Below are 72,089 nucleotides of genomic sequence, written 5' to 3' on the forward strand. Positions count from 1 at the left end.
ATCTTATAGACTTTACCCCTACTCGTAGACAGAATTTAGAACACTAGCAACTCATACAAGGTTTACACATGGCAAAGATCAGAAATCAACTGAATTATGTTGTTGTGAGCTGAGCTAAAAAAATCTATTTAATGAGCTTGAAGAATGGCCTGTATTTGTTCAGAGAAACGTGCTCTTCTGTCTCCTTGAAGGGTTCTCAACTGCCCTGGCAGACTGATCCCTACCCCTGCTCTCAACTAGGCTGGATACTTTGAATTGAGTCTGTTTCTCCCCCATTGACACCACTGTGCACCAGAGCAGGTGATGCTGATGGTGGGACTTCCTGGGCAAACTGAGCTGCAAGCTGCCCTGGCCACTGCAAGGGCACTGCTGTTTCATCAGCTGTGTGATGTTTGCAGTGATTAAGATAGCAGCAGGTCAACACTTCTTGAGGGATGTTCCCTGGGGATAGACCTCACTGCCCACCTCCAACTGCCAGTCTTCCCTATGAACAAAAAAGCACAAGGTCTTGTGAACAGGCATGCTTTGCCTTTGAAGTGCATAACAGGACTCAATGTCCTCCCTCCATTAATCTTACTCTTTTCTTCACTTGCTTCTTTTTTAGGGAACCCTTTGTTCACTTCTCCTTTCCCGTTTAATTTTTCTCTGCCCTTAACCTTTTGCCTTGTTAATTGATTATGTCTTCTTTGTCTTTCCTTCCCTCTTTGCGTCCTTTTTGACAGAAGGCGACATGCCGCTCATGCTGGGAGCATCTACCAGATGACTGCGAAAACAAGCTCTGGCTTGTAGGCTGCTGGAGGAAATAACAGATGCCCCTTCCCAAGTGACTGCCACACAAGTGCCAAAAAACAGAGAGATGAAAATCAAGCCATTTTCAGGCAGAAAGGTGTCATCTTCCCCAGACGTGGACAGCTAACAGGAGCCTATGTGCAATAGAAGTATGAGGCTTTCTGCTCAGGCTGTTCCTCTGGTCTGGCAGCTCTTCTGCAGCAACCTTCCCAGGTATATTTGCCCTTGACAGACTGAAGATTTTGTGTCAACATATCCACATTTGACCTGCACCAGGTTGCACAAATAGGACATTGCATAAATAAGGACTAGTATCTTGCTAATTTCATAAATAGGTTTCTGAAATGCCTTACCAAGATCTGCATTATCTTCCCTGCTCTGCAAAGAGAAAGATGGACACACAGTACAGTGCAGTGACCAGTTCTGTGTCACACAATGAAGCAGTGACAGAGCCCACACTGCATGTGTCCTCAGCCAGGGCTCCCTAATAATTATGATTAGGACATTTGTTTTTTTAAATTATCTTCTACAGAGGCATCCTTCAAATACCGTGCGATCTAACTAGACATCAACTAATAGTCTGGATGGTCACCCTTGCACAGAGACATGTGGCAACTACATGGCACTCTCTTTCTGAAAGGGCCAAAACAAACAATTTTGTTTCCAACTGTTATTCTTTTGTTGTTTTAATAACATCACCACTTCAGAAACAGGAAGGGTCAAAGTCAAGACCTGAAATCCATTTGCTGGGTATGAATTTCCATGCACCTCCATCAGTAAGGGCTGTTTCGACACACATGACTAGAATGGTGACTGGATTGGTTTGGTTTCAAACAGCTGCCTTGGGAGTCTGAAGAGCTTCAGACTGATTAGAATTTAAGCAGAAATTTTTAAAGCCACTAAAACTGCCAACACCTTGGAGATGCTTTCAGTTTCAAAACTTACAGGTATTTTTGGCCCAGTAAGTGGTATAACATTATCTATTTTGTCTAGGTTTCTATATTAATATTGGAATAGTTTTAATGGTGCATTTAATTTACAACCGAAAGTTGTGGAACAACAAACAGTTAACAGGAAAGCAAGACCAGTTCTGAGAGCCCTTCTCCTTTTAATGAAGTTTGCTATGGTAGCTATTTTATGCCTCATAACTATATAGAAGAATATGAATAAGAGTGAATGAATTTTTCATATACTTCAACCCCAGAAAGCACCATTCTGCTCCTCTAGTTCAACCTCCCTTGTCTGAAAACAAACCAAAAATAGCAAGAAAAACCTCAGGCCATAAAATTTCATCAAGATGTTGCTGAATCAAACCTATAACTTTGACATACTAGAGCCAAGATAAAAAATAAATTCTGCCAAGTCTGCACTTTATAATAGCTAAGATGTGGGGAAACATTTTTTTCTTTTCTCGGTAGAAATTGTCTTTAAAAGGTTTGTAATAACAATGCTTTGCTGTTTCTTCTTACACATTCAGCCTTGTCTTTGGCCCATCCTGCAGGAAAGGGTGCTGTGTTACCATATTTTACTGCCTCAGGACTCTTCTCTAACACACCAATATCTGAAGATCCTTTCAGGCAGCTCAGTGCTTCTCTGAGCAGTACAACAAGCTGCATGAAAAGGCCAAATCTTCATGTTTATAAAAGCTTCGCATATACCAGTATCAGCTACATCAGGGGAGTGAAGACACATTATCGATATAGTCTGCTATGGTGAAAAGCTGGGCTTGTATACGGTGGCTGTGTCTCTGAAGTGGTTAGGCAAGCTACATCTTCCAGACTCAACTGGTTCCTCAGCCTCACGCCCCACAGGAGTCTGCAGCTCGCTTGGCTTTCCCAGTCAAAGGGAGAAGGCTCTCTAAGCCAGGTCTTGCTGAAAGCAAAACCCGAGGACCTTTTCTCTAGGAGATATTAAGTTGGTGCAAAAGGAATTGCGATTTTTGCATTGTTGAAATTTGTTGTTTGATATTGGAATACATTCTTAAATAAATGTGGTTATGTCACACATCATTTGAATGTGCTTTTCTTGTTTTATGGGTTTTTTTTGCTACTGCCTTATTACTTGCTGTCTATTTTGTATGTATTTTACACTATGGAAATTATGTTAGACAAAAAGCAAATTCAGGCGATTTTCTTATTCGAGTTCAAAATGGGTTGTAAAGCAGTGGAGACAACTTGCAACATCAACAACACATTTGGCCCAGGACCTGTTAATGAAAAGACAGTGCAGTGGTGGTTCAAGGAGTTTCACAAAGGAGATGAGAGCCTTGAAGATGAGGAGTGTAGCAGCCGGCCTTGGGAAGTAGACAATGACCAATTGAGAGCAATCATCGAAGCCGATCCTCATTTGAAGCAAATTGGAAAGGTGAAAAAGCTTGATAAGTGGGTGCCTCATGAGCTGACCAAAAATCAACAGTATCGTCGTTTTGAAGTGTCACCTTCTCTTATTCTGTGCAATAACAATGAACCATTTCACAATCAGATCGTGACATGTGACGAAAAGCGGATTTTATATGACAAACGTCGACAACTAGCTCAGTGGTTGGACCAAGAAGAACCTCCAAAGCACTTCCCAAAGCCAAACTTGCACCAAAAAAAGGTCATAGTCACTGTTCAGTGGTCTGCTGACAGCCTGATCCACTACAGCTTTCTGAATCCCAGTGAAACCATTACATCTGAGAAGCCTGTTCAGCAAATGGATGAGAGGCACTGAAAACTGCACCGCCTGCAGCCGGCATCGGTCAACAGAGAGGGCCCCATTCTTCTCCATGACAATGTGTGACCACACATGGCACAGCTAATGCTTCAAAAGCCCAACACATTGGGATACAAAGTTTTGCCTTATCCACCATATCCACCTGGCCTCTTGACAACCGACTGCCACTTCTTCAAGCATCTTGACAACTTTTTGCAGGTAAAACGCTTACAGAACCAGCAGGATGCAGAAAATGCTTCCCAAGAGTTTGTCAAATCCCAAAGCAGGGACTTTTAACCTACAGAAATAAAAAAACTTATTTCTCTTTGGCAAAAGTGTGTTGATTGTACTCGTTCCTATTTTGATTAATAAAGATGTGTTTGAGCCTAGTTATAATGGTTTTGAATTCACAGTCCAAAACTGCAATTACTTTTGCACCAACCTTTGACGTCGAGCACTATCATTTTTTTCTTTTTCTGCAAAACCAAATTAGAAGACTTTTCCTCTCCCTGCCCCTCCTTTCTGAACTCCAGAAATTATTTCCTTCACCCTCCTCCAATGTTATACTGAGGCAACTGTTTAGCATGTCATGCTCTAAACTATATCAGTAAAATTATCCAGATTAAAAATGGATCCAAATTAAAAACATACCAGAAATAGACATTTTTTAAAGCCTGCTATATCTTATGGTCTGGCATATATTGCACCCACAGAAAAGTTGTATCAGCACACATTGAAAGGGTGCTGGTGAACTGCAGAACAGAGATGGGAAGGAGAGAGAGGGCTATGGAAAGATCAGCAGCCCCTTGACTGGCAGAAATAACACCCATAGGATGCCAGCCCTGTCCTTGGGCTCCATGTGGTCTTCCGAAAGAGGCAATCCTGTCCCAAGAAGCTCTTGCTTCTCTTTTCTTCCTACTTGCAGATATTTGGTCCCTCTCCACAGTGTCAAACACTCACAGAGCTGCACAGGGAGCTTGGCCAGGCAACTGCTCCGGGTGAGAAGTAATCCGTTTGTACCCAGGGGCAGGAACTCCTAAGCCAGCACGTCCACTAAAGAAAGTATAAAATGACTACAACCTGGATTTGAGAGTGTTTGTGTTTTGTTAAGCCAAATCATTCCAGAGAGTTAAAGCAGCAGCTCAGCTGGCAGTGACCTCCAGAAAGGCAAGGGGCAGAGAGACTGGAATGAACAGCGAGGACAATTATTACACCTCAGGCACAGTCACACCAAACATTTAATAAATAATCTAAATTCTTTTCCACCTCCCTTTTCTTCTCCTGCCACTTCCTTGTCAAGCTGACAAGAAATACCAAGTATATTAAAGACTAAAGTCCAGGCAGAATCAAGTTAGTCATATCCTTTTACTTAATTATGCTACTGACATCCAGTTGATCAAAATCAGATGTCTGAATCTGGGCTCAAGACTAGTTATATCGAACAACATATTAAACAGAGAAGTCCAGTTGCTCATAAAAGGCAGTTCTCTGCAAAATGCAATAAAGCAACACACTCCTTTCTGACAAGTTGTCTTTAAATACTCTGCAAAAACACATATTTCACCTCCATTAAAAAGTGAATGTTGTTACTTAAAAGAGGTGTGTCAAAATTTTCGGTCCCAATAACAACACATTGGGTGAATAGACAAGAATGACATGAAAAGTTCTCAAATACTTGTACTGTACAATGCATCAAATCCCTTGTGTCTTTCAGACTTTCACAGAACAAAAGCCAAGAGTGTCTACTCGGAAATTACAGAGTATCTCGCCCACTTACCAAAAGGTAAAGCTTTCCATTACTAAAAACCTGAAAATGTGGGCATGCTATGAGTACAGGACATTGGAAGCCCCAAGAGGGGAAGGAATTCTTGAAGTGGGAAGTGTCTGGAAAATTCAGCAGGAAAACAAGACCCCATGCTGCAGTAAGGGACAATAAACTCAACATCATCTCTAAATTCAATCTGGTGACAGTATGAAACAGAGTGTGTGAGCGAGATATGCTAGCTAGATATAGGTGCTCACTTAAGTCTTCACAGTTCTTGTCCACGGCATGCTGAATTTATCCTTTGCTTATGTAACATACAAAGTATAAGTAACGGATCTTTCTGTAGGAACAGAATAGTTGTGAACTGTTTCAAGAGTCTTAAAAGGTCTTAAATACAGTACCTGACGCATGTCTTTCTGTTTTTCCTTTTGATTTAACAGGGCCTTTCACACTTCAGTTTGAGTTACCTTGTTCAGTGAAAAGATGGAATATCAATGTACTTTCGTTGAATTATTTGGCAAACAGAAGGCTGCCCATTGCACCTTTTTTTTTTACTACATCCTATACATCAACTGTTGTTTTCACCTCTGAACTATTAACATGCATTTTCATTTCAGATGCCAGTGTCCCACCTAGGAAAATGCCCAGGAAGGACAGATGAGTAGTGACAGGTATACACTTAGACCTTTTTATTCTGTCAAATTCATTCCAACAGCTGTTGATTTCCATAATCAATACTGACTGACAGCCAGCCATTCTAAATATCAGCATCGTCATGAATCAAATCTTACTCCATATCACACTACATCTACACAGATAGCATAAGAAATGCAAAACCCTGAGAGCTTCAATTAGGCATATCTATGATTGATGTGGTTAAATCCACTGTATGCGCACATGTACTTGCTGAATAATTTGTCCGTAGCTTGCTTTCCAATTTCCAGGGGAATGCAGAAGCTTTATCCAATCCATCTACTTGTTTGCAAGACTGATAATACAAGACTCTTTACAAGAAAAGAATGTTTCCCCATCCTCAGCCACACGAATTATCAACAAGTTTCGAGCAAAGACATTTCATGCCTACATATACTTTGTGCTAATCTCTAGCAACGATAACAAGATTCTGACTTTGAATCAGTGTCACCAGTCACCAGTCAGTGGCAACAGGCCCATTTGTTCCATAATTTGCACAAAAAGCTGTATTTTTGTATGAGTTCGATGCATGGGAATATCTGCTGTTCTTGGACTAAGTGCAACCAGGATGCCCCACTGGGGGTGGCACTGGGATGCAGCTTCCTCTTCCAAATCACTCAGCATTTCCCTTCAGCCCTAGGAACCTGAATTTGCTAGGTACCTTTCTGCGGGACTCCTCCAAAGCACACAGGAGCACGCAGATGCAACATAATTGGGAACACTCAGAACCTATGCCTGAACCCCAGCTGGATCTCAATTTCAGCTTGAGTTTGGGCATTGTCAGGCTGTCTGTGGAATTCCTAAAGCCAAGGTCCTGCTAAAGAAAGGGCAGAATTAGGTATTCAGCACACAATGTGCTGAGCCTGGGACAAGCCTCACCCGGCTGATCCAAAATCCTGCCTCCCCTCTGGGCCTGCAACCAGCGCTTCAAGCATCCTGCCATGGCACTAACCTAGTTAGAAATGTAAGACTGAAACCACTTCCTGGATTTTGGGTACCGAGCTGTCCTAGTGGCTATTAATCTTATTTTCCTGAAAGCTGAGGAGGTCAGGTCTCAGGGGCAACTTTGTCCAATCGTTGTTCCAATGTAACCCAACTTCCCAGGCAGGAGGGTGAGCCTCTAACTGTGGTCACCAGAGTCCACTCAAGTGAGTTTCCTAAACTTTAGACATCCAGGTCCTTTACTGGCTCTAGTAATTGGGTATTTTTGTTGTTCTCGATGCAGCAGTGAAAGGACCATCAAGCCTAATCCGGAACATAGCCCATTGTAAGCAAGGCCAGAATATACCTGCTAACATTTTTACCTTGCTACCTTCTTACATGTTTGTTGAGAGAGAACAGGTGGTTCCTTAACAACCCTCCTGAGCATCTTTAAGTTTCTCGATTGTACTGAAGATTTAAAAAAAAAAAAAAAAAAAAAAAAAAGACTAACTGAGAAAAGAGGAAAAGCAGCCATTGACTTTTCTGTGAATTATTCGGATTCCTTAGTGAGTGAGAAGGGTTAAGTAAAGATACTAGATTATTGAAAATTTTCACCAAGCAATGAAAGTAAGCCCTGAGTTTATATTTAGCCTTCCATGGTATTCAGCCAAAAAAAAGCAGCAGTAGCTTCCATTTAAGGTTCGGTGCCAATTCTCTAGGTTAGATACTGTTTTCTTTTGATGGTGTAGGCAGTACCAGTAAAATCAGTTCTTGTTATTCTAGCTAAAAAGACAGTCACTGCACTGAACCTAATTACTTGCATTCCTAGCTGCCCAAGACATGTCAGAGGACACCAGATATGTTGAATAAGCAATTCAGTCAATGCTCACACTGGAAATGAGTGGCGTTTTAAAGGTGTGTGATTGACTACCTGTTTTTTGCAGTTTTCCAGCCATTCAAGAGGAAAACAGTGCTGTTATCTATTTTAAGAACTGTGTCATTTCAGACAATTGCAAACTATGTTAGCAAGCTGCAGCGCAGGCATATTCCAAGGTTTCACACAATTACTAGAGGCCACAGCACTTTCATAGTTATTTTCACTTTTCACCTGCTCAACCAGAGTAGCTGAAAGAGATTAATTTCATGCTGTAAGTGAATTCCCAAAGGAACCAGAAGCCTCTGATTGCACACAACTGCAGCTCGAACACAGCAGCTCATTCATACACTCTAGAGGCCTTTAGGGAATGAGAACAGCACTGCCACATAAATATGCAATTTACACCTGCAAATCAACTGGAAGCATTAACATGCTTGGAGATAAATCCTATAGTAGGATACCACAGCAGACCTTTCATTTGTTCATTTTTACTGTTTTAACAGACAGCTTAATGTAAGGAAAACCTTTGTATTCAGTCAGGCAGCATATTTCAAAGCAAAGTACTTTCCACACTGTGTAATTACATTGTGAAACTTGCATCTCCAGAGCACTGAGGTGGCCAAAAGTGCAGGTGAGTTCAAAAGGCACTTTGTGCAAGCTAAATTCAGAGGTGGCTGCTCAACATGAGAGTCTGGATGTAATTGCTTTCTCAGGAAGTTCCCTAAAGTGCTGGACCTGGGAAGAATGATCAGGGAAAGGGTCATTTTCAGTATGTTCTGATCTTATGCACTTTCTTTAAGCATTTGCTACTGCTTGTTGTGGGACACAGGGCTACTCAGGGCAGACTTCTGACTTAATCTAACATGGGCAATGTTACGTTCCACTCTCCTCACCAGCACTAACTATAATTAGCTGGCAACACGGATGTTGTACAGTTTCACTGAAGGTAACCTCTCTGCATTTGGTACCCTTCCTGTAACCGACAGAATGTCTGGACATGGGAGTCCTTAATAAAAGGGATATTGAGTGTGTCTACACATGTTAATTGCAGCAAATAGGCCTGACCAGACCAAATTTAAATGTCTGTCTTCTCTGTCCTTCCTCTGATTTCTTGCTATCATCTTCCCCACAAAACATATGCCAGAGCTATATTTCAGACAAGTTAATGCTATCTCTGCTTCCAAGAGATGTATTGTTTGTATTTTTCTCAAATGATATCAAATAAGTGAGTTTGAGACTCTTGCTAGTAAAGCACTGCTCAAAATACACCCCAAAGGCTCTAGCAGAAAGTCTTATTCCCCATTTGTTTTGTATGAACTATATCAGGCTTAAGCACCTGATTATTAAGTTAAAAAACTTTAAAAAATAATTCACTTGGAAATTTGACTGGTTCATGAGAAAGGATATTTTCCTCTGACTTTTCCTATAGTGTACTGAAGCAAGAAATGCAAAAAGGAAACACAAAGAGCAGCTCTCTAGAAGGTAGGCAGCCTTTCTGGGCTTGTAAACTAGATTCATATCCAATCACTTGCACTGTGACTGATAAGCTGTTGTAGTGAGTCAGGTCTTAAAATGCAACAAATTCCTAGCTGTTCCCCAGTTGATATGCGAGGCTTGTAGGGTACGTCTTGAGCATCAGACAAATGATACTCCATTTTTATTTAAGAGAGAGACTCACAGCGCTATTCTGTATCGGCATTTTAAACCCTGTTAGGTTAGGGTTCTAGTGTTATTTTATGGCATTGGTTGACTCCTGTCAAATCATCCACATTCATACATCAGAGAAAAATATTACTCTCGGCTTACAAACATCAGAGAAATGGAAATGTATTTAGAGAAATCTTTACGACGCGTTTTGTAATATAATATACCCTGCAAAACTTATAGGATAACAATGTTAGCCCGTTCTCTACCCTGACAGGATCATTACACATAGGTATTTCAGTTTATTCCTCTTCCAAGAGTCTCCTTCATATCAGGGAGGAAATTTCATTAAATCACAGCCTTCATGTGCCAACCATAAGTACCACCTGGCTTCTATTTCCCTTTAAGTGCATTGTAAGTATAATACTAAAGCCTTACAAACATCAAGAGATTCAGGGTCTGCTCCTGGAAGGTGCTAAATGTCTTCATTCTTGGCAGGTCAAGTAAGCCCCTACTATCTATCAAACACAAAGCTTTATTTCACTGTCATTATTTTTAAAAACGTAGTTATACGGGACTTTGGATATATAGTCAGCTCTGCCCTGTTACTTATTGGCAATTTATCTAGATTACAGACCAAACTCACCGCCGGTGGAGACACATCATATGGCTCTGTGCAGAACCAGCTGAGTGCTAGTTTATTACCCCAGGGACAGCACTGCATGAGTGCACCTGTATTGCTCCTCGCTACAGCCTGGCAGCGATGCTTTTGGCTGGAAGCAGTCCAGCTAGTAAACACCACTGCTCTGCCAGATCGCAATTAGTCCCCTGAAGAACCACGGAGCTGTCTTTGCTCAGAACTCCAAGAAATAAAATGCTGAAAAGCAGTAGAGATATCATTGCATATAAGATAACAGATCTAGGGCAGCTCCAAGCAAACTAGCTTGTGGCCTTGGGGCAAAAAGGAAGAGTTAAACAAGGAAGATGGAAAAGCCATATGAGCAACAGTAGCTCTGGCTACTACTCTATCCATGATGGAGGGAAGGAGACTGAAGACATGACCATAGCGACAAGCTTTCCTGCTCTCCAAAAGAGCTTATTTGCCTGGGTGAAGGGTCAGATGGCACCAGCTTGGGTTCAACATCTGAGCAGTAGGCTTCTGAAACAAAAGATTCCAGATAACGTGACACATAGTGACCAGAGTGTCTGCACGATGTACACGATGAGTTTAACACTTCACCCCAAAGTTCAGTTGTTCTGAAGACTGCTGCACCAGGCTGTATCACACAGGATAGACACTTTCAGAAACCTCGGTGCAGGGGCTCAGCCTTGTCCTTATTATGTCCTGTTGTCTGGGTGAAAAGGGTTTCCCACCACTAAGCACATAGGCTTTAGGTTTTCGCGTAGCACTCATCTCTGCAAATGCTGAATCTGACTAGCGTGGAGCTTCAGATTACACTCCGAGAGCCAAGGACCTAAAAATTGGCATTGACAACCCCTACATGCCTAAATCATGCAGATGTTTGTATCAGTTTAGAGCTAGCTATTGACAGTAGCTGTTGCTGATGGTGATAAGGCAGGTAGCCTTGGCTCTAGCCTGGTATCTTTCCAGGTGGCAGGAACTGCTCAGCTGAAAAACCCAGATCTCCTTCCTCCCCAGAAAAGCTGACTTCTGGGGTTTGGTGGTCGCTATGCCATGGCTTGTTTTGGCAACAACTCTCTACTCTTAGAGGCTGAAGTCTGCCTTAGATGCTCTTTAACCTCAAGTTTGGATCTGATCAATGCTTTATCAGTAACTAAGAGCTTCTTCAGTCCTGCTGGCAGTAGAACTTTTCCCCATTTTTGCTTATTAAGAAGTTATTTTATTTATCTGTTTTTGTAGCCCTGCCTTTAGGAGCTGGGACCAGACAGGCCAGTTTCATTTAAGCATAGCGCATATAGGATACGAGAGACCAGTGGGAACTGCTCTCCTTTCTATACCGGGCTGACGGGCAGGGAGTCCAGTGACAGTTTCGCTGATACGCGGTAACTTGCCAAAGCAGCAAGCTTTGAAGACACACTGTACATGGACAGCTGCACCTGCTGTCTTCTCAGCGGGTGCAAACTTTCAACAAAGACAAAAATTAAAAACTGATAAAATATGCCGATGGGAAGGGTTGTCATATAGGAGACATGAACTGCTCATTGAGAAGAGCCCTTTGCAAATGCAACTGTCTGTACACACTCTAGTTATTCATTTAGGGAGAGGGAACACAGGTCCCTTTGAATAGCTATGGGGCTACATAGCAGTGACTTCAAAAGATCGACAGACCATAGCAGACAACCGTGTAGTGCTGAACTGTCATTGCCGTGCTGGTATAAGGAGGACTGGTGCAATCTCTGTATCAGAAGCAAGAAGCAGAGCAGTCTGGAAACTCCTGCAAGACATTTTTCCATCCTCATTGAAATGCTGAATTTATCAAAAGCAGGAGCTTCATAGAGGGATGGCCAGCTGAAGAAATCAAAATATGTACTTTGATTGATAAATACACTTTGTCTGATAATTTGCTCTGTGAAAAATTAAGAACTCCCAAATAGAATACAATTATAGATCTCAATAGGAAGCTTCAAACTGACTTCTGCTGAAGGAGTATTTTTCTGCACGCAGTTTTCTAAGGGAGTGCAGATGCAGTGGGCAATGATTTGGCATCTGCATAAAGCATTAGTGAGACTGGTACAGTAACAAAACATAAAGCTTGGGTATCTGTATTTTAAAAACACATGCAAGAAAATTGGAGAGGCTCATAAAAATACCCAAGTCATTTGAGAGCATCAGAAAAGGCTTTTAGTGAGAAACGAGGGCTCTTATTCTGAGTCTGTTGAAATGAGCAAGAGTTGACTTGCGTACAGTTCCAATACTGCCATGAGAAAAAGCAATGCTTGAAAGGCCCTGCAGTTTAGGGTAGAAAAGTATAACAGGAACCAAGGGCTTGAAAATGAAGCCAGACAAAATCCAATTAGAAATAAGGAAAAAAAAATAATAGGGACAATGTGACAATATTTAAACCAACAGTAGTGGAAACGATGGATTCACAGTCTTTTGTTGTCTTCAGATCAATACCACAGCTTCTCTCAAATACAGGCTTTAGCCAAGCAGAAGTCCTTAGGATCAATACAAGGGTAATGAATGCAATTTAATGGCCTGCAACACATGGGAGGTCAGACCAGATGATCTAATGGTCCCTCTGGCTACATAATCTAGGGACAATCATATAAGATCAAAGTATACAGGGCAGAGCAATGAAATAAGTCAGGAGTGTGTATGGCAGTCATTGCCAGGACTACTGCACTACAAAATTAACAAGTATGGGATTTCCTTTATTCTTTCGTGCCTGTCTCTCTCTTGATTTTGTTCCTGCATCAGAGGATGCTTTGTGAATAGATTGCATCACTGACTGTAAATGTTCTTACAGAATTCTCTGGGTAGCACATCACTAGCATCATAATGGGACTTGTTATAACATTCATGATCATAATTTCCAGGTCAGGTAAGAGTCTGCTTTCCAAATTCGTGTTTTCCATGTTTGGTCTCAAGAGAAATTTTTAAATGACCGAGCCAGGCCAGTTGTCCTGGTTTTAGACTGAAATCAGCAGGAAAACCATTCATCTGTAAGAAGACACTTGGCATTCTATTTCACTGCCAAGTCAAAAAGCTAAACTTACATGTAGCAGGTCCATGGAGGAAACTAGCACTGCTGAACCATTCTGCACAATGAAATAGAAGCAAATGATCACCAGAGAGCAGTACTTTGATTTAAACTACTGATAGTTTCATGAAACAAATCTTTTTCTGTGAATATTAGGCAGAAAAGGTTGTGTGTCAGTATTTTTTGATATTCCACAGAAGAAACAAAGAACTATAGAATTTAATTTGAAACAACGGAGACTGCAGCTGCGTGGGAGATGTTTGGTCTCACATGTGAAAAGCATCCTGTGCTGCAAGGTCCTGATTCCTCTTAGGATGAGTCTAAACAAGCTAAGCAGAGGTACTTAAGCACTTTTCACTAAAGGTAACCTGACAAGATAGAGAGAGCATTTGCATACTGGTTTTCTATGATATAGAAACGAGATGAAAAATATCTATAACCACTTATCTTTTAGATCGAGGGCTGCCCAGGGTATAGATGCTACATGGTGTGCAGGAAGACAGAGCTTCAAACAACTATCATGGTGGACTTCTAGTGTCACAATGTAATACTTTAGTAATTGTTTTAATAAGTTTAAAACTGAGGCCCTAGTAGATAAGGTTTATGGTATGGGACATTAAACAAACTATATCCCACTAAGAGAAGAGTAGTGAAATTATAACCTTACACAGAGCTGACCATTAATAGCGATTTACTTTCTTTATGTGATAATCACTGAGGGTGCAATGCTGCCTTCGTGAAGGATTCAGCTTTTCATAAAAGCAGCAGCTGGAAATTATTTTCAGGTGCAAGCCTGATTAAAAGGACATGATTTAGTGAGCTACCTTCTTCCCTATGTGACCTTTGGCTGGTTACTTGAGATCAGGCCCATGAAAAGACTGAGGCACGGCCATGGCAGTTGCTCAGATGCCAGAAGGGATTTCTGAAACCAGCTGGAGCACCTACCTACACTATCCACTAGGTAAACAGCTGGCTGCCTCCTGCGAATCTCCAGCTCTGAGCAGGGCTGCACCTGGATTAGGCAATGGGAAATACCAAAGATCTGAAGCTCTTCCACCAGCTTGTAGCCTCAGATTAAACACCATCAGCACCTTCCCTGGTCTGGATCCAGGGAAATCACCTACTCTTTTTACAGATAAGGCGGAGCCAAGCGACAAAGTAAGAATACTGAGAGAGCAGTTAAGCAGAGCACTCAGAAAATAAGAGACTCATTCAATGCCTTCCTCTACTGGAATGATTTCAAACATGGGTATCTTAGCTGTCATTTATCTGAGCCACCCAGCTGTGGTCTACTTGTGGCCCCTCTCTGTCACCCCTGGCAGAGCTGGGGCTCTGCATCACAGTGAATGCAAACCTCCAAAGCACGTGACCCCACAGCATGGTGAGAAAAGGGCCTCGCTGAGTCCAGATCCTACTCCCAGCCTTCCTTCTCTGTTTCAGCCATGGCTACTAGTGCCAAATGCCCATACGATCACTTCTAATGCACCTTCTTCTGGCAGTTCTTGAATGCCAAATGGTCATGCCTACTGCTCATGCTGGTGTAGAACATGCTTAGCCCAAGGCAGCTTGAGGTAACTGAAGAGTGGGAACTTCCAAGCTGCCCTGGGGAGAAGACGACACCCGAGCCAGTCACAGCTTGTGAAATGATCAGGGACACCAGGCACGCCACTGCCTCCACTGGTGAGAGGTGTCCAGAGATTCCCTGGTGGCTCAGCAATTGGGTGACTCAGTCTGGCTTTCAATGGAAATAAAACCTCATAATCTGATCTGTGTGGGGATCTGTCTCTTTCTCACTCATAGCTTTGGAACTGAACTTTCAGACATCAGCCAAAACAGACAGACAAATATAATTTCGTGGCATAACTGAGCTCATAGGAAAAGTCAGGTGAGGAGAGAAACTACTGGGTCTTTGACCCATCATGTTTTATGCATTGGAAGAAGTCATACAAGTTTAAAGATACTCATGTCTTCAAAACTGTTTCCTATTCTGTGATGGAAAGTACTGCTGGGTACACTGATATGATTTGTTTGTATCTATCTCCTCTGCCAAAGGTATTGGCTTTCTATCACAAAGAATTGGCACCTTCACCTCTACCTTGCGTGAAATATTGCATTTTCAAGTCTGGAAACAAATACAAGGAAATTAGTGGGAATGTTTAATTCTTAATAATATTCATGTTAAATAGAAAACACATATATGTATTAGTCCAGGCATCATCTATACAAAATGATAAATAATCAGACAGGGGTTTTTTGTCCTGTAACAAAGTTACATAACAAAAACATTCAAGAACAGACACTTGTACTCAGATTTAGTAGTCTAGTTGTTAACTCTTTCCTGCCAGCTGTAGCAGATCATCTGTGCATATAGAGATAGATAAGATAGACACAAAATCATCTTGGTGCATATGAGGAGATACGTGTGTATGGCTGCAATAATTAATCTTATCCGATAATCAGCAAACTTCTTTCAGCTGCTACAGGCAGCAAAGGAAATGTAGTGTCATAGTTTTGTTCTGATTAAGTCACAACATATTTACCAGTTAAGGTCTGCATTTCAGTATCAGAGGAGATTCGGGTGTTTATTTCACTGAACAAAGAATTAGCTTAGTAAATGCATTACAAAACTGTGTATTGATCTTAAGGAAAACAGCAGTATTGATTAACAAATATAATGCATTTTATGTTATATATGTTCCTCACATTGTGTGACAGCTAAACTTGTTGACTCTGAACATTCTCATTTCCATATTACAGAAGAGCAATTACCACATCCAAATCACTGCCAATACCTCCCACAAAAGGGGCTTCTCTGGTCTAAATACACATCATTTCCTCAGGCTAAAACAGTACCCAGTGTCTCTTCACACCCACTGCTGCTCCCACAACTGCCCATCCAGTGCTGCATCTCACCCCTTATGATAGCTAGTGCCAAAGCATAGGAATGTCCCCTCTCTTTTTTTTTTTCTGCTACTTTTCAACATGCTGGGCTCAACAACCACTTCTGGGCCTGAATTCACCCAGCGAACAGGCTGGGCTTCCAGGTGGACAAAGATGTCTCACTTGTCTCATCTTCAACAGACCATGGCTTTTCCAGAACAGAGCTAGCACATAATTTCAGCCACCTTCCTTGAAGTAGTCAGCAGTTCAGCTGCCAAGAATACTGTGCATGTACAAGGTCAGCAAAATTAAATGAAGGTATAAAACTTGATTCAAATTAGTTCTCCCTTGACGACCTGTAGAGAGCTTTAGTAGTAACACAATTTATATTCAGAGGCATCCTTAACCTACAGTAAGAAAAGCCAGAAGCCGTGAGCATCTACTAAAGATCCCAGGTCCATGCCAGCAGCAAAATGGTGGTACTATAAGTCAGTAACATCTCAACTAGATGTGCTGTATTGTCTACATAGCCTGTAGTTGATGTTGACAAGCATCTGGATTTAAGCTTCCTGGGTCCCACGCCAGCCTACAGACATTCTGTTTAATCGCTTATAAATGACCAAATTTCTAAGGTCAGAAGCAATCCTTGCAATGATCAAATGACCTTCTATATGCACATGCCATAGTATTTCAGCAAGTGACCCGACCCAAATATTAAGGTCCTGACCACCATTAAGCTCTTAGCCAGAAAGTCTCTGTATTAGAGTTGCAAATGCAGTTAGACCTATTAAACTTTCTCAGCATGTAACACCTTGTAATAGATGTTATTAATTGGCAACAGATACACAATTGCCTGTGACAGGTCTAAGACAAAGGTCTGAGAATGTATTTTTCTAGGTCGCTTCAGTTTAAGTAGAGGACTAAAGGGGCCAGATGGAAATTTCCTATCACTGGAGGTGCAGCATACAAGCAGGTTCTCAGCTGCTAAACTCTCTTCTCAACTTCTTTACGTTGGCGTACAGCTCATGTCTGAGCACGTCAGACCACGACGCGAGATTCTTGTTTAGATTTTCAATGACTCTGCATTTCTTATGATTCTCATGTGCCTGTTTTCAGAGTTCCTGTGAGTGAGAGCAGTAGTAATAGTTTACTCATTAGAAATGTCTCTTTCCACATACCACCACTATGGATGCAACTACATACTGAGTGACATACTTTGTAATTATGGAATTAATTTTTCTCTAGACAATAGAAAAACCAAGGTTAGAAGCGTAAAGGGCTTTTTTGTAAAAGGCTTTTAAAATTAAAAACAGGTTCTTTGGATGTTTATATTTCATTCTCTTCAACAAACTGCAGTGTACCAGAACTTGTTGAAAAAAAAATAGAAGTTGAGTGAATAAATGAAAGTTAATGCAAGAGGCTTAATATCGATCCCGTATCTACATCCCTATTGAAAAAACTTTTTCTGTTCCTCAAAAATTAACAAATTAATATTTTTATAAATTATCAGAATTGTGTATTGGAGTTTTTCTTCTGTGACAACTCAGTACTAACTCATGAGCAACTTGAGGAGGAAGTTCTCCTACAACAAGACAGGAATAATGCAGCAGCATGTCTGTCATTAGCATAACAAAAGAAAAAATTATCTTAAGTACGAAGTCACTTTAAAAAGCAAAATTAATTATACTGCACCCAGGAAATTTCTCCAGAACGGGTCTCAAGATTAGAGAACTTTCAAGTGCGAAGTAGTTCTGCATAGCAGAAAGCTATTATTTTGACAATTTTTCCATCATTTTTTTCGTAACATTCTGTCTCCATAGTTAAACCAGGACAAATTAAAAACTCATCACCGCACAGCTCCGCAGGCTGCGTGGGTTTGATGCGTGAACTTTGGACAAGGCTCTCTCTCGGTTCTTCCCTTATCTTGGTACGCTGTGAGGTACCAAGGGAGGGAAAGCCACGGAGCAGCCTGACTCAGGGCTCCTCAGACGTTTCTTGTGTCCAGACCTCTCCTCAAAGCGCCTGCCCGCCTTATCTTCCCGGCAGCAGGCCGGTTCCAGGGGATGGCCGGGAAGAATCGCAGCCAGGGCAGGACGTCCAGGCCCGCGCTGCCCGCACGGACTCCCCACACCAAGCAGCCCGGGGGGGAAGCGGCAGCACCCGGCCCGCCGCCTGCCCGCTCACCCCCGCTGCTCCCTTCCTCCCCACGCGGAGATTTAAGGCGCCGGGAAAGAGGGTCCCCTTGTCCCCCCAGCCCCGCCGCCACTTTCCCGTCAGGAATTTACCCCTCAGCGACAGACGCGCCGCAACAGCGGCCCGGGAGAGGCCCCCCCACCCCCGGCGGAGAAACCCGCCCCACCTGCTCGGGCGGCCCTTTCCCGCCGGCCAACGGCCCGCCTCGCGCTGGCGGCCCAGCGGCGGGAGACGGGGTGGGGGGGAGGGACAAGGGGCAGGGCCGCCGAGCGACCGCGCCAAGAAAAGGAGCGAAGCGGCCCCGCGCGGGCGGGAGTCGCCGTCCCGCGCCCCGCTGCCGCGCGCCCGCCCGCCTGCCCGCGCGCTGATTGGCCGGCCGCACGGCCGGGGCTCCCCAGCGGGCCGCCCCTGATTGGCCGGATTGTAAAGCGATGTCTCGAGGGCGCCTGGCGGGAGCGGCAGAGCCCCGCGCGCCCCCCCCCCCGCCCGCCCGCCGCCGGGGTGAGGGCGCGGAGCCTCCCGCCGCTCCCTCCCGCCTCCCCGGGAGGGAAGCCCCGAGCTGCTGCGCTCCCCTCGCGTCCCGCCGGTGACGGGAGCGCTGCCCCGGGGCGGGAGCGGCTCCTCTTAAGGGCCGGGCTAAAGGTGCCTTCTCGCTTTGCAGATGGAGGTGAGCGTCCTGGCGCTGCGGGACCTGGTCGGCGGCCGGCCGGGGCGGCGGGGCCGCGCCGAGGCGGCCCAAAAGGTGAGCGGGCGTGAGGGGGGGCGGCGGGAGCAGGGTCCCGTCTGTCCCCGGCGCCGCGGGGTCCCCTCACGCGTTACTCCGCCTCTGCCGGTGCGGAGCATCGCGCCGGCCCGGGCGCAGCGCGAAGCTCCGGGGGGGCGGCCGGGGCCGCGGAGGGTTTGTCCGCCCCGCCGGCCGGAGCGGCGGGGGCTGCGGTGCCCCGGCCCCAATGCGCACAGGGGTGCAGGGCCACGACCCGGAGGGCATGGAGGTGGGTCGGGTCAAGCGTGTGGCCCCGGATCGTACCCCTCTCGCTCCCACTGGGTGTGTTTGGGGTGCTGCCTGTGGGACCACCGCACCTGGTCTGCACAGCAGCGTGGTACCTGTCAGCACTTGGAGCTTAGGGGTGTCCAACGCTACTGTTAAGGTAAAAAGACAATCCAGTAAAACAACCGTGAGTCATGCCACCGTTGTCAGTAAGTGATTACACTCTGGCATTACTCCCAGGGAAAGAGTTTTTAGCTGTCACTTAAAAAGTAAAACTCACTACGCAGTCTCAAGCATCCCAGTGGCTACTGTTGGGTGAGGTGGAGGAGGCTTTTGTAGAGACTCAGCGTTCAAAAGCTAACCTACACCAGGCCTTAGATGACATGAGAATAATATAGTCCTGTTATTTAGCAGCAGTTTGACCGTACTGATGCACGGCAGCTATGGAAAGTATGCCTGTACCCGTATAGGGCTGTTCTCAGATCAAGAGGCTGAGCAGTGCCGCTCAGCAAGGATCAAGCTCATTGCTCTTCTCCTGCCCCACCAGCCAGGAGACAGGATATCTGGCCTTGGACATACCTTGCTCAGTAATGTTTCCTGAACTATACCTGATTCATGACCTACTGTCCATGCTCAATCCAAGTCCTCCAAAGATCGCACAGATCTTGTCAGACTCATCTCCTGTTATCCCAGATATTTGTTTCAGTTCATGCTTACATGCTGAGTTCATTAAGCCAGCCTTTCCTGTCCTCCTGTATTTGTAAGCCATCTCTGCTTGGATCAAGATGCATCTCATACTTCTACCAACTGCCATTTCACTTTTGTGAAGTACAGCTAGGAGTTCATAGAGCATTGCAGTGACTGAGAAAAAAAAAATAAAAGGAGGAGGGTTAAAAGCATTTCTTACCTTAGTAGGCAATTATGACATTCAGGAAATAAAAGCCTGGAAGTTTGGTAGCAGATGTGTGCTTCTCATGTAGTGCCACTACTGTTTTTCATTGTGATATTAGCACAAACATGAAAATTTGAGGTTGTGGAACAGCAAGTTGCTTCAGCTGCCCTCATCGCAGTTCCATTAGCATCAACCATAGTGAAGAGGAGCTTGAGGGGAAGGTAGATTTCCTCCATCACAGATTAAGTGTTGATTCACTGCCAAATGTGAAATTGCAAGAATATATTGAGTGCCAACACTATGTGAACATATATTCCAAGAAAGACCATGGTCTCTAAATCGACCCCTATTTATCACAGTGTAGTAAATTACAACTGGCTGAATGTTAATTGTAAAATATGATACATTTATTACATCCTTTTGGATAATTCATAGGTGAATGTGTGCAAAAGTGTTCCTCGTCATTGCTCAGATCGTAGTAGTTTCAGTGTGCCTGATTTGTTTCTAGTTTGAATGCTAACAGAACTGCTCCTAGTAAGAGCCAGCTTCAGTTGTTACTAGAACTTCTTTCTGCTTTCTAGCTACACTGTACCAGATAAGATGATATTTGGAATCACCTATTTAAATATCCATATCAGCTTGTGATAGTGGAACTGCTCCAAGTAAACAGGAAAATTTAACTTGGGAAAGTCCTTACAGCAAACCAACAGTAGCTTAATGTTTTCTTTCAGGCTATATTCCATTTCAGAATTGGACTTCTTGCAGCACAAAATAAAATACATAATAACAATGTCTGACTTCAAAGTTAGCATGGTTTTAGAACTCATTTTGAAAAAAAAAAAATGAAGTAGTAATCTTAATCTGAGCAAGGAAACAGTTTGCTCAGTTTGAGACCAGCACCAAAAAAGCCACAGCTAGACTGAAAAGCAAACAAATTCAAGCCTGATTTATAGTTTAAAAGCAATTTGCTATGGTTCCAGAGGCTTCATTCCCAATTCCAGCAAGTTATAAGCTTTGCTAGCTTTCTGCTGATAATCTGTCTGCTTCGCTTTCTCTCCCTTCACTCAAAGCACATGCGATCATTTCAAGGGAATCTGGAAACCACTGAGCAATATTAGCTAGAGTTCTGAGTGGCGGTGTCCTATTTGTAGGGTATTAAGGAGACTTAAGTGATAGCTGGACTATCTAAGAACAGAATATTGGTCTCCCTGAGCAAAAAGTAACAGTACAACTTTCTGCATGGGCATTTCTGGGAGTCCCGTTCTGTGCTAGGTGTAGGATACTTAGACCTCAACTTTTTATATCCTGCAAGGAAAGCCAATATGGTCTGCTCTCTGTTTCATTCCTTTGGTATTTTTTTGCACTAACAGGCTATAGTGAAGTAGTGTCTCCAGTTGCTCAAACACACATCTCTCAGCTCAAGGATACCATCGATGCTTTTTTTGAGTCAGTCCCTTTAAATTAGTTGATCTGCAGTGATAATTCTTGCTGTAAGAGGAAGGGGTAGAATTGGACACAAAGGTGAAATACGAAAAAAGTTTGATTGCAGCTAGGGACTGGAGGGGTTTGAGTTTCATCTAAAGAATGATAAAAATCAGCTGATGAGTTAGACTTTTCCTTCTAGCAGCTCTTAGCTCAAGGAATACAGTTATGGAGATTTTCTTTGTTGTTTTGAGCAGCAGATAGTGCAGATGCAGAGCTCGTTTCACTTGCACATGAAGTTACATTCTCTTTAGTTTGACAATTTGTGACAGTCTGAGCTGCATCCCCAGCATGGCTTTTCACTGAGGATCTTTCAAACCAAACACACTGTTTTCTTGCTAAGTGTAATGTGACCAATGCATAATTTCAGTTTCAATCCAATTTGGTGATTTATGTTTGTGGACAATGCTGTCTTGTAATAACAGCCAGAGTTTAAAAGCCTGTTAGGCCACAAGCTTGACTGTTTGACCTCAGGTTCTGTAATTCAGGGCACTATCTCATATACACTGGCTCCAGTACACTAGCATGTAGAATATTTTACCGCTTCCAACAAAGGCAGAAGAACTGTGCTAAATATACTGGTGAGTGCCACGGCATGAGTCACTACAATTAACCTTTGTAAGAAGAGTGAAATTGATTGTCAGACTGTTTTCTTTCCTGTTACATCTGAAGAACTTCTTGTTTTTAATAGGAAAACATATTTGATCAATCCAGGATGGCCCCGAAGACTCCCATTAAGAATGAACCAGTTGATTTATCAAAGCAAAAAGGCTGCACCCCAGAAAGAAATCCAATCACACCTGTTAAGCTCACTGACAGACCTCAGCCTGATCCCTGGACCCCCACTGCTAACCTGAAGATGCTTGTTAGTGCTGCTAGCCCTGACATGAGGGACAGGGAAAAGAAGAAAGAGCTCTTCAGACCCATAGAAAACAGTGAGCAGTGTGACACACACAATTTGTTACAGGTAAGATTTAGAGCATGATTACCTTATCTTCAGTTAGACCTTCCTTAAGCTGTGTCTCAGTTTTCTTCCAGCTGGTACTTCACTCCCTGTGGAAAACTGCCAAATTGCAAAACATTCCAAAGGACAGTTGCCCACATGGCACTGGCTGAGCAGAAGGACTTTCAAAGATTAAAATTAACTGTCTTAATAGTAAATAACCTGGGACCCTTCAAGAGTCTGAATATTACTTAAAAGGACAGTGAAGGAAGTAGAGCTTAAATGCGTTATTTTCCCCAACTTAAGTACTTCTGACACTATTTTCTGAACCACATTAGAAAGAAAGTTTCCAGATCATTTTAAACAGTCAGGCGGCATTTTCAGAAGCAAATTGACAAGCAAGGAAATTCAGGTTTCAACAGCTGCCACCACTCTCAGCTTTTCTTTGCTAGAGGGGAAGATATTTTTTTTCCCCTTTTTTGACACAAAAGCAAAACCTTGAGGTTACCAGTGCAGAAAAATCCTCCATCATTCTCATTTTCTGCAGCTTGTGTAATAAACAAACATACCTCTTTGTACGTTCTTTCTATCACAGTTTTGTCGGGTTTTTTTGCCCTGCAGGTACAGAAAGACCACATTCAGGCCATCCTACAGAGTTCACTTAAGCTAATAGCTTCACTGAGTTTAAGTTTCAGAGACTGGGTGGTGCCTTTTATAGTCTCTTAGCATTATGCCCCCTCCCCTACCCCCAGTTTCTTAAAGTTCTAGAGGCACTGTAAGAGGCAGTAAAAGATCTTGAAAGAGGTTTTGTAGAAACTCTCTGATGGCTTGTACATCTTCTGGTTTATTAGATCCAGAAGGGAATATTCCTCCTACTCTCAAAAAGAAATATTCCTTCCAAGTAGGATCTTACCATCCACTAGTCTTGGGTGTTTGGTCTTACTGTTTTGTTTCTTGATGCATAACCATGATCTTGCAGATAAGAGTCTTTCTGTAGATATCTTGTGTGATGAATTAAAAAGAACTTACAAGCAAAAGTATTTCACCCAAGTGCTCTGTGCTTGCAAGCAGTCTATGTTTTTTTCCTTATTAGAAAGTCTGAGCTTAAATATTGCTAACATTTGAAATACACCTCACTTGGCTATGCCTTTCTTCTAAAGCTCTGCACTAAAGAGTTAACATCTATTTTTTAACAGTATGATATGGTAGACGACTGCACGGTTGATGAATTTGAAAAGCAGAGGCCCAGCAGAAAACAGAAAAGCTTAGGACTCCTGTGCCAAAAGTTTCTAGCTCGCTATCCAAGCTATCCATTGTCAACAGAAAAAACTACTATTTCTTTGGATGAAGTGGCTTCAATTCTTGGTATGTACACCTGCAAAAACGGGGTAACTGATCACCTGGAGTAACCCCACAGGAGGGCCTCCAAAAGATCTTCCATACAGAGTACATTCAAGGTCTGCCTTTCCCTGAGTTTGGATGCTCTTCTAATTATACTAATCAAGAGTTGGAAATGCCTAATATTCCTAAGTGTCTTTACTGCTTGATAGTGCATTTTGAAATCTGCTTTCTGACAGTACTGTTTACTAGACAGATCTATCTATCTATCTGTCCTCCAGCTGTTTACCAACTTTGTTGCTTTCTTAAATTTTCAATTTTCTGAACACTGAAAGAGTTATTAGTTACAAACCCTCTGAAGGAAGACTTGCAAACAACAAATTTTGTCAAAATGGATTGTTTGGGGAAAAAATTGCAAACTAGTAGATGTAGGAAATCAGGTGGGTTTACTGCCTGACTTCAGTAATGTGCCTGACATTATATTTTCCAAAGTCTCATGATTCACCAAGTTTATCTTAGCTTTAAATATTGGCTTATGAGGGGAAGTTACCAGGAGACCTGCAAGAGTAGAATAAGAAAATGTATTATATTGAGGTGGCAAGAAGGTATCAAGTAGCCTATTTGCTGGGTCTGCTTTGGGTTAGCTTTGGTCTTAGTTAAAATATTCATAAAATATCTGAGAGAAGTAATAAAATTTGCGAGAGAGGACTCAGCTAGGGCACTTCAATAACAAAAAGATCCAGGTCCTTGGAGAGATTGTCTCTTCACTAGAAAGGGCCTTACAAAATCAGACTTAAACTAAATAAATATTGTATCTACATTTAGAACTCAGCTATTTAACAGAAAAGAGGTAGCAAAAATGAAATGTGTTTTGGGAAGAAAGGCAGCAGAAGAGTGATGTCCACTGTGACTCTGGTAAGGAAGTCCGTGAAATACTCATTTATTTGCCTTGGTAATGGGAAGTGGAAATGAGAGAGAATCCAGATGAAGTAAATAGTTAAATAAACTAGGGGGTTTTAAATTGTTCTTTTAGATTTTGCAGTTACTCCTTTCTGTGTTTGCATGAGATGCTTGTATTCCAGCCTTGTACAGCTGACCTTGAGTAGTGCTTTATTCTGTGTTGGGAGCGGTGTTACCTTGCTTTCCTACATACTAGAAACTTTATTTTAAAACTTCCTGTTGGGGATTTTACCTCCCAGAAGGGCATTTGTTCTTCTCCCTTTGGTTTTTGCTTGCTTGCTTGCCTGTATCCACACGCTTAAGGGACCACTAAATTATTCACTGCTGATGTTACTACTCTCTGTGTAACAAATTATGGTTCTAACACAGGCTTTGCTACAAATGTATATTGCTTTGTTCACTGAAGACCTGTGGAAAGGCCACAATGGGGGCCATGCTGCTAGTGCCTGACAGGCACCAGGATGTGTATAGCACTGTTGTTTTTCCAGAGTATGTTTCACTCCAAGGTATCCACACGCTTGGAAATACTCATGAATTGTTTATCATAATATCTGTTTTGAGTCTGGTAAGTGTTATCCATATTCTCCAGATGGGTAAACAGATGCATCAAGGCCTTACCTTCCGCAGGAAGGTCTTTCAAAACCTTTCTCCTTGGCTAGCACTTGTTCTGCTCAGCTGATGTTAACCTTTATGGGATTTCTGGTGCAGATGCTGCCACTGGCATATAGTGCACTGTGATATTAGTAGATATAACAGCCATGCTTCAGACAGCACTGGACATGGGTACTTGGGACAGTGAGCAGAGCCACCAGCCTGTTCATGTTCAGTCTCCAGCCTTGCTCACACCAGTCAGGCTGAACCCAAATTGGACAAATTTCATAGATTTCCCATTGGTGTGGAGCCAGCCAGCACTGAGGACTCATTTCGGCTGCATTTGGGAACAGTGGGTGTCATTTTCCACTGCTTTGCCCCTTGCAAAGCCTTTGACACTTCTTTGCTTGGTACACACCCCTCAGTTCAAGAAGGACAGGGAACTGCTTGAGAGAGTCCAGCGCAGGGCAACAAAGATGATTAAGGGAGTGGAGCATCTCCCTTATGAGGAAAGGCTGAGGGAGCTGGGTCTCTTTAGCTTGGAGAAGAGGGAGACTGAGGGTTGACCTCATTAATGTTTATAAATATGTAAAGGGAGAGTGTCACGGGGATGTAGCCAGGCTCTTCTCGGTGACAACCAATGATAAGACAAGAGGCAATGGGTATAAACTGGAACACAAGAGGTTTCATTTAAATTTGAGAAGAAACTTCTTCATGGTGGGGGTGACAGAGCGCTGGCACAGGCTGCCCAGGAAGTCTGTGGAGTCTCCTTCTCTGGAGACATTCAAAACCCACCTGGACGCCTTCCTGTGTAGCCTCATCTAGGTGTTCCTGCTCTGGCAGGGGGATTGGACTAGATGATCTTTTGAGGTCCCTTCCAATCTCTAACATTCTGTGATTCTGTGTGCTTAGCAAGTACTTGTGCCGTTGGAAATGCAAGTGGAGCACCAGGATCCCACTGGCTCCTGTAGGAGGGGGCTTTTATATCCACCCCATGTCACTGCCAGGCTCAGACCCTTTCCTGCCCTCTCTTACACACAGGCTTGTGTACAGGTATATGTCCGAGCCCTGAAGCTCTCTGAGAAGAAGGGACTGAGTGCTCTGAAAACGTCAGGGCAGTCTGGACAGGTCTGAGTGAGTGGGGCTGGGCAGACTGTAATCAGTTCTTCTAGACACAGTGTAGATGCTCTAAGCTGAAGCCATGGCTGGGCCGGTGGTTAACAAAATAGACAAAGAACAACGTACCATGGGGCTGGTCATACTTAAGTCAATTCTTACTTGTGCAGATTTGGATCGATCTAATGCAATGTGTCGAGGTGAGCAGTGAAAAATGTGTGGTGAATACTCAATATTAGAGAACAGCCTGTTCTCTGTTCCACCTCTGCTGAAGAGCACATTAAAGCTAGATGAGCATCTATGTCTTTTATTTCCTCCCCACTTAAAACAGGAGTTGAGCGGAGACGAATTTACGATATAGTGAACGTCCTCGAGTCATTGCACTTGGTTAGCCGCGTGGCCAAGAACCAGTACTGTTGGCATGGCCGGCACAACCTAAGTCAAACTCTGAAAACACTTCAGGAAGAAGGAGAGCTGCAGTATGGAGAGCTAATGACCTTTTTCCATCACAAGGAGCAGGACTTGGAGTACAAATTTGGAGAACGGAAAAAGGAAACTATTCCAGATTCTCAAGACAGATCATTATTGGACTTTTCAGAACCAGATTGCACCTCTGGTAAGATAACTAATGTGTGTGATGTGATACACAGACACGGGTGTCTTTCTCCAGTTTATTATGTGGCTTTTTTGCTTGCTTTGCTTTTAAATTAAGTAATTAAAAAATCTCCTTTGCAAAAAGGTGCTGAATTCACTGCAGAGGTGACAGAATTCTTCCTTCTGTCCTGTCCCTAGCATAGGTCTCAGGACAGATTTTCCCTCTGTCCTCCAGACTGGCAGGAACTTCTGCCAAACACTCTGGTTCTTTTCCCACCTGTACCCGCCAGTAAATGCTTTATCCTGACAGAAGGTTCCAATTTTCATTTGCCCACTGTTTGCATGCTGCCCATCTAATACATACAGTTTAAGTTAAAAAGTCCATTCGAGTCGCAAAATTACAGTGGTGCAAAACTGTGTAACATAACATAGAATCTGCTTTGAAATCTGACTTTCTAAAAGCAATTTCTCCAAGCTTTAATTTTTATTGCTTTTTGAAGAGAGACTTCTGTCTGCATTACTCAGCTATTTGCTGCCTTTCAAAAGACTTCTGCTTGCCCACAAGGAAATACTTCACCTCTTTTGTGTGTGAGAAACCTACTTGCTAGTTTTCTGGCTGTGATGGATGACATGTGCTAAGAGGCTTGGGTGTTATTTGTAACACAGCATCTGCAAACAGCAGAAAGGACAAGTCGTTGCGGATTATGAGCCAAAAGTTTGTCATGCTGTTCCTTGTCTCCAAGACCAAGATAGTCACTCTGGACATTGCAGCAAAGATACTGATAGAAGAAACCCAGGACACAGTGGACCACAGCAAATTTAAAAGTAAGCTTGCTGTTGAGAGACAAATCAATCAGTCAGTGAGTAAAGAAAACAGGGGCACATTTGAAATGACACCATTAGGTCAGGAATCTTACTGAAATATGGTTTTTGCTTTTTTTAATTGCAAATGCCAGTTTGTAAAAACAGAGCTTGGGGTGGGGAAGAGTCAATTTGACAATTGTCTCCAAGTTTTAACTTCTGAGTGAAGAAATATTTTTGTTTGAATTTTTTTTTTGTACTTTAACCCTGTTTCCTGTACCATTCTGAATGACTTTTCAGAACTTATTGAATTGAAAAGTTGTTTAATATAAAGGAATTCATTTTCTTCTCTGCAGAAATGTGTTACTTCTCCTTTTCACTCGAGAATGCTTTCACAGCTGGATGGCACAGTTTGCTTTTCAGTTAGTGGGGTTTAGTACTTAGATCCCTTCAACAACATGGAAAAACTCAGCAGTAGTAATTCTTTTAAAATAAAGACTTTTATTTTAAGTCTTCAAAGTACTTTTAAAGTAAAGTACTTGCAGTTTGGTCTTAAAATTCTACCCCAAATACTGGAAGGGATGTGAGGAGTTTAGGTGGACAACCTGTGATTATCATACTCAGCTGAAGCATGTTACTTATTAGAGTCACAGAGATTTTTCTGAGTGTTATATTTTTAAGATGATAAATATGTGTCCTCTTGTGATCAGCTGTGCACTTAGGTGCCTCTTGCCCGTAAGTGCTTGTCTTTACTAAGCTAAGGCCTCCTTAGAGTTAAACCTGGCGAGAGGGCTCAAGGACAACAGGAAGAGCTTCTTCAAATACATGGCAGATAAAACTAACACCAGAGGCAATGTAGGCCCACTGATGAATGGGGTGGGTGCCCTGGTGACAGAAGATACAGAGAAGGCAGAATTACTGAATGCCTTCTTTGTCTCTGTCTACTCTGCCGGAGGCTGTCCTGAGGACCCCCATACCCCTGAGGCCCCAGAGGAAGGCAGGGCAATGGAGGAGTTTGCCTCAGTTGATGAGGACTGGGTTAGGGACCAGTTAAGCAATCTGGACATCCATAAATCCATGGGTCCAGATGGGATGCACCCACAGGTGCTGAGGGAGCTGGCTGAAGTCATTGCTGGACCGCTCTCCATCATCTTTGCCAAGTCTTGGGAAACGGGAGAGGTGCCTGAGGACTGGAGGAAAGCAAATGTCACTCCAGTCTTCAAAAAGGGCAAGAAGGAGGACCCGGGCAACTATAGACCGGTCAGCCTCACCTCCATCCCTGGGAAAGTGATGGAACACCTTATCTTTGGTGCCATCTTAAGACATATCAAGGATAAGAGGGTCATCAGGGGCAGTCAGCATGGCTTCACCAAGGGGAAGTCATGTTTGACCAACCTCATAGCCTTTTATGAAGACGTAACAAGGTGGATTGACAATGGCAGAGCAGTGGATGTGGTCTACCTTGACTTCAGCAAAGCATTTGACACTGTCTCCCACAGCATCCTCACGGCAAAACTGAGGAAGTGTGGACTGGATGATCGGGTAGTGAGGTGGACTGCAAACTGGCTGAAGGAGAGAAGCCAGAGAGTCGTGGTCAATGGGGCGGAGTCTGGTTGGAGGCCTGTATCTAGTGGAGTCCCTCGAGGGTCAGTTCTGGGACCAATACTATTCAATATATTCACCAGTGACTTGGATGAGGGAATTGAGTGTACTATCAGCAAGTTTGCTGATGACACCAAGCTGGGAGGAGTGGCTGACACGCCAGAGGGCTGTGCTGCCATCCAGCGAGATCTGGACAGGCTAGAGAGTTGGGCAGGGAAAAATTTAATGAAATATAATAAGGGAAAATGTAGAGTCTTACATCTGGGTAGGAACAACCCCAGGTCCCAGTATAGGTTGGGGAATGACCTATTGGAGAGCAGTGTAGGGGAAAGGGACCTGGGGGTCCTGGTGGACAGCAGGATGACCATGAGCCAGCACTGTGTCCTTGTGGCCAAGAAGGCCAATGGCATCCTGGGGTATATTAGAAGCGGGGTGGTTAGTAGGTCGAGAGAGGTTCTCCTTCCCCTCTACTCTACCCTGGTGAGACCTCATCTGGAATATTGTGTCCAGTTCTGGGCCCCTCAGTTCAAGAAGGACAGGGAACTGCTGAAGAGAGTCCAGCGCAGGGCCACAAAGATGATGAAGGGAGTGGAGCATCTCCCTTATGAGGAAAGGCTGAGGGAGCTGGGTCTCTTTAGCTTGGAGAAGAGGAGACTGAGGGGTGACCTCATTAATGTTTATAAATATATAAAGGGTGGGTGTCATGAGGATGGAGCCAGGCTCTTCTCGGTGACAACCAACAGTAAGACAAGGGGTAATGGGTTCAAGCTGGAACACAAGAGGTTCCACTTAAATTTGAGAAGAAACTTCTTCTCAGTGAGGGTGACAGAGCACTGGAACAGGCTGCCCAGGGAGGTTGTGGATTCTCCTTCTCTGGAGACATTCAAAACCCGCCTGGACGCCTTCCTGTGTAACCTCACCTAGGTGTTCCTGCCCTGGCAGGGGGGTTGGACTAGATGATCTTTTGAGGTCCCTTCCAATCCCTAACATTCTGTGATTCTGTGATTTACCCCAGGTGGAGGTAGCTGCCTCCTCTGGGCAAGCTGATAGTGTAATCACTTCCTAACCTATTTCCATCAAAATGAGGCAGGTGAGCTTAAACCTGAGCAACTAAGATGGGTGAGTAGCTGAGATATGAAGAAGCAGTGACAAGCAGGCAGGAGCTGGCACGGCAGGCTTCATAGGAGGTGGCTTAAGTCCGTCCCAATTTACCCACCTCGCTTATGAAAGCTGGGGTGATATTCTGGAATTAAATTATCAGGAAATATGTACTCTACACATTGTAAATGTGACTGTCTTGACTATTTCTGCCCTTTCCTGTTAGCAAAGGTACGAAGACTGTATGATATTGCCAATGTTCTCACCAGCCTAGGCTTGATCAAGAAAGTTCATGTCACAGAGGAACGAGGACGCAAACCAGCTTTCAAGTGGATTGGGCCTGTGGAATTCCCTGGAAAGACCGGTAACTTGTGTAGCTCGCATCTCTCTTCTTTTTGTTTTGATAGTCTCTTCCCAAGTGGTAAAAGGTTGTTTTGCATGTGTAAAGAATGGCTCGGCACTCACTGTCCGCCCTCTGATTATTAATTGCTGGCCAGCTCAACATTTGCCCCTGTTAGACTACACTCAAGGTTGGATGTCAAAGGATACAGTGTCTTGCTGGTATTTTTACACTGGAAAGCCTGTTCCAGTGTCTCACCACCCTCAGAACAAAGAATTTCTTCCTATTATCTAATCTAAATCTACTCTCAGTTTAAAACCATTATCCCTCATCCTGTCGCTATACTCCCTGATGAAGAGTCCCTCCCCGTCTTTCCTGTAGCCCCCTCTTTATGTGTTGGAAGGCTGCTATAAAGTCTCCCCAGAGCCTTCTCTTCTCCACGCTAAACAACCCCAATTCTCTCAGCCTGTCCTCATAGGGAAGATGCTCAAACCCCCTGGTCATCTTCATGGCCTCCTCTGGACCTGTTCAAGCAGGTCTATGTCTTATGCTGGGGGCACCAGAGCTGAACATAGTACCCCAGTTGTTTGGGGTGGTATAAAGGTTACCTCTAATTTGCGAGTTTGGTAACATGACAGAAGCCTAAACGATGAGCTGTTTTCTCTGAAGGACTGTTGTACAAAATTATGTTCCCACAGATGAGTCAACAGGGCATAGCCCGACATCTAATCCTCTTCCAAGGATGCAGAGAGGAGCCTGTGCCCCATATCAGATCTGTGCTACTGGAAAGCAAAGGTTTACACGTCATGCTTCATTTAACGGTGCTCAGCCTTGTGAAGGGACCAAAAGGAAGGTCAGTTCGGAGCCCAACAGCCCGCATCAAAAGAGGCAAGGTAACTACTAAGGAAGCATGTTCTTTTGGATCCCACTGGATCTGCCTAAATGTGAGCCCACCAATTCAAGGCACTTGGCTGAGTGGGTCTGCCATATTAAATAGGTGAATTACCCTTGGGAGGTTCCTATATTTTTACTGCCCAGGTGATGAGACTTCTAATTTGAGCGCTCCAGAGAAATACCTGAAGTTAGATAAAATGAATCTGGGCCATACTGCCTTGAATTTGCAGTTTGTTTTCTGGTAAATGTTTCTGTTCTCCACTAACTGCAACTGTAATATAGTTTATTCTGTTAAAATTTGGTATAGATAAAGAAGGACTCTTTAGCCACAAAAGCTTGCTTTGTTTTATGGTTCCTAATATAGTGGAATTTACTGCAACAATCTAATGGATAGCTGTTAAAAAAAGATACAGGAATTACAGGGCTTTTCACAGCTCCCTGTTGTAGGAAATGATGGCGTCGAGCACACCTCCAGTGGGACTGAGAGTTATGATTGTCTTGCAGGTTCTGGCTGTAGGTGATTAGCGTATGTTATAAAAATGTGCCAGGATAGAAAAATTATATCAATTACTTAATATGGCCAGCGTCAAAATATGCTGGGTAAACCTACCTGTTATTAATTGGATGTTCCTTTGTTCTTTCAGCCTGTCTTGTGAATTCAGATGAATATTGCTCCAAAATGATAAATCTGGCAGCTGTCTGCAGGCAGAAAATAGAGGAAGATACTGGGTAGGTTTGTCTTAACTCCTGTTCAGTTTCAGCTTCGTGCTTGTCATGTTTAGTTCAAGGGTAGGTTCCATTGATGGGACTGAAGCAGAAAATCGTTGGTCTCATTATTACTACTTTAATTCTGATAGGTCTCAGCATGTCTTTTTTTAAATTTTTTTTTTCTTCTGTCCAGTTTACACCCACCTGTACTTGTACTACTCTTGTTCTTTAGCTTCAGTAGTTCTTCATCTCATATGTGTTTGTATAGGTCATCCCTGCTTCTTTTGACTTCTTTTGACAATTCCATGGAAGAGCCTCTCTGTCATATTAGTGGGTCTTCTCTGTACCTATACTAATTTGAATTCATTTGTGAATGGTTGACTCTAGTCAAGTGCAACCAAAAGCATTATTTTTCTGCCAAAAACCTGATAAATCTGCTTCAGTGTAATTACTAATAACAGAAAGTGACCCACCTTGTAAACTGTGTAAAAGTAGGGGTTTGGGTGCAGGAATTTTTCCATTTATGTCCAAAAATGTACCTGTTCGCTTTTAAGGATGAAATGAGGGTTAAATTTTGGACTAAATTATTTTCCTCTTTTCATTACTACTTTTTTTTTTTCTTTTTAGGAATAAAGCTTGTGCCGCAGAGACGATACTAAATTCAGCAAGGAACAAAAGCATAAGCTCACCTCTCTCCCCTCTTCCAGTTCTTGGGGACTCTGATTTTTGTGTTAACCCTTTGCCTCAGGCAGTTTTCCCTGTGGTTCAGGCAGATGTGCCAAGCCTCTCTCTACCGAATGGCATCAGCAGCCAACCTCTACACCCTTCTACACCAGCAGCCTCCAAACCAGAAAATGGAAAACCTACCCTGCTCCCTAACCAACCCTTCTTGTGCTTCCCCTCTTCGTCCCTTTTTATGCTGTGCGGTGGTCTTCAGGAAAATAACTTGAGGGAGACCCTGCCCATCGCAGGAGAGGTGGGAAACAGGAGAGCAGAAGCTCAGGCTCCTGTACCTTCGGCTGCCTGCCAGAAACGCAGCTCCCACAAGTGCGCATCGCCCTCTGCACCTGCAGATGATGAAGACCCAGCTGCTAAAAAGCAGAGCATGGAGCAGAGTGATGTGCCCCTCTCACTTGTAGTACCCAAGGTAAAGAACTGAATTTTGTTATCACTTAGGTTTCCTGTAAGCGAGGAAAGACTTGTTCCCAAGACAGTATTTTCAGAAGTGAAAATTCGCTACACTCCTCTTTTTAGAGATACAAATGCTGCCTAGCACGTGTTAATAAAATCGTAAGGGTGCTGTGCCAGGAAGTATAGGCATTAACTGGGAGATATTTTCACACTACCAGGGAAAAAGAGCTGTGGTTTCTTTGCATAGTGAAGTGATGCTCAGCTGTTCTTTGGAGTCAGTGTCATGATCATGGTCTTTAACAAAACAGCCCACCTGAGGGGAAGAAACTCAACTTGGAGTCCTGCATCCAGCTCTGGAGCCCTCAGTACAGGAAAGACATGGACCTGTTGGAGAGGGGCCAGAGGAGGCCACCAAGATGATCAGAGGGCTGGAACAGCTCTGCTGTGAGGACAGGCTGAGAGAGTTGGGGTTGTTCAGCCTGGAGAAGAGAAGGCTCCAGGGAGACGTTATTGCAGCCATTCGGTACTTAAAAGGAGTCTGTGAGAAGGATGGGGACAGACTTTTTAGAAGGGCTTGTTACGACAGGACAAGTCGTAATGGTTTTAAACTAGAAGAGGGAAGGTTCAGTCCAGGCATGAGGAAGAATTTTTTTTTTTTTTTACAATGAGGGTGGTGAAACACTGGCCCAGGTTGCCCAGAGTGGTGGTTGATGCCCCATCCCTGGAAACATTTAAGCCCAGGCTGGACAGGGCTCTGAGCAACCTGATCTGGTTGAAGATGTCCCTGCTCATTGCAGGGAGGTTGGACTAGATGACCTTTGAAGGTCCATTCCAACCCAAACTATTCTATGATTCTATGAAATCAATTGACTATTACTCCTCATCTTCCCCTGATAGCTTGGTCTTTCCCAGACAGCAGCAGCATTGCTTGCTGCACTGAGCTACAGCAAATGTGATTTGTACTTTTCCCCTACGTTCCAACCTGAGTCTCTCTCTCTCTCAAGCCCAGTGTTGCCCACAGCAGGCTGGTGAGAGAAGGATGATGGTGAGGGTGAAGTGCAGCTATCTTGGGGTTCTCTTAACTGCTAAAAATAAGGGTCAGGCTCAAGGTCATACCAGTGTTTGAATATAAGCTACTTGAAACAGATGTTTTTCCATATCGAAAAAATAGAATCTCCAAGCTCAGGTATTATTATCCGGTGTCTCCAAGTACTGAAAGTGAACTACAGCAGAGGGCACAGGGCTCGGGCATCACTAATGTGGCTCTTCAAACCCTCAAACAACATTTGTAATTTGTTGACTTGCTAATCAGTTTTGTGCTGCCCCTTTGCACAGATGAACGTTTCACTCTGTAGCTGAGGGGGGTGCAGAAGGGACATCATGCTGTGTTATTTCCATTTGGACTCATCATTTCCCTTTTTGTTTTTGCTTAGAAGCCTTTTGAGTCTCCCAAGGCAGAATCTACCCCAAGAAGTGGCTGTATGTCAGCTGTACATCTAGAAGATTGTAATCTTGACTTCGCAAGTCCTGCTGCTCCAGAGGCTGCGGACAAGGAGTCTACTAAGCCTTCTCAGGAGCAAAAAAGCCAGTCTCAGAATAAACACCTTGATGAACGCTCTCCAGGAAAAGAGCACATCTCTAAAGAAAATGGCAGACAACCTTTCCTACCACAGTATCTTTATGTTCAGCCTGCTGCTGGTAAGGACAGCCATGAGTTCTAGAGGGACCCAAGCTTCTGCATCTGTTCACTGAGCAAACAGGGAGACCTACAGATCTGTGAATAAGTCTATATTGGGCACAAAAAACTGTCAGCAATTCTGTTGTAGTTTAATAGCTCTGAATTCTCTTGACTCCAGACGAACTGTTGCTTTTATGAAAATTCAGGCATTTTTCTGAAGTACCCAAACATTAATAGAGATGAATAATATGGGGTTTGCATGCTTGAATTATGTGCATCAAAAAAGAAACCTATTTGGCATCCAAAGCCTGGAGGAGCTGGAAGTCTTAAGTTTGCAGGAAGGCAGCTCGAGTAGTGCAACAGCATCCCCCTGAGTGAATTTAGTAATCTATGAGCTTTGTACTGTCTTGTCATGTGCATCATTGGGATAACCCCACAAAAACTGAGGCATGGATAGTACAGCCAGGCCTGCTCGTAGGACGCAGTAGGGATGGAGAGAAAAGAGCTGAAAATATTACAAGAGGATTTCATGTCCACTGGTTTTTGTGCCTGTGGTTGTGTGAAGTGGTGACTGTTTTGTTGGAACGGTCTACATGTGGCGTATTTCCCTGACTACTGCTTTAATGTTTGATTCACTTGTGGCTCAGAGTGGTGTCTATGGGATTTCACTTATAGGATGGAGACACTCAGTTTGAAAATGTTGATCCTAGTGGTTTGGAAGGTCAAAAAAATTGGGAACTGGAGCAGCTTCTGTTTCAAGACAGCATTTCAGCCATTCTCAGGAAAATTAGTGCCTTTGGGATATCTCTCTGTGGGTATTTTCCTTTTTTTTAATTATTAAAAACAATGCATATGTTTTCATATAGCAGAAGATATGATTCCTGTTAGTAAAAAATGAGTTTGTTTAGCCAAGATGTTGTTTGTGACTGAAGTTAGAAGCAGAAAACAGCAAAGTGCTTAAATATAAACAATGTAAATGGATGCAGATATAGTGAACAGGCAGTAGGGGGGGAGATGGAGAAAGGTAAGGAAAGGGAGCTTAACAGCAGAGTCACATGTTTGTGACAGTTTTCTTCCTTCTTTTTTCTCTTTCTGTCAGTTTTCTTCCTGGGCAGCCTGTCTCTTTCTTTGTTGTCTTCCCTCTTTCCTGTTCTAGATGAAGTTATAATAGCTTAATTCCATTTTGTCAACTGTATTAATGCATTACTTTTTCTCTCTTTGGTTTAGGAGTGAGCAGTTTTAATTTCCTGTTCTCTGCAAACCAAACCCCTGGTGCTATCAGCCTGGCTGCGAGCCAGTTACCTTCTCTGAGCGTCCCCTGTGTTGTGGTGCCATCAGCAGCCTTGGCTTCCTTCCCTCTCGTCTGTTCTCCCACCATCGCCAGTCCTCTTTCCTCAGTTCCCGATGGCTCCTTCTCAGCTCCCACCTCTGTGAATTTCAGTATGTCCGGCCTGGCATCAACGACACCCGTTTTCATAGGCACCACGGCAGTGGTCACCCCAAAAGTCTCACCCGCACCTTCAGTGGATCCCCAGCAACCAGCTCACTCCTCTCTGCACCTGAGTCCTGTGCTCGCAAGGTCTTGCGGTGCCGTTAAACTGGACTCCCCTGTGTGTGTGGGACACCCAGTGACTCTTCTGAAGCTGCAGCAGGTAAGAGCGAAAGGTGATTCAGTGACCATGAAACAGCCGTGCCAGGTCACAGGGAGGGAAAGCAGCTTTTGCTGGTGCCAGTGTGTCCCAGTGGTGAGTTGGGACACTGGAACTGGTGTCTTCCACTTAGAATCACAGAATCATAGAATGTCCTGAGTTGGAAGGGACCCACAAGGATAATCGAGTCCAGCTCCTGTCCCTGCATGTGACAGCCCCACAGTTCACACCATCTGTCTGAGGGTGTTGTCCAATCTCTTCTTGAACACTGTCAGTCTTGGGGCTCTGACACCTCCCTGGGGAGCCTGTTCCAGTGCTCCACCACCCTCTGGGTGAAGAACCTTTTCCTAAAGTCCAACCTAAACCTACCTGGCACAGATTCCTGCCGTTCCCTTGGGTTCTGTCATTGGTCACCAGAGAGATCAGTGCCTGCTCCTCCTCTTCCCCTTGTGAGGAAGCTGTAGACCCTTTAGTTTGCATGTCCAGGTGCGGTGGTGGCAGGGCTTGGGGCAGTGTTAAACACATAGCCCAGCATAGCATGTCTCACCCTGAATGGTAAAAGGATGAGCTTTAAGAATCTTACACGAGTTTAAAAATAATATAAAGGTTAACCTTTAAAGATCTTATAATATTAGAGAAAAAAAATGAGTCACAAGGTTTTCTTTTTCCCAGAAATCTGAGTAAATATTTTTTAGCCATTTGATGCTATCACTGTAAGTGAGTTACGCAGTGGCTACAGAAAAGAGGCTTGCTTTTCTTAATTTAGGAGCCATCTGGCTGCAACACTTTTTTGCTAGTAGTGTCCTGGGTTACCTCCTTGCCCCTGTTCTCATCTCTCTCCAGCAAATATTATCTCCAGCAAATGTTATCTTTTTTATAAAGATGTTTTTTAAAAAAAATCTACCATAGAAACAGACTTTTCGAGTAAAAAAAGAATGAGAAATTCAACAGTGAAGGAGAGCTCATTTATCCGAAGTACAATGAGTGACATTAAACAGTCACATTACACTGTGTTACCTGGGTCTTCACAACTATCAGCAGTGACATTTTGGCACTGCTTTAGCTTACATTCTTAAATCTGTGATTTGTTTTCCTCTTGTCCAATGCAGTGACAAACAGATTGAACTTTTGGAAGCTTTATGAATGTTATTTTATGTTTAGCTTGTTCAAGCTTTAGATAAAGGCTGTAATAGAGACTGGTTGGCAGCCAATCTGATTACAGATACTAACATTAGAGGTTACAGTGAGTGGCACTTAAAACAGGAGTGGCCAGGGTTTAGGAGACTAATTTTAGACCTGTTTGGATGCTAAGAAATAATGAAAGTGAGTAAAACATCAAGGAAGGGAAAGAGCCATTTAAACTAAAAGACAAGATTGGCATAAGAACGAGTATGAACTAATCATTAATACATTTAAGCTGGAAATGAGATATAGGCTTTCAACTTCCAGCAGTGATGTACTGGCAGCCAGCTCCAAAACAAAATGCAGGGACAAAGCCCATAGCTTTTCACGTGGAGCTTCTGAAAGAATGTGTGACGTGGTTCCCTACAGTAGCAGGCTACAGGCCTTAAAGTCTATGAGCTGCCTTCTGTTTGCGTGCTTGCCTGTAGGCTTTGAGAAAACCCTACTGAATCACTCTGGTTTTGTTTCACAAATAGCCTTCGTCAGCTCCCCTCACTCCCAAGAGTATCCGTCCTGCACGTCACGAGGCATTCTTCAAAACTCCTGGAAGTCTTGGAGACCCTGTTGCTTGGAAGAAAAATGAAGGCAACCAGACCAGAAATGCCAGCTCTGTGCAAAGGAGACTGGAAATCTCTAGTACCAGCGCTGACTAGCTCCACTTGTCGCAAAAGGTGGGCAGATTTTCCTAGGACCTTCTATTGACTACAAGCAAACAAGCTCTTACCTGGCAAGAGGTGTGCGTTGAAATGTCATCCCATCTGGCATGCTTCCCTGCTATCTATTCACCCTCCAGTTCTGTTAACCACGTTCACAAATCGTCCCTGGTACTGAAAACCTGTTACTGAATTGTTCCTTCAGTACTGATTTGAATTCAAATGCTTTGCTTCACACGGCCTTGTAGGCATCAAATTGTAATTGTGGTTTTAATTTGGGAAACTCTCCTTATTGCTCTGAGGAGGTGCAAACAGATTTCTTTGCAATCCCTGGAGGTTCTTTTTTCCTGATTTTTAGTGAGATGTCTAGCACTTATCTGGGGTAAGCATTCTTTTTGCATGTATTCTACTTACCCTGAGTAAATCTGTGGTGAAAATGATAATCTCTTGCAGTTGTGAGAACAACTGCTTCCTTGGTACCAATCTGTCAAGTCCTGCATCTGCAGTGTGGCCTTTTGCTATTTATTTTGTACATTGGAGTGGGATTTAGTGCAAAAAAGTGTTTTTTGCAGCTTCAGAATAACAGATTTTCTCAGGGTAGGATTACTTGAATGTCGGTTGTTGTACAATTTGCCCAGCACTTGTGGTTAGAAAAATCTAATAATAGCTTAACACAATATGATTGAATGTATGCATGTGAAGATATTAAGACCAAAATAACTGTGAATGTTAACATTTTTATAATTGTGTTAATGAACTGTAATTAGTCCTTGGGTGTTTTTTGTTTTTTAATCTGAGCAAAATGTACAAGTTAAATGTAAAGAATACAGAACCTGATTCCTTAAATAAGTTGGACAAAGTAATTTGAGAGTGGTAAGCCACCAAGAGGGCTGTGCAAGATTTCATCTGCCTTTAAATATATAGTCTAGACTTTATGACCAAGGAACACTGGTAAGTCATTAACCACATTATTAGATTCAGTCTAACCTGAGTCTGCTTAAGTGCCTACTTAGCAGTTTACTACTTAAGGGGTATGTACTTAAGTGCCTAACTCTTCACTTAGAGGAATTTTATGACTATTTAATAGTGCATTTGAGCACACTTGGAAGACAAGGGAGATCTTATATTTTGGTGCGTATCTATCTAAACCATAAAAAGAAGCTGAAAAGAGCAGGAGCCATAAACTTTGGAAGTGGGAAAAAATTATTTATATTCCTTAGGAGAAGATAAAGTGGAAGAAAAGTCTAACAGTTAAAATTCAGAGTCCTCAAATAATGGATGGTGCTATTAGTAATATAGGACATAATTTTAAGAGTTAATGCTCTTATGCTTGGGTGTGTTTTCACTGGTGTAGGAATCTGCAATTAAATTTGTGCAGTTTCCTGTATAAAAGACAGAAAGTGTTGCTGTTCATATCACGCTACTCTGGATATTTAGCAAATATAAGGCCAGCATTACCAGCTCTTTTCTCCTTGATACCGGTACTGATTTTCCAAGGGTAGATACACTGTTGGATGTGCTACTTTGTTGGTCAAGGCAGGCTAGGACTTTGGTTGGGGGTTGGGAATTTGGTGAGCGTTTTTATTTTTATAATGAAATGTATTATGAAAATGGAATTTAAGAAAGAGTTTTAGTGGAGCTGAGAATTTGAGTAATGTGGCCTTATCTTAGAATAGACCAATAACAGCTTTATAAGGAGGGCTGATTAGCCCTTGTTGAATGAAAATCTCTATTATAGAATTGTCATAGGAAATTTCAGGGGTGGTAAAGAGAAATCTTCAGACTGGTAACTTTAAGAGTGTTTTTCTTTTCTTTTTTTTTTTAAATTACACTACAGTTGTGAAAGTTTACAATTTCTGCTTCTGAATTATTCTTATATGCCCACTTTAATTTCACTTTGAAAAGCAATGTGTAATTGGCACGGTGCTGCCTCTGCACTTCTGCTAATGTGCATTTGTCAGTGTTTGGGCTGGAAACAGGCTGCAAGGGTTCAGGATGACGGGGTGGATATAGATTCTCCCAACCTTGTCTTTTCTCTTCCCCTCTAGTACGGTGTAGCCTTTTAGTGAAATGGCAGCTAGGAGCAGAGAGGAGAATCAGATCTAATATTGGCTCTTCGCTCCAGTTGAAGCATCATGGCAAAAAGTGCCTTGCTTTGTCGGTAATGTTATTGTGTGCCATAAATGACCTAACTATACTTGAAATTGCAGGGACCGAAAAATCTGTCTTCAGTTTTCCAATTTCTGCTTCTAGTTTTGAGTTTCCATAAATACAGCAGGTCTGGAAATGAGGATTGACTCCCTCGTGATCAAAGCTGTTTGACGGGTCATGGTTGTGAAAGCAGATTTGGGCCTGAGGGGAGAAGGGGCTTGATAAGCCACCTTGGTTTTTGTCAATGCAAAATTCTCACCTAAACGGTCGGGCAGTGAAGGGATCAATGCTTCTTGCAGTACCTCAGCTGCTGAACTAGACAGGTGAGAGGGAAGGGTTGGTCGTCAATAGGCGATGAGTTTATTTTTCCTATCTTTGCCTTCACTGCAAGCTAAGAAGTAAAATAAACTAGGAACAACTCATCAGCAAAGTAGCTTTGGAAAAGCAGAATTTGTATTTGCACTGAGGCGAAGTGCATACCCAGGATGTTTTGCAGGGTTTGTGAAACCTTTCTGTCCCAAGAGAGTTGCTGAGGAGTGTGAGTGTATAACTTATACTTGAATCTACCTGCCACGTTTACATTTCTGATTATCTTTTGTAAATTGGTGCTATTTCTGTATTTAAAAAGCTGTATTTTTAATGTAAAGCTGCTTCCAGTTTGTACCTTTGCACTGCTAGTTTAATATAGATATTAATTTTATTGCTGTTTATAACTGATCTTCAGTGATTAGACATGCTGCTTTTCCTGCTCTCTAGCCATCTTGTTAGCCATCTGCATATAGCTTTACTCCAATCACACTGTTGAGTTGAATTTATTTTTTTTAATACTATCATTTTTTTTAATACTATCTTTTAGCAAAATATTAAACTTTTACAGAATAAAAATGGAATTAAAACAGAGCCTGAGGCTGTGATTTCAGTATGGAGGGGTGCCCTTGAAAAGCAGCATCCACCCACCATGCCTCTAGGTGAGTCCCTGTTGGGTGTGAGCACCGAATGAGTCACCCCAGCGGCTCCCGCTTCCTATTTTACACGTCATGGGCGCGATTCCCACTCCAGTTGGACCAATGCCTTGTAAACTGGCTCTCAGGGTCCCGGAGCTGGCATAGGGAACACCCCATGGCCTTAGCCCAAAAGCACACGAGGTGATGTCCAGCACCGCTGAGGCCCGTCCCACCACTGCCATGGGGCCTGCCCCCCGCAGCCATCCCTGGGCCTGGCTCTCCACAGGATGGCAGCAATGCCTGCCCAGCCGCCAGCTCCCCAGAGCGGGCCAGGCCTTGGCACAGGGGCTGGTGTCCCACAGGTGAAAGCCCTGTGCTTATCAACCACCAGCCACTTGTGGAAAATAAAAGTGGAGACAATGGCCGTAGCCCTGTTTCCCTTTCCTTTCCCCTTCCCTAATCACACATAAGACACAGCTTGACCCAAGCCCCAGTTCGCTGCTGTTAAAATCAACAGCAGGTTTGCTATTGGTTTCAGCAAGCCCAGTATTGTCCCCTTCTCCACTGTGATTAGACGTGAGTTAAGGTCCCGTGTTACCAGCAATGGCTGCAAAAGGCCTGTGAGGTGCAACTGGCCAGGTTCTTCAAAACTCATTTCTGATAGGAAAACACAGCAACTCACTCGATATTGTTTTGAGGGGTTTTTTTCCCCCTGTGACTCCACCAATAATAACTTTCCCTTTCAACAGACAAAGCAAGGATAATAAGTTTAATGGGATTACATATGGTATGAGAAGCACTAACAAGCCCTAACTGTGCTCCAGCTCCTCTGGCAGGACCATGGCCATTGATTTCCTTATGGAGAAGCAGGGCTGTAGCTTCCAGCAATTCTCATCCTCACTCGTGCACTTAAAACTCCTCCTTTTGAAGTAAAAAATAATTAGAAGGGAACACCCAACTCCCTCTGATTTAGTTCTGTCTATAAAAAGGGAAAATTAAAAGCAGTGGCACTGTGTCTTAATGCTGTGCAGCCTTGGCAGGGCATCCCAGAGCCAGCTGGGAGACAAAAAAATAACCCCCTGATGCCGGAGGGTGTTGAACACTGCCAGCAAACCCCGTCAGAGAGAGAAGCAAAAGGGAAGCCTCCAATGGGTGGCAAAGCAGAGCCTGTTCCTGCCACATCCAGGGTAGCAGGTCTTTCCCAGCCATCTTGGTCAACAAAGAGGGTTTCCTGAGAGATGCTTGGTTCATGGCAACGCTTTCTCTTTCCAGCTCATAGAGGTCTTGAGCAAGGCCGCATGGCCTGCATCATAACTCAAAATTTAATAGCTCAGGATGTAAAGGGGTGAAAATAATTCCTTCACACACAAATGAAGCAAATTTAAGCCATGCTGACTGTGATCTTCTGAGAAGATACAAGTGGGCAGTAAGCATTAATGTCCAGATTCTTCACAGATTCATTTATTGCACCAGAAATACAATGAGAATTTAGGGTGCTTTTTTTTCAAGCACTTTCTCCAAGGCTTCCTGGAGTGATGAAATGAATCCTAAAGGTGTCAGTCAGCACCAGCTTGAGTTCTGAGAGTCCGGAGCCTTCCCACACTTCCTTTGGAGGCCACAGTGATTTTGCTGGTGAGTGGGCAAAAAGCTGCACTGCTTGTTTGCAAAATGCCATGACCTCCAAGTCTGATATCATGGGACCTCCCAGAGGACAAAAAGGTCTGCCTTAGTTGGAGCCCCTCCATTTTACTCCATTTTCCAAATAAACAAAGTTCTCATTTTCACCCTGAACATGACATGCCAGACTTCATGCCTTTCCCCCATCTCTGGCTGGGTATTTCTCACCCTGGACGTGACAGCAGTTTAATTTCATAGATGACATACCAAATTTGGGTGGGAGGGGAGCATGAAACTTGATTTTTTCCAACAATTGCTTTCCTGTTTCAAAACTGACAGCTGTTGAACCAGCAGTTTGCAGACTTATCCTCTAGGTGTGGTGTGGTAGTGAAGGCGCTGTAGGGAAATCAAACAAATCTGAAATACATGTAAAATACAGCAATTTGGTATGTGCCTGTAACAACAGCTGAAATAGGCCGGTTTGGAACAGGTTTAATACTTGTGAAGAAGAGGGAAATAATTTAAAGCCTAGAAAATAAGATGTAGGTATAAAGATTTCACTCCACAGCAATAAAATGTCCAGACTGAAGCACCTACCTTACTTCGCTAGCCAATTCTTCAATGCTAAGAAAAACACTTTGCCTCTTCGCAGTCGCTGCATTTCACTGGTAGCCAACCAACACATGATGATAACCCTGCACCCCTTTAAAATCTTGATTAACTGGTAGCAATTAGTCCTGTGCCTGAAATGCACTGGGAGTTTAACAAATGTAAGGTAGAAGATGTCAGAGGAGGAGGGGGCTGGAGCTCTGCTCTAAGCTGTCATGACAAAACCAGCCACTGGCACCTCACCTGCATTCAGGTTCCCATCATTACTGTAGCGAAGTTAGGATGTTTGGAAGATGTTGGTGAAAGACATCTCTGCAGATATTTTAGGCCTAAGTGGCAAACGTTTCTGTTCCTATCCTCCTTTATGTTAACGCAATGCCAGTAGCTCCAGTGGACTCACTCTTGATTTACGTTGACTTGAATGAGAGGAGGATCTGTCCCCTGGTTCTGGGCTTAATTCTGCTCATTGTCTACTACACGACACCAAGCAAAGCAGTCTTTGACTTCTGTCAAACCAGAGCACACTCACTGATTTGAAAATCATTTAGTGCTTTTCTGCTCAGCCTTGCTTGGGACTTCACACTATTTGAGGCTCCCTCTGAGGACATTTCAGAGCCCGCTAGCCTGGTGTGGCATCAAAACCTGTCCTTGCGCTCCTGCAGTACAAGCCTGATGGTCTTGGAGTGACCTTCTCTTGATCTCTGACCATTCTGTGCCATTGATTTTTAATGCAAGATTCTTCTTCGTAAGTGTGAGGCTGAAATCATATAGATTGGAGCCTGTTATAAGACATTTACAAAAATGGCAGGAATGGGGTAACGGATGCCAAACACCCAGGAAGATCAGCTGACAAGCCACAGAGTAGGTGCTGTAACTCAGTAACTCTTGATTTGTTGCAATGAAACACAGGGCTAAAGCCCAGAGTCTTGGGCTATGTCAGATTATGGCTTTCAGGGTTGCCTGTCACTTGGGTGGGTGAAACTCCTTTCAGACCTGTCTCAGAACTGAACCATTGAGACATTATCTGATTATCAGAATTCATTAGAGGAAAGATCATTTCAAGAGGCTGAGAAAGTGAAAACCTTTTCAGTCTTCCCAGCACATACAATTAAAGAGGAAAGAACATTTCAGATACAGTCAGGGAATATATTTTACTATAATCAGATAACTACGCAATGCCCTGCCAGCACAGCTAGGGCTGCGCTCCAGGAGCCTCTGCAGAGGATAAAAGGATTCACTCAGGCGCCAGCCCCCCTCGTCTCCCAGTTAAGAAGTCTCTCCAGATATTTGTTCAAGTTAGTGCAAGCTGCAAACTCTTGCACAATCTGAGTGAGTTGTTATTTCTAGGAGAAACCAGAGGACAGAAAGAAAGTACTCACCTAACATCTTTTTCCTAGCAAAGTCCCCACCATTTGTCACATCAGGTAAACATGCCTGTAGCCTACCTTTGGCTTTCTCAAGACAAGCAGAGTTTAATTAAGGAAAACAAAATGAATCCCAGAGGTTCGTAAACATTTTAAGACTGTTGAATTCCAGGAAATTTTGGTCTGGAATGTGATTTTTGTATAGAAAGATAGTATTTTTGTAATGATATATTAAATTGGATCATATTTATTTCGTCCATTTCATTTTCAAGGAGAGATTCTGTCCAGCCAAAATGAAAAGGAAAATCAGAGAAGCAATGACAAGAAGCAGAAATCCCTCCCTGCGATATCTCCCTGCGTGGAGCTCTGGGGCTGCTCCAGGGTGATAGAGTCTGTCAGCAGCAGGCAGCTGGTTAGCAAGGGGAAGCCTTTCCAAATCCTATGGAAAACAAAACAAAACAAAACAAGCCATTTTAGCATTTTCAGCACAACAAAGAAGAGGTGAAAAATGCCTGAATGGATTAAATTTGAGGGCCAGGCCAGCCTCCAGATGGGTACGCAGGCTGCTGCAGGGCTGTGAGGTCTCATGCATGACACAGACCTGGATTCTTCCAGGTTTTGAGGCAGCACTGGGAATGTGTGCACAGCTCTCAGGCACACACAGCTCCCAAGGTCACCTGGGAGGGAAAGGTCCTTGGATCCATATCTCTAGGAACTGGCTATTGTTTTAGAAATTGTGGGCAGCTGGGAACAAACCAGCCCAACTCATGTGCCTCCCACCTGGCACGTTGCAGCCGGTCCTCTGTCTTTGGCTCTGCAAACCCTGACTGCCCATGCTCAGCACCGTCACCTTCTATCTGCTCCATCTCTTATCACTAAATCCCTTGTCGGGGATGCTATGGTATAGGTCCGCCTCGCTGCAGTAAACCTAGGCTGTCCTTCCCATGGTTTTGCTGACCTCAGTTCACTCCAGGGTCAGCTTCCCTTAAAGTAACCTAATACCCACCACAACTGACCTCACACCGCAAGATTGGCAGGAATGGGGTAACGGATGCCAAACACCCAGGAAGATCAGCTGACAAGCCACAGGGTAGGTGCTGTGACTCAGTAACTCTTGATTTGTTGCAATGAAACACAGGGCTAAAGCCCAGAGTCTTGGGCTATGTCAGATTATGGCTTTCAGGGTTGCCTGTCACTTGGGTGGGTGAAACTCCTTTCAGACCTGTCTCAGAACTGAACCATTGAGACATTATCTGATTATCTGATTTTAGTAGGCTTAAGTGAGTCCTAAAAACTTGTGTCAGGGTGCAGCAAGGGCTAGGTTCTTCCCAGGGAAGGTGAACTGGGAGCCCAGTGTGGTAGCAAGGCTGACAGAGGCAGTGGCCTCAGCAGCAAAGAGCCAGGGTGCTGAGTGGGACGTGAGGGTCTGGATCAGGCCCATAGACAGTGATCAGGGGCAGATGCAACCCAGCAATTGCCCAGTTCAGCCACCAGGCTGGTCTGAGGGCAAGCCAGGAAGCCGAGCCAGTAGATCATGGTCCAGGGCAAGATCACGGATGGAGGTACGAGCCCAGGCACAGCTGCCACCCAGCTGCCACCCAGCCCAGATGGGACCAGCGGTAAAGCCTCAGCTGGAAAGCATCTCCCAAGGGAAAGGTGGGACAGGCCCTGGCCTTCAGGTGTCTTCACCCCAGTTCTGATCACCAAACGAGCCAACCTTGGACTCAGCCAACCAAGCTCCTCAGCTTAGACAATGAGATGCCCTGCAGGGGGATGCTCTCCAAGGCAGTGGCTCTAACATGCTATTCAAGTTAAAGTGATTGATGAAAAGACTAAAATCGACTAAATACTAGAAGATCTTTGCAGAGCCATACCCACTCAGGCAGAAAGCTCAATCACACTTTCCAAAGGAAATTGGCTTATGTTGTGCCAGAGTAGATTCCAAGATAGGGAAGAAGGTTAAAATTACTTTATTTAATCCAATAGTGTGATAATGAGACAAAGTGATTAATTATGCCTCCATAATGAGAAAGAGATTGTGTACTAGCTTGAATCAGCTTTAACATATCACCTTGCAAACTGACTTCATGTTCGCGTATACCTACTGGTATTTCCGTACTCTAAATAATAGTCTTTCTGTGTTAAACCAAAGGGCAAAGACTGTAATTAGGAGGGAGCGAGACCATTCTTGGAGTGAGACCATTCTTGTCTTGGGCCCCTCCTTGGCCAAAGGGAGCTTGGCTGAGAAGATTAGTCATAACCAGATGAGAGTAAAAAAAGAAATTTCCCCCTAGGTAGCATTTCAAACAGAAAACATTTGGATCAACAACTAACAGTGTGATGAGCTGGATTAAACATCTTTCCAACCAGAGGATCTGGTCACTCTATATCATACCCACACAGCACCAGTTGAACACAGCCATTCCTGGGATGCCGGCAATGGCCACAAGTGCTCACTGAACAGTAACCACCCCTGAGGTGCAAGGGGAATCTTGCCCAGTCACATCTGGCTAAAGCTCCCTTCTAGCAAAGAGATTAAGTGTATATCTAGAATTTGCTAGAATTGATGGGATTTTTGGTTTTAGTAGCTTATCAGAAAGCTGCATTATAAGAAATTTGCATATCTCCTCCCACAGCCCAACACCGAAGGGTCTAATTGCCACATCAGAATTGCAAATACCTGCCTAACCACAGTTGATGATACTTAAGCTCTCTTCTGATGGGAATTCATTTTTTCGATGTCCTTCCTACCCTTGCAAGCTTTTTCCTGTTTGTTCACCAGGAATGCAACGTGTTTATAGCAGCTTGAAAATGTATGTGAGGAGAGAAAAAATAAAGACATTGAAAACACTTTAGAGGACAAGATGCTAAACTAAAATCAATGCTGTAGAGGAGGCAAGTAATAAAGGAATTCAGAAATCTTTGCAGTAACAACAGCCAGCCAGCAAGTCAACTACAGCTGAACCAGAATAGAAGCTAGGTCATTTCCATGTAAATCTAGAAAAATGTGAAACAACTATGAAATGACCATAGCTTTGGAAAAAATTCTGCAAAGAGTGAACAATGTCAGCAAATCCAAGCAGTCACTTACTGAGTATTGCACTGTGATGCTTTTTCATGACAGTTCCCTGAAACCGTTCACCTGGTTTTCTATGGGATTGCAATAGCTGGTGCAGCTCTGTCATTCATACAGCTGTACAACAGCTGGTGCAGTGCTGCCTCTGCCTGCTTATATTAACTCAGGGAGAAACCCTTCGTGTCAAACATCCCGCATCTCCAAAAGATAGCCCCTTGTATGAACATCCGGTCTCCTCCCATGTTTTCCTGTTGTATCACCGCATTATGACATATCCTGACGGGTTCCATCCTTTTCCACACTGCAAACCAGATGAGCAACACACATAAGTCCCGTAAAATGGGAGAGATGTTACAACAGAGGCAAATCCATAAATGTGCTGCCTGGAAGGTGATGCAGCTGTTCAGACATGGCTCTCCAGGGCATGACTACCTTCACCCATCCACCTTGTTTCAGAATGTAATTTCGTCTGGGACTACCCACCCTGTACTGGTTTGTTGGGGAGTGGGGAATCTTGTCTCCCATGACCTGTTCACATCCTTTGAGACAGGACTAAAAGGGGCACATAACTATAGTGCTTCTATAATGACAGTGCCTGCCTTCTTGTCCCTTGTTGGCATTTAGAAAACAGGAATACTAATAGGAAATATGGAGATGCTCCTGGAAGGGGGCAGAGGGAAATACCCTCATTGCGGCAGTTCCTGAAAAAAACCACTAGAGAATTCATCTGAAAATGAGAGAAGATTTCAGTCCTGTCCTTGTAACACAGGACTGTTCCACGCAGTACTTTCTCCAGAAGAACATTTGTATTCCACGTAGGTGTTGTTTAAAGAATCAAATTATTCTTTGTCAGTCTGATCTCAGGAGCTTTTCTGCTACATTTTAACAGAGTTGTTGTTGCAGTATGGTTGAGCTAACATAAATAAAGAGTAATAATCCATTTTCTTTTCTTTTTTTCCTATATTGTTGAGTCATTGATTCTACTGGAATTGCAGAATAAAACTTTTGCTAGTTTAGATGAAGTCATGAGTTCTGTCAGCAGAAATCCATAGATCAGTTTGAATCATATTTGTGATTTCTGTTTGAGCAGTCAATTCTTTTTATGCTTCCTCTCTCTGTGTACAGTAAAAGTCATACCATGAGTAAAATATCCATATATGTTTATACATAGAACACCGGAGGTCATTTTTAAACTCTCTATTTGATGTATTCGTCATTCAGCCTTACCAGAATCACCTGCTGTTTTTATGTCTGTAACTCAACAGTGCAATTTTGGTTTGTTGTTCAGGGATAGATTTTTTTTTTCCCCCAATGATTACTGTTGCAGAGTCACACAATTCCAGAAGATTTTGGGGATGTGTGTATGGGACATCCATCATGCCACAGTGCAGACAAAAACAATCCCATTTGGGACCTGGATTAAATATCACTTGAAAGACATCAGAATTCACATTACGACATACTACAAGGAGAGAACTTGTTGCACAGACGGCAAGACTGTAAAAGGAGCTTGCTTTGATCTTTGCTTCCCAAGGCTTTCAATTTTGTGAGGCTATCACTTACACCACTCTAAAGGGCATTTAAGCATCTGTAACTGCCTAAGTCACTTCATGCCATTTTTAGACTATGAAGGCAGTGGACCACAAGGTAAGGAAGAATCTTACTTGGGCTGTTTGTTGATTATGTCAGTTATATCTGACTAAATGGATGGATTTTCTCTTAAGAATTGGGGAGCAGAGCAAGCTAATTCTTGGTGAGACTGTGCTGAAGTAACTGGAGTTTCATCAGGAACTAATTCAGTGCAGTTTGGTTAAGGAAGTGAAGTAAACAGGAGTTAACTTTGTACTTCTGGAGGAAAGGTAGAGCAGAAGAGGAGGAAAGGACTGACTTCTCTAAGTAAATTCGAGACAACATATATATCTAGAGATGCCAAGAAAATTAATGCCTAAGGAGAATATCCCGGTAGCATGCTAGTTAGGCTAAGGTGTCTCACTGCAAAACATTTTTGAATGCCTGCAGTAAGGTCTTGTCATGCAGTATTTCTTCTCACTGTGTTTATCTCAATGAAACTCTGTCCTATCAACAGTTTGGCCCTGGAGCCAAGTACGACTAGGGGTATCTACATGTTCATAACTTCTGAATTTAAACTGTAGAAATGCAGATCTGGAATGGGAGCCATACACACTGAAAATATTTCAGTTGATACGAAACTAAGTAACATTTCTACTTCACAATAAATTGCTGTGAGCACATCACTGCTATGCCCAAAACCCTGTCTACTGTGGGCAGGAAAATCACATTAATATCCATACCACGTAGGTTGTATTGGGAGAGCTGAGAAAAGTCTTAAATGGGTTTTCTAGCTAACACAGACAAATGAAATCCCGTACCCTATAAAACTACTATTGACTGTGTAGGGCTTGATTATTTTTTGTTTTTCAGGAAGGGAAGCATGGGGAGGTAGAAGTGATAGTTCTTAACAGCACAGCTAGCAGTATTCCTCATCATCTACTCAACATCATTCTGTCACAGTTCTTAGTGCACTTGCAGCTGGTTCCACCTTCTTCAGACAGAACATTAAAAAGGTTTATTTTGGCCCTAAGAGATCTACAGTTTCCAGACAGTGCTAGACACAGGTGTGTCTCAATAATGGGCATCTCAGAGGGCATACAAGTGGGAACATCCTTTCCTACAGAAGTACTGACATGCTTGAATTCTGCAAGCTTTGTCCACATGAATAGCTTGCTGATTTCTAAGTAAATACCAACCATGAGGCTGAGCAAGAAGCTTTCTTAGTTCTACTTCGAACATCAACAAGTCCTCAGTAGCAGCAAAACTACAGCCACTCTGTCTTGCATCACAAAATGTTTCACCAGGTGACCTCAAATTGATGATGGCTTTAGATAACCAGATCTGTAATGCTGTGTTCCAGGCCCAAATATACTCATGATCCAAATATACGTTAACCAAAATAGGTTTTGGGTTGATTTGTTTGGTTGGTTTGGTTGTTTGGGTTTTTTTGCACGTGTATGTGGCATGCAGCCCCATGTAGAAGAGGTATAGAAGGATCCTGAGCAAGTCAATGTGTTGGTCTAGTGTTCTGGCAAGCACTAACACTGTCTCATAGTGGAACAAATGCTCCTAGAAACACAGCACAGCTGACGTTAGCTCAGCTGCAAGAATGAAACAAGTCTAGGTCCAGCCAACTTGCCAGTCCCTGCCCTCATTTTCCCCCTTTGTAGCCAGGTACATGTATTTCTTCAGGCTATGCGCAATGACACAGTGTATAGCCTGTGCACTGGACACTTATTCTGCTGCATGAGCATTTCAAACAACTGTTAAGGTGCATAACTGCTGCCTCTTGATGAAAAGCTAATAGCTACTAACCTGGCAGAGTCTTTGGTCTCAGGTGATGTCAAATATACCGGCTGTGGCCAGGATCAAATGATGCTGCTGTCTCCAGAGATGGTCTCTGTCCCCCTCTTTCCCCCAGCATTACAGAGTGATCATACGGCACTCGTATTCCAAACAGAAGTGAGTAATCCTGGCTTTCCTTGTTGGGCAAGAAACTAAATATATGCCTGATAAAACATAGAGTGTTTTATTCCAGTTTCTAAACAGTTTAAATAGCATAGATAACACTGTCATGGCATGTCTTTCAATTTTCCTTGTGTTTACTGTGGTTTTACTCAGATAGGAGCTTTTCCAAGTAGCCACAAATTCTATGAGAGTGGAAAGGGCAGGAGGACACAGACAATCACTTCTGTTTTTGCTCATTGTTTCCATCTTGGAGAGAAATATGTCATTTCTCAGATATTCTGCAAAATTTAAAATTCTCTCCATACGTTTTAAAAAAGCTTTCAGCTCCTGAAATTTTTCAGAGAGAGTTTTCCTTGATAGCTCTTGACATTTTTTTCCACAAAGCAGTCAGACTTCACAAGACAGAATAAATATCCTCAGTGTGGCTAACATCATGCTTCAAAACTGCAGCTTCTGTAGCATCATTCCATGACTATGTCTGAGTGACATCTGCTGAACCTGGAAGCCACCACTGGAAGCCACCGTTCAGTTATTTGCACACAAAGAACTGTTGGTGTGAGGAAGAGAAAATCTTACAGAAAGGACATTTAAAAATCTACCTGTGAAACCAGACATTATGTTAAAAAGAATTAATAAAACACACAGAAGATTGAATAAGTGCTAATGAAGTCTGTTTAAAGACATAAAATCACATTTATAATAGAGATAGTGCTGGTTTAGAAAGCTTTGCTATTTCCTGCTTTTGGTCACTTATCAGTAGCCCATAAATCTGCCACCCAGTACTGGATTTTTGTAAATCTGTATTAGCTAACTCTGTGTTGGTTGGACAAGCTGTCCTTTTCTGGGCAATACCATATACTCTCTAAAAAAGGAAAGACACAACTCTCTGCCTCCTCTAATTACCTGCGTTTATTGCTTGTGTAAAAAGCATCCTGGGACCCTGTACTGGAAGAAAGCCTCATTACCCAATACACACACCTGAAAACACAATTTCTGCCCTGAAAATTTAATTCAAATTAAAGTATACTCAGAGGATCACCAATAACATCCTGCAGTTAAGGAGACTGCGCTGGCATAGACATGCTCTGTTCCAATCACTAGGCCAACTGCAAGTAAATTATCACAGAAAATGCTTCAGGCTCTTGAGTGACTTAATAGAGGAAGCAGCAGTAAGACAGAATAATATAAGGAGCATGCACATAACTCTACTTTCTTTGAATCTGATTGACACTTAGGTTTACAGACCCTTTGCTTTTCGAGAGCTGGTTTGGATAGCATGTGTGACTCTCACTTCAAAACAACCCTAATTCAACCGGTCTTGATCTGGTGAACACAAAAGAGGAATGTTCCCTAGAGTTCCTGGGAGTTCCCAGTCCATAAAGGAAACATGTACCGAGGTGGAGTTCAGAAAGACTGAAGTGATAGTAGAGGCACCAGTAGATTGATGCAAAAATCAATTTATTTTAGTCCAGTTTTAAATCATAATTGTCCTTCCACAATAGTGTTGTTTGGATGGCTTAAATGCACATTTCTGCAGCATGAGATGTTCTCATTTTTACAGAATACTCGATTTAACTTTACTGGATTTAAAACAATTATTTGGGTGACACTGACTATATGATTTGACAGCTATTTTGTTTTAAAGCTGAAGTTATTCTCTCTTTTATTCGCTTGGTTAAGGCCCTTTATTTTGCCTTAGCATACATGAATGTTTCCCTTCTTAGTTAGGTGCAGAGGCTGAGCCCCACAAAGAGCATATGCAGCCCATGTCACCACACTGCAGATACCATGCTAGAGGGGGGATCTCTCCAGGGCTGGTGACCGGTGCACCTCTGAGCAGAGACACCATTCCCTTCTGTTCTACTGGACGTGATGAAAAGAAACAGTTGAAGAAGACTTGTGCAATAAACTATTTTAAGAATACCCCTACCGTAAAATTAAAAGAAGACCAAGAGGAGGAGAACCTAGGAATGAGTGTACAGAGCAGCGTCCCATGGCACCCAAGCTTTTTCTCCCAGCAGCCCACGCATCCTCGTGGGCCATGGTGGTTTCCTGGACTCTCTCATTCCCCAGCTCCCTTCTTCCAGCCTGTCGCCCTGTGAGTCTGAAGTGGACATGGATGTGGTGATGTCTATCCCACCCTGAGAAATTACAGCCTGCATACCACCCTGAGAAGAGCTGTGGCTCTGAAGGTGCTGAATGCGTGACCCAGCCCTCTCCTCTTGAGAGCTTTCCCAGCTTCTGCTGGAGGGGATTGTCCAGCCAACAGCTCCAGCAAGGAAGGTAAGACATGCCCCATGTCCTTCCTCAGCCACCTGCAGCTGAGCAGGAAGGAAGATTGGTCAAAATCCTCCCCCACAGGGCATTTCCTAAACTACCTAATACATATTTGCATTCACGTGGCATCGAATGTAATTTAGAGACCTAGAACATGATTTAATGCTGAATTCATAAGCCCTAGGAAAAAGCAGCAGCCCAGAAACTCAGCTGAGTGTGGGTCTCGTTGCTTCCGACATACTCCTGACAGACAAACTACCTTTGCCATATTGTGATGGGAATGGGAATAAAACTTCTCACTTTATCTTTAAAACATACAAACAAACAAACAAAACCAGTCTAATCTGACCTGGCATGAAAAATGACTTGCTTTCAATGATATAATGGACACTGCTACAGGGTAGACTTAATCAGCTGATTTGTCTATATCTTAACTTGCCTCTGTTTCTTTTAAAGCTTAGCCTTCAGGCTGAATGATCTGGTTGATCCTTAGTCTGAGCCTAATCACACCATTCTTATAATGTTTGTTAGCCTCACAGACACATTTCTATTACCTCAACTCAGGTTTAGCAGGTTTTTTCCTTCCCTGGAAAACACATGTGAGTTCAGTTGTTCCAGAACAAAAAAAAATTATTTCTCTGAATTTTAACCTGTGTTACGTTAGCAATTGAACTTTTTCTCATCAACAAAACCATAAAAAATGTTCAGTTTCCATTGACCAAAAAGAAAATCAGAGTAGAGTCTGCTTAGTTTCCTTTGCCTGTGAACTAATGAACAGACCATAAATGACTGTCTGCAAGATCTAGTTATCTGTCTCTGCGAAGGGAACATACACTGCAGGAGAAAATGAGATTGTAGGAAAGAGGGAAGCTGGACAATTAATAATTACAGGAAAGGAAACTCATTTAGGAGCCTAACATGATCATTACATAACTAAGCTTTGTTCAAGACCATTCAGATGATAAAGCAGTATAAACTCAGAATCAGCTAATGACTTGCTTGAAATGTTTTAGAAGCTAAAGGGTTGTTTTTTAGAATGAGCCTTGACCAAACCTAGATCAAGGTGACTGTTATTATTCACTGATTATTATCAAATGTGTTCTGTCCACATGAGGAGTGTTTTGCTTTCTACAGAAAGGAAAAAGTCTCTCGTCTTGCTGAGAAGGTTTGTCTTTAGAGGGCATCGCTGAATTCTTTTAAGTCTCCTTATTTTTGCCGCACAGTACAGTAACAGTACTGGTGGGGCAGCAGCAGGCTGGTTCAGTCCTGCATGACGTGAGTCAGTCTCAGCCAGGGACACTTCAACAAAGGCAAGTAAAGAAAAGCAGGAAGGAACAGCAGCCTCATAACTGCTCTTCCAAAACCACCTTTTAACAGTCAACACGCAACATGCAGAAGCCTTAGGCCAGAATGGCCGGCTCATTCCTCAGCCATAATGCACGTTATCCTCCACCTACCTCAGGAATCTAATTTGCCTCTCTGTCCCAGCGGGTGGGTAAATGTCAGGCTATCTTTCTTCTGCTAGATGGCAGCAAAGCCAAAAAACCTGTCGCTTCAGTGTTGGTAATCCTTTCTTGTAAAGGAAAGTAGCCTCAGCCAGGTTTTCAGGGCCCATTTCATGCCATGCCAGACACACAGTTGTTGTTTCTCATATCTCCATGTATCCTTCCCTTCTTCACCGTGGAAATGAACCCATGCAACCCCAATACAAAAGAACAGAAGGACATAGGAAAATGGAGGCATGGACAGTAACTGTACACTAATTTATCATTAGCACAGGGACCTTACAGTGACAAGGGTTGTCAGGGATTGGAACAGGCTGCCCAGGGAAGTGGTTGAGTGACCATCCTTGGAGGTGTTTAAAAGACATGTAGATGAGGTTCTTAGGGTCATGGGCTAGAGGTGGACTTGGCAGTGCCAGGTGAACGATTGGACTAGATGATCTTAAAGGTCTTTTGTCGTTGGTCTGTCTCAACCACGACAGTCTTTTCCAATCAAAATTATTCTGATTCTATATAAATTAGAGGAATGTTGAACTGCTCTAAAAGTTGACTGCTGCTGCTTATTTCCATGGCACTGCAGTCACTTTTGCCAAAAAGACCAAGAAAAGATGTTAACTTACCAACCTGGGACAAAGTCTGATTTCATTTTCATTGGTGCAAATCTGAGGTTCAGCAATATATATGATTTCTAATCAGGCTTTTATGAGCAGTCACACTTTTTCAATAGCTCTCATCAAGACTTCTGTGGCTTCACTGTGCTAGAGAGATCTCCTGTAGCATCTTAAACTACAGCCTAAGAAGCACAGAGGTACATCAGTAGGGTATATTAATCTGCAAGCTCAGAAAAGACACTTTAACAATACCTGCCAATGTCTTCCTGAGATTTGGTACACAATAAATTTATGAATTTTAATCTTATTTCATTTTAATGGCACCTTTATGTCCGGAGAGGATTGTGCTATTTTCCTGGGAAATGAGGTGCTCTGGATTATATGAATAAAAGAATGATTGAAAAAAAAATCACCCTGTGGTTATCTGGAGTGACAAATCACACCGGTGCATGCAAAAAATTTTCATCTTTAGTGTACCATTTTTGTGAAAATGAACATAATTTATTCCTTAATTGCCAATGATTAGACACTCACAGAAAGTGGACAGTGAGCATGTAGAATTATAGACTTTTAGTAAGAGATAACAGCTATGTGTAAAGACTGATGTGAATGATGCATTTATTTATGGGATGGTTACTGCAGCCTCCAATTGGTGAGTAGGATGCAAAGGGCAAGATGCCCTCTTAATCTCATAAACTTCAGAGTTCTTAAAGTAATAACTGTATTTATGTCTTCAAAGCACTTTGTAAACATTAGCTAATGAATCTTCACTACAAATCTGTGAGGAAGACATTTGTTAGATGAGAATACACACAAAGAGATGCAATGATTTATCCAAGGTCACAAGCACAGTCATCATTAACAGAGATTAGTACACAGTGTTCATTAGATCACGCTCATATTGGGAACAGTGTCTGAAATATTTAATTTAAAAATATATTGCACACCCTTCTCATCCAAAGCTGAACAGTACTGCAGCTGTGACAAATGTCCTGTCCAGAAACAAAATGACCTTGTGGAGGGTCATCTCTTCTACCTCTTGTCAAATATGCCACTCTGCTTGGTTTATTCCTATAGTATCTAATATAAAGAGAAATTACATTGCTGTGCAATTACCTACACACTCCCTCACAACTTTCCTTATTTTTAATGAGTACTTTATATACAAAATAAGATTGCTTGAGAAAAATTGCTCTCACAGATTTTGCTAGTTTCTGAGGTGCCATAGCTAAACATCCTAATACAGTTCTAGCTGAAGGAGTTGGTAAAAGCATTAAAATCCTATTCCCGCTCTTCAAATTCACAGTTGGAACCAGATCCACATTTACTGGGTGATAAATTCACTGGGCTGAATTCACAGGAGGGCCTGACACAAGGGAGAAATACCCTCAGACACATGGTGTGAACTGTGCCGTTGTCATATGCAGGGAGAGTAGTTGGACTCGATGATCCTTGTGGGTCCCTTCCAGCTGAGGACATTCTGTGAACTGCATCACCCGAAGAGATGAGTGCTCTTAGCTTGTTCATCACCACTCTCCCCTGCTTCTCCAGAAAGCATCCCTTTAACCACTTCTGTGAGTCTAAACTATTTCATTTGTAGGTATTGGTTAACTCAGTTCATGTGGACTGAACTGACGAAGGGTGTTTCGTGAGTAGCCCTACTAGCAGATCTGAGCAAATAGGTGTTTTTGTAAGCCCAGCCGAAGAAAAAGCAGCAGATAATGCCCTCTTCCACTGTTGCATCTGTTTGCAATGCATGTTTTCTTGCACACTGGGACAACACATCAATATCACTTATGCTTTCTGTCATCAGGTACAAGAGATGCTTCAGTCCCACTTCCGCTTCTACTCCATTGTAGCACCAGCTCCACTGCACTCGTAATCCTGTAATCCCTCTACGAAAAGGCCAGATGATGAGGAGGAAGCAAGAAACATTACACAGGGTGTTGTGTCAGAGCACCTGAGTCATGGCAGTCACTCCAAGAATCAAAATATTTCATCTTAAAGGTAGGTACAGCCCATTGGCACATTTTACTATACCTTCTGCTCCTTGATGATCAGAGTTTGGGAAGCAAGATGGGGCCATCTAGGATGACACACAGGAGTTTAATCTGCACCTCTTCTGTGATCTGTATATATACAGCACCGCTCATCTTTTAATTTCCCTCGTTCAGGATCTCCATCTCAATACTGGCTTTGAAATCTATCACTGACATATGTATCTCATTGCATCCTTGCATTGCTAATTCATTCCCCACCGAAGGAAAAGCAGAATGGCCACCCTATTTTATTTCATCATTTCATTTTTTGAAAATTTGTCTTTCCTCTCTATAGTAGAAGCTGGTTTTGTTTCATTGTTTGATTTACTTATCTTGCTTTTGCTGTGTGCTAAGACTTCTTCCAACTGTAGTTAAGGCAGATAGGGCCTGAAAGCAAGAAATGGGTTTGAACATTGGCTAAATAGTACAGGGATAACTCTGAAGCAAAAGTGACATCCATATGCCTACTTGGAACATCTGTTAACCATAAGGTAGTTATAATAATTCTTCCTTCTTTTCCCTTCCTAAACTATGTTCCAACCTGCTCACTTTTTGGTGTTCATTGAACTATGGCAGAAATAAACCTGGAGATTTAAGCAAAAAAAAATTATTTCTTTTTCCAGGCAAGAAGAGTTTTATGCCTTTTCATAGTAAAGCAACATTAGCTCATTTCTTACCAGAGCAAACATCCTTTCTTTCTATTAACTTCTGCACATTCTGCCTCAGGTGCATGATTAATAAAGTGCCAAAGTTGGATGAGTTTATTTATCCAAATAATCCTATTAAGAACAGTGGGGAGTCCAAAGGCTGGTAAGGAAAACAGCCCACCTGTTGAAATGTTTGGACTATGTAAGAGAAAATGAGTCGCATCTGGTTTTTTTAATATTCTTAAGGCAGAGTGAATAGTTATGCAGGAAAATACATTTCTGGTGTATTTTAAAATCATCACAGTAAAGCAAGAGGCCATTTTCAGACACTAGAAACAAGGATTTCTGGAAATGAATAATATAACAGATGCCTAGTTTTTAACAGTAGGGCACAGAGATTCAGTTTGACAGCCATAGGTGTGCTACACTTGAAAAAATGGAGTTCTCTTTTTCTGTGCCTCAGTTATTAAAGATACCAGCATGGTGGCAGATTGTGTCTCCTAAACATGTTTAATTATATTTAATAGTGTTTCATCTCAGACATTGCAAGCTGGGAATGAAGGGAATGCCTGGGAATGAAGAGAGCTGCCAGCATTGGAGAAGACAGAGTGATGGGGAAATGAGGACCAACTGGAAATTGATAATTACTTTAGAACAGGGTCAGTTGCTGCGCAGTGTAATTGATTATATTGTTTTTGTCCAGTTTTTGACCAGTTCCATAAAATAGAATATTCTTTCCTATCGATATATTTCTAATTAAAAAAAAAAAAAAGGAAAATGCCAGAAGAAGAAGAAAACAATTGCCAAACCGCCCATCTGAACAACTGAAGCATTATAGATCCTATTACAGTTTATAGCAATTAGGATTAGAAACACAACAGAATACCCTCCTGTCATCCTTTTTCAGACAAATCTTCTGGGCTCTTCCAAAGTAGTGACTGCCAGATTAGGCCCCATAGCACTGATTTCCAAGGAGGCATTTGTTAAGACTCTGTCCTGACAGGCAGTATTCAAAGCCCCTATCACTATGAATAGCTATGAATAGTCCCTTCAGCACTGTAAACATTTAGGATCAACATCTTAGTCTAACAGATAAGGAGGGCACGAGAACCTGTTTCTTTTTTTAATGTTGGTTTACTGCAGCTTAAAACCCCTTAAGCTTCCAAATCGTCTTCCAAAATCAGCATGAGCATCCAGCATTCAAAATGTAGTTTTGTGTTACCTCTTTCCAGCTTCTTCCTCGTTTTGAAGCTGATAGCCTCTGAGCTATTCACCTGTTCCGTCTTTTTGACAGCTATATACTACCTGTGTACCTTCCCCCATAAAACGTGACCCACTAATACTGTTGGTAGGTAACAATAAGGGAGAAGGGCTGCAAGGCACTTGCTCCCCACTGTCCCACAGATTCCCTGGTTGTGTCAACAACTCCTTCGGGATCAGAGTGGCTGGGGAGGTACAGAGTTCCTGGACCCCACCACTCCTGCCACATGGCACGGTGGTGCTGCATGATGAGTGGGCATCACACAGAGTGTAGATGCAACACTGATGCCTTCCAGGTCCTGCCAGGTCCCCTAAAGGTGGCCTGCACCTGGTCAGGCTGGGCACACTTTCCAGTCTGACCAGACACAGACCCGATCTCCAGGCAGGCTGCTGGCGGTCACTCAGGTTCAGTGACAGTGCAGCTGCAGCCCCTCTAATTAATTGTCTTTGGCGTATCACGCACAGCAAGCAAAAAGTAAAATACACAGAAAACCCCAGCCCTGAAATATTCATGGTGCCATGACACTAGCACGCTACTCACTTGATATAAAACCTTTGAGTGGCTTGCAATAAATTCCCACAAACCAGCACAGAAGAAAAAGTCCTCACTACTCCTGCTCACCTCCACAGATGTTTCCATCCTGTGGGCAGGCACACGGCTGTCCTTGGGGAGTAAATCATGCTCTGTTCTTCTTTGGGGAAACAAGATAGCTATCTATTTGTGAAAAAGGAAAAATGCACTTCAAAGTCATATGGAAACACTTGGCTATAGTTGCTGTCATTGCTGTAATCCTACCAAGCAAGGACCCACGTGCTGGCCCGGGCTGGAGCAGCCCTGCTCTGGCTGCTGGCGGCTGCACAGCTGCTCAAGGTTTGGTGTGTTGTGTGGCTGAAAGGTCAGATGGTGCAGCGGGCAGCACCACCTGGGTGGTGACAGCCTCCCCATCACTGCACAGCCTGGCTGGCTGTCCACATGCCTTGAGAGCACGTTTAGAAGAGGTCTTCTGAGTACTGCAACAGTTAACTATGTCTGCACAACTTATTTCTGTCTAGATTAACTAAGAATCTCTACTTTGTATAAAATTTATATCCTCCAGATCATTTCCAGTGAGATGGAGCCCACTCCATCTGTGGCCAGGCTTACACAGTCATGTGAGTCATCCCTGATTAATCAGATGCCTTGAGACCCCAGGGGTTTTGGACCCCTCAGGAACATGTGGAAAGTTTCAGGAGTGTTACTCTGCAAGATGAGGTAAATGTGATCTACTGAAAGGCAAAAAATTAGTTAATGCAATTAAGTGCTTGGGATTTTCCACTTTTTCAAAATTCTCCTTTTGTTTAAACAAATGGGTGTCAGGTCCAGTAGATGCACAATGAAAGGAAGAAGGATTTCCTACGCTTCAATATACTTTTTTATAGACATGCAGTGCGCACTTTGAAACAAGGAAAGAAGGAAACCAACACTCAGCATGTGCTTGTAACTTCAAACAAGTGGGTAGCTGTATGAAACAAAAGTTAAATGTGTATTTTGACATCTGAACAGGAAAGCCAGCATCTTTTATGGGTACCAACATCTTTACTTCATAGGAACAACTCTTGCAGCTTGGGATGTGTTTTCCAGGCTCACAGCAGGAAAGAGGACTTCCAGGATACAGACAACCTTCTTTAACACCTCAGAAGTCACAGCGTGGTTAAGCCCTGGCCTAGGGGCGGTGGACAAGAGAGAAAGATGGGCATTTTCTGATGGTACCTGAGGCAAGCTAAAAAAAACCAACAAAAAAAACAACAGAAAAAAAACACAACAACTGCCATCTGCAACTATTGACCAGGCTCTTTGGCACCTCTTTTAAGTGCCTGAAGACAAGAGGTGGGAATCCAGGCCACAGTTTTTAAAAAAACTTTTCCTGATGTCAGAGCTAAATCTTGTCTCTGCAGTTTCCCTTTCTGTTTCCATCCATACACTGGCAATAGATACCTTTTTTAAAGGATGGCAGAACCAACTTGTCCAGAAATAAACCTGGTGGGCATGGTAAATGGGAGGGGAGACATCACTGCATGTCTTGGAATGGGAAAAGGCAGAAGAAAAGGCAGTGTCACCTTCCAGAAGAAGTGTTTGGAGTTGTCTTACCTGGTGCTGAGAAATAACATGATTGAATCAGACCTTCTCAAACACAGCAGCTGAGGTCCAAGAGGAGTCCAGATGAGCTCCTGGTATTTAGCAGGAGGCAATCCAACAGGGCTAGGAAAAGGCTAAAGGCTGAATTCTATCCTCAACACAGTTAACGTGCAGCAGCACCCGCATGGAAAATGATACACTGAAGGATATTACCCTAATCACCTCATACCCTTTCTGGAAGAGCTCAGTTGACAGGATGCACAGGCTAAGGGAGGAGTCCATCGGCTCATGCTCACCTGCCTCTCCAATGGGATTGGATTGCCCAGAGGCACCGGAGGAAGGAGTAAGTGAAAGAGAGAGACCAATTAAGTGTTATCAGATCTCTACAGCAGGTCTTCTTCCACCTAGGTTTATGTTTCAGAGTTTCAAACAGCTAGCAAGGGAGTCAGAGTTATTTTACATGGCTGTACAAACAAGCTTATGGAAATCTTGGAAATTTATCCCGTCAATATGTGCAGACCAATGCAACAAACCATACTGCTCTCACAGCAGGTCTGATGCATCCAAGAAGGAAAGAGAAGGAAGAAAATGGAAGGAGGACAGCTGCAGCATGTTGACTGTATTTAGCTGTTGTCCTGGCTCACTTGTGGAACTAGTTTTTAAGTTCAGACCTTACCCTTAGCCTATCTTTTGTCCGTCTGTCCACAGCAGAGACACTGAGGGTAAAGACTCTTGTTTCCTCTGTATCCTCTAGACCGTCTGGGTAGTGTATATCAGCAATGAGCTGACTCATCACATCAAATCATTCAGCCAACAGAATTAACCACGACTTGTAAGCTTTACATAGACAAAATATGTAGATCCTGACTTTCAAGCTGATAAACAAAAAGGAAGTTTTGGAGTGCCTACATTAGTCACCCAAGGATTCCTTAGCATCCAGACAGAGAAAGGCACCCTGAAAGAGGAATTCAGGTCGTAGGAGGACTAAATTGCATTCTGGAGTTCCTTGTCTACAGGAATAAGAGATCTTAAGACAATGCAACTCTTAATTTAAGTGCCTCATTAAGTGCCTATGATGCGATGGGATGAATCTGGGCGAAAGTGTTCATGTCACTGCAATGACAGAGCCCTGGGAGGGTTGCTGCTGTGTTTTCACTTAAAGAAAGGCTAGCTCATCATTTTCCCACGAGCCTTTGATCTCATCCTAGTGGCTCTGCTCGAGTCACTAATCCCCAAAAGCACAAAACATTCCCTTTTCAATTTAGAAAGAGCGTGGGTGTATAGATGAGTGTACCAAAAGGGTTTGGGCAAACCAGAGCAAGATGGAGAATATAATTTCAAAACTCCGTCCCCAGCAAAGGATGTGATTCTTCTCCTACACGATTTGGAGGAGAATATCAGACCTGCTATTGCTCTGAAGGCCGAGTGTTTAACCATACATGCTGTCCCCTTGCCTGAGGACAGCTGCAATACACAAAGTGCATTTTAAGAAATCATTGCTTTTATTAACTGCAATTATACAGGCCGGTAATGAAAACAAGAAAGGACCATTACCCAGTCCCTCCCAGCTATCAAGATTCATAACAACCAGCGTCACTTCACTAAGCTATAAAGCAAATAGTTTTAAGCCAGCCAGAAACATCCAGGGTAGGCGTGCAGCTGACCATACTCCTATCTTTCACACACCACATTCACAACCTTCTGCTCTGATTTCAAGGTCGGTGTTCTTGCTTGGGGAGGGATGAGGATTTTTAATCTGTATGGAAAATTAAGGTACTGTCGCAAGTTCCCACTGATATATACATAGATCAGTGGAGACTTTCATACATATTTTCTGGGAAAAGAAACATTAAGCTATTCAGAGACTAAGCTGCTGTTGAGATTGAAGCTATAGGATCATGGAAATGTAGGCTGGAATATACCTTGAGAGGGCAAGTACTCCAATCTTCTACTCAAATCAGGACTGTTGCCATTGCAAGGCTCTTCCCAACGGATTTGTATGTACATATGCAAGCAATGGTTTCATACAACTCCTTTGCTGCCTACCCTTCTGTTAACACCTGGTATGTTCCTTTTTTATGTTTTAGTTCATCAAGAAACTCCCCACTTCACCATGCTGGCCTTTTGCTACAATGCCCAGTCTTCCTGCACAACGTGATGATTTGTTCCTGGCTTCTTCCCATTTGTGACATTTTCCACAAGATTATACCTAGCAAATTCCTCACTGAGCTGAAGGGCACCCTCCTTAATTCCAGTTCTAACTCCACCACTCACACTCCCATCTCTCCTCTGGATCCTGAACTCAGCCCTCTTGTGGTCACTGCAGCAGAAACTGCAGCCCCATTTGATCCCAGTTCTTCCCTTTCTGTGAACAACACACCAAGAGAGCGTTGTCCTGGTGAACAGTTTCACAATTTTACATTTAGAAATGTGAGTAGCAGTCTAGGATCTGCCTGAATTGCCTACACAATACCAAGTTGCCCTTCTGACAGATACGTGGATCACTGAAATTCCCTCTGTGAGCTCACCTAGATGTTCATCAAAAGTTCAGGAACTAGAAAGGCTTTTCAACTTACATCCTGGATGCTAAGACACAGAATCACTTTTAAAACATACCATTTTCTAATCACATAATCTGTTTGTTATCTAAACAAACACACTACCTCCATGGGTAGAATGAATTCAGCTCTGTTTCTGACTGCTTCTGTCTTCTGACACTGTCTGAATAAACTCCTTTTGTCCTGTCTGTATCCTGCACCTCAGGTTGGGAAAATCAGAATCCCATTACCCTTGGAAGCAGGATCTCCCACAGCCTTAACAGCTTTTCGGATCCTCTTCCTGGCTCTTAAATCACACCAACAGAGCTGTGTTTGTTGGCCTCCTTCCTTATCTTACACACACACAGAGTTTCTGTAACCCCTTTCAAATGGACTCTCGAGGTTTTCTTCAGTACTTTGCGTATCAAGTTATCCATTAACACTCTTTGCTGTCTGAGGTTAAAGTACCCAATGTTTATACTTAGTGCTGGTTCTCCAGCCTCTCTCCCTAACCAGGATGTTTATTTTCTGTAAGACTCTTATGAGTTTAATCTCCTCTCTGGAATTTGCATTTGTCTAATGAACATAAATTCCCTCCCACTGGCACTTGCTAGGATCTAACAAGGTAAGCTGTTGTTATGGGGTTTCTCCTTCCCAAGAAAAGCCAAAATCTCATCTCCCTAAAAGCCCTTTGGTTTTCACATTATGCTAGCCCCAGGAACATATCAATGTGGGTGCATTTTGCAAGGTCTTGAGAGTGCCCAGTTTGAAGAAATTGCCAGTTCCAGTTAGCTTAGCCTACTTGAGCCAGCCAGTCGTGATTTTTGCCAAGTGTTTGTTTAGCAAGATTTACTGTTCTTAGCAGGATTTTTATAAGGATTTATCAATAATTGCGATTAGCCTGGATTTGAGACACTGGTACAAGCACATCAATGCAATCCCCAGTGCACAGGAGGAACCAGCTCCTTCTGCACCCAAAGCCTGTCCCTGTTTGAAGGTGCAACCTGCTCTACCAGTGGGAACTGCTGATTTCTGGGGCTGTGATCAGGACAGGGCAGGGCTGTTATGCTCAGTCCTCCAAGGCCTCAGCTCTTCAGCTTGCACAGGAAGAGCAGATGCTTCTAGTTCAATTCCCCAAGCGGATGCCAAGAGCTGGAAAGGGAGTCTCTGTTGCTGTTATACTTTGTGTATGCTGTGCTGGCAAGAGCACTTTTTGTTAGCATGACTGCATCCACACTACAACTGTTGCTGGCACAGATCTTCTGTATTAAAACACATGCCTCTGCCCCAGCCAACATTCCTGTTGCAGCCAACATTTCTCATGTAAGCCTAGCTGGAGCTCTCAGCCAGCTGTCATCGTACACAACCAGCAGTGTCTGTCTGCTCTTTGGTGAAAGGTCTGTCCTGGAGCACGATGTTCTAGCAATGGCTCATCAGTAAGACTTACCCAGGCATGGAAATGCTTCCGAGCTTTTTCATCTTTCAGCCTAAAGAAATTATCTCAGAGTAATGGTAGATTTGCACTGATTACATCACTGCCTTTCCCATGATTCCTGCCCGACCAAGTACTTTTCCTGGACCTCACAGTGAATGGAAAGTTTGGAGAATAGTTGTTTTTAAAGCAAAACTATTCTAAAATACCCATCTTCAGCCAAACAATAGAGGTTTGGCACCATCCATCCCAGTTTAGCCAGCTTCCAGCTGCATCTGAGCATGCTTACAAGAAAGAGTCATGCTGAGAGACAGCTACTGTCACATACAGCTAAGGAAAATGAAATACAGGGGAAAGCTCTGTTTCTCGCCTCCCACTGATTCCCCCATGATAAATTCTTCCAGAAAATTAATTAAAATTTGTTGTGTCTTGAATTCTGTATTTGGCTGCAATTCTTTGTCCTGATATATTCTGTAAGTGCCAGAGGGAAGAAAAGTGTTATAAATTGTTGTACGTTATGTTGCAGGAAACATTTCTTCCTAGGGCAACAAAATTACGCTAATCAGGCTATCAGGGCTTACCTCAACAGAAAACCTTCCTGAGGTTAAGTAAATGTTGTAACAAGATGTAATATGTGTCACAGTGATGGTTATAGACAGTCAGTGTGAACAAGTCAAGTTATCTCAAGTTCAAGGATATCTTTCTGAGGGGTGTCTACCTCAGAGGACAAGAACAAAGAGAAAGATCAATCAAACAACGGTAACCTCCAGCACAGTCAGGCAGGGGTAGTAAAGGTTGGGGACTGTGTCAAACCAGGCCTCAATTTAGGACTTCTCCAAGTGGAGAGGGTAATTTTGGTGTCAAGGCTTTACATCTCACACAGTATACCAGTGAGAGCTGCTCTGGGGATTCTGCCTGAGCCATGATTTATGACTGTTTCATGTCACTGCCTAAGGGCTACCACTGAGCTCACAGGTGCCAGCAAATAAATTGTTGTACAAGCCTGTTGGAAGACCTTGTCTTGAAGAGGAAGCACAGGTGCTATATGGCAACAATGGCCAAGGAAAATGGAAAGGAACCTGTCCATTTAATCCTCAGGATATAAGACAGTAACCTACTTAAGGCAATTTTGCTTTAGATCCCCAGGAGTCTCTCAGCTTTTTCTTTTTTGATTGCCCTTTAGTCTTTGCCCAGTGACAGTGTGCATAAGGAAGGTCACCTAATTTTGTCTGAGATTTAGCTTTTTTCCAAAAAAACTGGGCATGTGGGCAGCTGTGCTTGGAGCAGAGCTGCCAGTAGCATCTTTTGAACAGGCAGACAGACCTAAAGCCACAAAGAGAGCTGCTGCGGTAGTGACCAGCTTTCAGCTGGCTGCCTCCCAGAGAGGGATTTACAGCCCCTGACTAAGCCAGCCTTGAAGGGTAAGAGACAGAAACCTGAGCTAGCCAAAAGGAAATGCTTCAAGGAAGGGTGTAATATAACCTATCTCCCCCCTGCCCTGCTCCTCCCGGACTTGGATGGCTTCCTGCAGGCTCCCAGAGCTGGACTGTCAGACTAAACCCTCCAGGATTGCTGTCTGGGCAGGGGTGTTCACCCCTGTCTCAGACATACCACTTGCTGTGCATCAGAGATGACACCTCCTCTTTCCAAAGCATGGCCAAGTAACTCATGCACTCAGTTCCATTTCTTCTACACCTCCTGCATGCATCTGGTGCCTTGTCCTTCTCTCCTTTACAGCACCCGCCAGCTGCCAGTGCCCCTAATACTTGCTCAACTGCCACTAGGACCCTGGGCCATCCTGCCCTCCAGGAAAATTGGTTCTTATTCATCATCGTCTCAACGGGTTTCATGATTTCTTTCATTTTCTTGGCCCCCAGCCACCCAAGCATCCCCAGCATCTTCATCCAGCACGGTTAAGGAAAGAGACAGGAGACACAGGAGGAATCACAGAGTGGGAGATAACTGAGAGGAGGCAGAGGAGACATGCTGGAGGCTATTGCTGGGAATGTGGCTAGAGACACATTGTTGGGAGGAGCTGCTTTGTGCCAAAGGAGGTACCTCAGAGGGACCATGGCCATGCGTGACCCATGCTGGGGCAGGGACAACCCTGTGTGGCTGGTTGACAGAGGAAAACAAGTAAGAAGGGAGAAGCAGGTGAAAGAAACCCTTATGAACAGACCCACCATCCAGCGCTGCCTATTGTCTCACTGGAGGAGCTGGCAGGGACTGAGTGTGAAAGATGGTAGAAACAAGGGGAGTTGAGGTTTGGGAGGTGTCTGGCTTAAGTTGAGTCTGGGGAATGGGGAGGAAAGGTGTTTTCCTAACTATTTAATGGTCTTCTTTTCCTCAATATCCAAATCACTAATTAAAATTTTATGTTAATTTGCCAAAAAATTAAATGAAGTAGTTCCCCAAGTCAAGACTGTTTTGCCAGTGACACCTATTGAAAACTGCTACTTTTATTAAACAGTAGTTTACAACTGGTCCCATCGGTCTAGTAGGGATTCACAAGTCCTTTGATGAGACCATGGTCTGCAAACAGCACTGCTCCAGTACTAGAGATATACTTGCAAAACAGCTACAAATCCTTTATATGCCTCAGTTCTTCCAAACTGTTAGTCCTTCTTCCAGTTACTCCTTTTGCCTCCTTCTGGTCTGTGCAGATATTTCCATTTTTAAGTCCACAAATACTTCTCTTGAAAAATTTAGTTCATTTTCTCTCATACTGTATACTGACTCAATCTTGACAGCCTGATGCACATAGGCTGGAGTAAGCTAAGCCACGTTTAATTTAAGAACAACCTACACACACATGCTCAGTGACTGCAGTAGTAGGTCTGGTTTTTTGGGTTTGGGGTTTTTTTTAAAGAAAAAAGCTACCCAGCTGTTGGACAGGTCCAAAACTTCACCTCCAATGGACAACTTTGCTTGTCCTCTTCTACATGTTCACTCTTCCCATATCCTCCCTTGTTGCACAGTGATGGAGGTACAGCCCACCTCACCAATTAGTGAGGTATTTTAATGCGTACAATGAAAAGTATTACCATGCACAGCACTGCCTCATTTTGTGCAGAATATGAGGAAATAGTTGTGCAAACCAGTCATGCATATGGAAACTATCATTCCCAAACTCTGGCCAGCTTCACTGGAACACCAAAAGGCTCGTCACCTCTCCAAGGGCTGTTTTCCTATAATGTTTCAGTCTTTTCTTGCTCCAACCCATTTCAACACTGGAGCTGTTCAAAACAATCTATCACTTTCTTCTTTTTTCCTTCAGATGAAGGGAGAATATTTTCTCTATCTACAAGAATAGCTGTGCTTTGTTACTTACACACTTGAATGAAATTAATCCGGGGCAGAAATCTGGTCTGGAAAACTTCACCTCAGAGGCTGAAAGTTTCAGCAGGTAATTAGCATCTGAAAATAGAGCTGTTTAAAGAGGAACGGTTTGACTCTCATGTTCCAAATATACATCCAAATGAAGAAGGAGGGGAAGAAGCGCTCCGTTCCAGGCTGAGTGCAGATATCTATCCTAGTGGAGAACTGTGGGTGGGGGGAAAGAAAGCCTCTGGAGAACACTGCCACTTCATTAAGGGTCCAAGCCTGGGGAAGGACTGTGCCTGCAATAGCTCTGACAGTCCTTACTCGGTGGATTTCAGGTACTTTTACACCATTTCATTTCTACCATTGAACCACTCCTCCCTCTTCAGCATACTTAGAATATCTGAAGTAGAAAGTACTATTTTTACTTTTCTACAGATGGGGGACTCTAGGACAGGGATACTGAGATCAAAGCCATCAGAGGTATTTTGATTCCTAATTCAAAGGAAAATCAAGAACTTGAATGCACATAAAGGTTTGGGACTAACCAACCTCCAAAGACTGTACTCAGCGGCGTGGCTGCAAATCACCTTGGGTCTCCTGAACCCTTAGGCATGTGCTTCAACCTAGAGGTGCTTTCTTCTGTTACAACAACTGCTCCTGAATTCTGTGTGCTTTCTGACTAAATAAGGGAGTGGTACCACTGGAGTTACAGCATGGACAGATAGATGCGTTGGCATCCCTCCGCTGCAGCTTTCTGCCTTTGACTCTTTTGCCATGATCCTACATCAACTCCTCATCCACTGCAAAGTTAAGTCTCTTTATCTAGGCAATAGGCTCAGGGTAAGTGCATGGCCACACACCAACCTCACCAGCAAGGTGCGGTTGTTCTTGCCTGACCATACCCTCCCACCATGTGTAAAATTTTGCATTCCCTCCTCAAACCTCCTTCTTTGTCCCCATGACCCCCAAGAACAATGGGAAGAGCTGTACATCACACAGAGGTATATCATCTTCTCTGCTCAGGCTTCTACAATATTATGAATGTCTTAAGCAACCACAGTTAGCAGCAGTGACCCAGTAACCCAGTGGCAGCAGATTTTCAGAGAATTAGTTCAGGTGTTTTGGAGCTGAGCCCTTTGTAAATCTTCTTGAAACTCCATGGTTTTACTCCTAATGTTGGTTTCTAAGAATCACACCTTCAACCTCCAAAGCACAAAAATGTCTCTTTTGTTAGAGGATTTAACTACTGCTTAGATTCATTAGCAAAGGTAATTTTGTCCTAATTAGACTTCTAATTTCTATGTTATCCCTTGTAGGAATATACCCTCAGAAATCAGTAAAACAGTTTATAATATATGCTAATCACCATAATCTGATTTGTCTTTAATTATACATGTAATAGGGAAACTAATTGAAAGATGAAGGGTATTCAGATGGGCCAAAATATGTAAATCGGGAAAAGAACAAAATATTATCATTAAGCAACAAAAAAAATATGCTTTTGAGTATATAGAAGAATATTGGTTTCCTATAGAGGAAATACCAGATTGCTTCGCTTCTTTTAAAGCTCATTATTGTAGCAAAACTGATTCATAAATTTAATGACGAGTAAGGTTTTGGCCTTACAACATCTGCCTGACTTGAAATTGAACACCTAATACTAGGACAAAAATATGGAAAACTTATTTGCAGAAGTATAAATAAAGTTGCAAATTATAATAGCGGTTTCCAGATTAAATTTTCTTAGTTTCAATTTTCCAGCTTGTAGAAATCATGTCACTGAAGTTTCCTGAAGTTTCCTCTGTATTTAAAACATAGTTTGTGGTGGTGAATCTTTCAGCAACTTTGCAGTGTATTTTTTTCTTTTCCATGGATTTAATTGACAGTAACAGAAAAAATAGCAATTTCCTGGCCATTTATTATTTCTGTTCTTGAAAATTATATTTTTCATGAAGTACTGTTCAAATTCTATCCGTGCTTCAAATGTTGCAGTGGAATGTGACTTTGCAAAGAACAGCAAGAGAGGGAGAAAAGAAATTATAGCTCTTTTATAAAGTTGTCATAAGTAATTTAGAAATGTCTTATTGCACAAAAGGACATAAATTATCAAAAATGAAGATACTATAGCTATCTGTGCTTTTCAGCATAAATATTTTAAAGGATAAGGATTTTCTGGGTTGCCTGCTTTCTGATTGTAGGAGAATTCAGCTGTAGATTTGGAATTTGTCTAGATGAAAACCTGTGTTTGGTTTAATTGTGGT

At 43.1% G+C, this 72,089-nt stretch overlaps 1 protein-coding gene across 1 annotated transcript; it reads left to right on the forward strand.

Annotated features, from left to right (window-relative positions):
- Window positions 1-18,803: 18,803 nt before the first annotated feature.
- E2F7 (E2F transcription factor 7) lies at window positions 18,804-38,782 on the forward strand. The gene is made up of 12 exons (XM_065657014.1): window positions 18,804-18,884; window positions 22,196-22,471; window positions 23,644-23,812; window positions 26,784-27,068; window positions 27,713-27,871; window positions 30,774-30,911; window positions 31,586-31,780; window positions 32,426-32,510; window positions 33,117-33,636; window positions 35,054-35,318; window positions 36,526-36,950; window positions 38,606-38,782. Exons 1-12 carry the CDS (start codon window positions 18,804-18,806, stop codon window positions 38,780-38,782), a joined length of 2,775 nt encoding a protein of 924 aa, XP_065513086.1.
- Window positions 38,783-72,089: the final 33,307 nt, after the last annotated feature.

The sequence above is a fragment of the Caloenas nicobarica genome, chromosome 1, assembly GCF_036013445.1.
Source record: "Caloenas nicobarica isolate bCalNic1 chromosome 1, bCalNic1.hap1, whole genome shotgun sequence".
Taxonomy (NCBI): Eukaryota; Metazoa; Chordata; class Aves; order Columbiformes; family Columbidae; genus Caloenas; species Caloenas nicobarica.

Excerpts from the sequence above, each read along its gene's own strand:
- E2F7 (XM_065657014.1), top strand. The coding sequence starts at position 18,804 with ATGGAGGTGAGCGTCCTGGCGCTGCGGGACCTGGTCGGCGGCCGGCCG. Across the intron at positions 22,472-23,643 it reads ACACACACAATTTGTTACAG|TATGATATGGTAGACGACTG; the intron begins GTAAGATTTAGA and ends ATTTTTTAACAG. Across the intron at positions 23,813-26,783 it reads TGAAGTGGCTTCAATTCTTG|GAGTTGAGCGGAGACGAATT; the intron begins GTATGTACACCT and ends CACTTAAAACAG.